Consider the following 72,089-nt stretch of genomic DNA (forward strand, 5'->3'; position numbering starts at 1 on the left):
CATCATGGCCAGTCTATGTGTAAAAATGGAATTCTGACCCACAACCTAGTGCAACCATGCCAAGAAGCCAACCTACTATCCACAGTAATCGATAAAGGAGGGCCGACTACTAACTACAGCAACCAATCCAGGAAGGCAAACAATAACCCCTGTAACAATCAGCCAAAAAGGCCAGGACTTCATTAATAACTGTTAGCTTCCTTAATATTTGCTCCCACTTCTAATTTAGGATCAACCAGAGAAAGCCAAATAGGTAGCCCAACCAATCACATAGGACACCCTGCTTCTAGTTAGCCCACCTCCAGTTTCCCTATGCCAACAGCATCCCAATCAGGGCATACCTGAAGCCTTCCTTTTTTTCTATTGTATTGTCAGGGCACTCAAGATGGATGTTCTCTTGATCTCTGTACATCCCCAGCCCAACCAGGACCTGCTTCACCTACACCCTATTCACATGACTGACCTTCCTATGTACTTGCCCCAGGCCCCAGCTAATAATAGCTTATCAAAGGGGTGGTGAGGGGCGTGTCCCTCTGCTGGTTTCCCTGGTAACCAATGAGCCCACCTGACTTCAATTTCCCTATAACTGGTAATCTCCCCTTCCCCCCACCCCCGCCCCAGCTAACACTGCCACTTTGTCCTGCCCGTCCACCGCACGTGGTGGCGTGTCACTCCAGGACCTTGCTCCAGACGTGTACGCTCCCCCATCCATTAAACCACTGATGCCTCTGTTGTTGACTCTGGGCTCTATCTTCGGTCTTAAAGCTGTGCAAGCACAGGTCTTGCAGGCCTATGGGGTGCAGCCCAACATCCACTATGAAGCTTTCCCACTCCTCTGCCTGCCTTTGAGTCTCTGCCAAACACAAATGATGATAGCTAACTCCCTTGCTGTAGCAAGCCCTGAATAAATAGTCTTTGCTTGCTCTCATTTGAATGGTCTTCATTTATTTTCACACTAATTGCCCACTTGAATTCTGGGCAGTTTAACTTCTACATAGATAAATAAATATGAATAAACTAATATTTGGAGGAACAATGTATTTTAAGAAGAAAATAAGATATACCATAAGCTAAAATTTAGATAATTTATTACTATTATTATTCATTTGCATCTTCCTCAATTATACTATTGGGTTTTTTAATCATTTTTAATTTTTACAGTTTTTTTTGTCTTCATGGATATTTTAGTGACAAGTTGTGAGAAGGTGCTTAGTGGTGTCTTATACCAGGAGTAGCCATGCTACTTTTTACAGGTGTATTTTATTATGACACAAGTTCTGACACACTAATTTCAACATTAATAATGTGCTTCCCACGCTGACAGCTTTGACCCTCTTGCCATACACACATACAAACACACACACACAGTTCCAATGATTAATGAATCCCATTATCCAGATCATTTTGTTTGTTTATTTTTAAAGTTTACCCTCAGATGTATCCACATTTTAGGTGACAGTATTATCTTTCTTGAATTAACCATAAGCTGATTCACTGAGCCACCTGGCTGTCTAATGAATCTTCTAATTAATGGGATGCCTTCTAATTTAAAAAAATATACTTATTTCCCACACTATGCTGCTAATAGCTTTGTGGCTTTTATAAATAAATAAGGATCTAGCACTCACACATATCATTAAAAGAAGAAAGACATCAGGCTATTTAAAAGCCTGAATAGGTCTTCTTTTTAGCTCTTTCTATCAACTGAAAAAAGTTAAATTTCACAACTAGTGTTTGCTGTGTGAGTAGTCTGCTTTTCTTTTATTGGCTTTTCACCTCTGCACACAGACTTGTGTCCTTGAGACACAAACTAATTTAGAGTGGTTCTTTGCTATTCCTGGTAATTCAGCCTTGTTTTTCTATTGCACACTCCAAAACTCAGTGTGAAACATTTATTCTACTTAATCATGACAATGTAGATGCCAGAAGGAATTTAGTAAAGCAGCAGTGCGGTGAGGATCTGACCTTAGTGAGGAAGAATCCTGGCTCCTTTGTTTTCCCTTGTAACTGCCTTTGAATGCAGCCCCTTCGATACTTTAATGTTTCCTTCACATATGTTTACTGCCTCAAGTTATCAATTTGCATCTGCTCCAATTGAAAATTATTTTTCTTATTAGCCAAATCTCACCAATTTACTACATATGCTGGTGAAGTTAATGGGAAGATTTCTACATCTCCAATTTATTTAAACTGAATCGATGGTGTTAACATGTTCCATGAGTCATTTGACTTTAAGGATTTCATGAAGACAGAGCTTCTTGCTGGAGTTGACACACTGACATAGGGAATTTTCTTTTTTCAGACACATAGCTAGTTTGGAGTCAGTTAGTTTAGTATCATGCTAAGTCCTCTATCATTTGATTCCTTTCTTAATAGTCTTTCTTCTACCAAACAAGGATACAAAACAAGAGTATGTACTTTACTAAGCAATAACAGTGGAGTCACTTGAGGGTTATTAATAATAATGATTACTGATGATGTAAACCTGAATAATAATTATTGTCAGCACTTGCTATGTGCCAGGCACTGTGCTAAGGAGTTCATATTTCACAGCAACTTTGTGAGGCCCATACCATTATTATCTCCATTTAATAGAAGAAAAAGCTAACTCATCAAATGGTTAAGATATTTGCTCAAGGCCACATAACTTTCAGTCTAAATTTTTATTTTGAATGGAGTGTTCTTTCTTTGATTATTAAAAAAAATAGCAATTGACAAGATAAAGTCTCATGTAAGTTGTATTTCTTAAACTTCATCTCTTAAATACAAGTATTAAAAAATTAAGTGGGAAAAGGTAAGGGAGGGAGAGATTGCCTTGCATTCATGTCCCAGCTAGTTTTAAAGAAATACTTTTAATTTCAAATCTGATATTTTTCTGTAGAAAGGATCGAAAATAAATCCTAAGACATCTCACAATTCAGCTCAAGCCAATATAAGGAATCAAAGTTGGCTGCCTCCAGAATCTGTTTTGTCAAGACCCCACGTTGCCTCCCCAATACTCTGGCTCCATGACATATTATCTTTGCTTCCTGAAGCAAGTTATTAGATTCCATGAGCCTCAGTTTTTCATCTGTTAAATGGAGATATTTAAATTGTGAGTATTGCATAAGATCATGGCTGGAAAGTACTTAGCCAAGGGCCCAGCACCTTCTCAGCCTTTTGTAAATAGGAAATACAGCTGCTATCAGATGACATCATAATATTGGATTTGCCCACATTGGCATCCCATTCCTTTGCTTGCTTTGGATTCTTCTCTATCATGATTCTATTGTGGAGATGAAGATGGAATCTGAGTTGATATCTAGCATAGTATAACAAAGAACACTGGCAAGAGGAAAATGAGACCTGACTCTCATCCAAGGTTTTCTGCTAATACAATATGACACTGAGAACATTACTAACCCTGCCTGAGTTCAAATTTACCCTTATGGAAAAATAAGGTGGATACAATGACTTCTGACACCAACCACCTGGCTTTGCGCCAAACTTCACAGGTTAAGTCCCCCATAAGACTGCCCTCCCTTCAAACAGCAGCCATAAATTTGGGTCACCGTTGCTTCTAACCAGCTGGCTACAGATTTAGGGGCTCCTACTATCTTCTCAGTTTCAATAATATGCTAGAATGATGCACAGAACTCAGGGAAACATTATACTTAATTTTGCAGTTGAATTATAGCAAAAAAGATACAAATCAGAATGAGTCAAAGGGAAAGATGCATAGGGTAAGCCTATGAAGGTTTTAAATGTAAGGCTTCCATTGTTCCCAGGGTTGCATTACCTTCCCAGCACATTGATCTGTCAAAATATTTGGAGTATTACTAACCAGGGATGCCAACCTGAGCTTTGGTGTCCAAAGGTTCTATTGGGGATTTGTTATATAAGTATGATTGATTTAATCATTAACCACAGAGTTGAACTCAGTCTTCAGGCCCCCTCTCATCTAGGTTGGGCTGATATCACATGGCTCAAAGCCCCAACCCTCTAGTCACATGGCTGGTCTTTCTGGCATGGCCAGCTCCCATCCTGAGTCATCTCCTTAGCATAAACTATCTAGGGGCCCACTGTGAGTCACCTTGTTAGTATAAACTATCAGATGTGGCCTAAAGCATTCACCATGAATAACAAAGACATTCTGGGAAATTCCAAAGATTTAGAGGTTACATTCCAGGAAGTGGAGACAAAGCCCAGCCACATTCTTTACTACCCAGAAGGTGATACAAAATATGCTGTCTAGGAGCACTTTGATTCTACTTCCTACTCTTTATTTAAAGGGTCTAGGACATTTTTTTAAAATGGAATAATCAGGAAAAGATAAAGGAAAGGAAGTGTGGCTGAAGGAAAAGCTCTCTCCTCTGTGATTGCTTTCCACAAAATAGGCACAGAGGAAAAAGATAACTGTGGCATCAGAAACATACCCTGGCTGGGGAAAAAAAAAAGTGGCTGGAAAAAGTGGCAATGAATTAATGTGTCCAATAGATTATTGGTCCATTATCTAAAGCTTCATCTACATTCCATTAACTCATGAATCAGTCATACTCATAGTCTTATATCCTGGGGACCTTCTAATTGTGTACTAAAGGCCTTAGAACTATAGTAGATTGTGACTTGCTTCTCTCGCTCCAACCTTTCATTTTTAAATCTTATAATCTGTCCTCTTTCCCATGCAAAACTTATTGAGCATTAATGGAATGTTCCATATATTAGATGTATGAGATAAAAAAGTAGTGTCAACACAACTTAAACACATTGCTTTTTTTCTAAGCCATTTCTGAAGGAATAAGCAACTCGTTGGAGGAAAGTAAATATTTTAAACATATGATAGTAACTTGCTGCTTACACCATACAGTCATATAGTAAATCATCACAGACTTGCTACTCTTTACTAACAAAAGATGTCTTCTTCTCTGCTTTTCCTCCCAAGCAGATAGGTAAAATATCACCCTGCTTTAAGTGTGTGTACATGTGTGTGAACATTACATTCTTTGTGATAAGAAGTGATTAATGTTGCAATGGAAATGAACCACAGCCTTCGTTGAGATTAATAATTAAAATGGAATGCTTTCGCATATGTATTATTGTGTATGTTTGCTTGTACAGATGTACAAGGGGTTAAAGAAGTGTTCTCTGTGCTTTTTCTTGTGATGGAATGATTTTTGGATATTATATACTCAGAAGCTTTTTAAATACCAGTTTGCAGTTTAATAGACACTATGTGAGGAAATATTCCTAAGATATAATATGAAACCTAATAAGAGTGCATCCTCAGATTCCCTTTTTCAATCATTTATTTAGCTAATACATAGCCTGACTAAACCAGACTATGTCCTAGCAACAGAGATATATGGAAAGACTTGCTCTTCTGGGACTTAACAGGGGTTGACAAAGTAAACATGTTCCATGATTTATTTAAAACAGGTTGATGATGTTAACATGTTTTATGAGGCATTTGATCTTAAGGATCTCACTTAGGTATACCTTCTTCTTTGAGTTGGCACAAATACACATGTTATACAGGTACGTGATACAGAATGTCTAAGAATTTGGGATAGACTGAGAAACATATTCTACCTCTGTGTTGTCAGAAAATCCTTCACAAAAGAGTGTCATTTGAAATGAATCTTGAAGCATGAGTAGTAGCTGCCTAAGGGATGAAACAAGAGATAAAGCAAGGGATGAAAGATGTTTCAGTGAAAGATGACTTGGGAGCGGTGTGAACATAAGACGTCAAGGACTGGACTATTTGGCAAATATAGGGAATGGAAATAAATTGAATATTACTACCAGGAACTAGGATAGACTGAGTTTAGATAACTGCTGCCTAAAGGTAGATAGAGCAATGGAAAGGAGGGCACCAGTGATATAGAGAAGTCTCTGCTGCTGGTTAGCTACAGGACTCAAGTGCATGATTGCTCAGTGCTCCGGTCTGCAGGCTGTCTCTGGAGCTTTCACGTGTGTGATCTCCTACAACCTCCACGCAATGAATTCACTGGGTTGACAGTGACCACATATGAAGCACCACACACAAGCTTCCCTTCCTTCTCCGTCTCTCTCTTCCTCCCAGTTCTGTAGCCTCATCCAATTACTTTCTTTGTCTCCAAGTTTATTCTTAACATTCTGTTTCTGGACATAATTTGTTCTCCTTTCTGGAATGCTCTGTTCACGTCCTGCCTCAGAATTGACTTTTCAAACCACTTTTTAAAGCCTTTCCAAGCTACCGAAGTTGAGGTTAATCCTTCTTTGTCCTTAGATAGTACCATCTGTACATCTATTTCGACAGATCATTGTCAACCTTATGTCAGTTAGCAGGTGTTTTTTTGTTTTTTTCCTGTAGCCTTCTTTTTTTTTTTTTTTTCCCACACACACACTGTATTTTATTTTTACAAGAGATAAGTAGACTGACACCAAGCATTGTACATGGATGACCACAACAAAAGCAACAATGATTGCAATTACCAAACATGAAACACACTCATACTATGTCATAATATTGACATTCAGTCCAGTAATCCTCCACTGTAACAGCTCCTTCACTTTGCAGTGGAAATTGATTTGTATATTCTTTGCCTCTGAGTCCTTGTGGGATTTTTTTTTTTAATTCAAACAGAAAGTCACAAAAATTATACTCATCCTCATCAGTTCACTCAGTCCCATGTAATTAATTTTTTTTTATCTTGATCTTTTGTTAGCACTTTTATGAGTTCATCAGTTTTTCATTAGAGTTCTGAAAATGCTTATTCATTCAGTTCAGCAGTACAGTCAGTTACCAGAAACCTGTACTTGTCAGAGTCTTTTCCATGAATTTCTTGAAGATGAAACCCTTTTATAGGAACATATTTACAAAAGCATCAGAGTACACCCAGAACTGTCTGTAAATGACAAAAGACTTAAAAATGACCAAGGTTAAAGATTTGATGAAAGTTCATAATAATGCAGTTGACAAGAAAATTAGTTATTTCTGAGATATACATTTTAAAGTAATAACTAGGATTATGACTTATAACATTATACCAGAACATATAAGATTTTTAGAAATTTCATGTAATGTCTGAAACATTTATATTAACATATTTCCATACAAATAACCCAATGAAAGTTTAGTATTAGTTGTTTTGTTTGTTTGTTATTTTATACTGCAGGTTCTTATCAGTCATCAATTTCATACACATCAGTGTATACAAGTCAATCCCAATCGCCCAATTCAGCACACCACCATCCCCAACCCACCGCAGTTTTCCCCCCTTGGTGTCCATATGTCTGTTCTCTACATCTGTGTCTCAACTTCTGCACTGCAAACCGGTTCATCTGTACCATTTTTCTAGGTTCCACATACATGCGTTAATATACGATATTTGTTTTTCTCTTTCTGACTTACTTCACTCTGTATGACAGTCTCTAGATCCATCCATGTCTCAACAAATGACTCAATTTTTTTCCTATAGATGATAAACCCTTCAGGGGCAGTCACCATAGTTGGATTCTCAATAGTCCCTGTGACCATGTTTGGCACATAATGTTTACATTTGGTCAATAGAATTTAGACTGAAGAATACTTTTTTTTTTTTTTTTATAATATTTCAGCTTACTTTTTTTTTTTTTTAAACTTTGGGTTTATTTTATTTATTTATTTATTTATTTATGGCTGTGTTGGGTCTTCGTTTCTGTGCGAGGGCTTTCTCTAGTTGTGGCCAGTGGGGGCCACTCTTCATCGCGGTGTGCGGGCCTCTCATTATCGCGGCCTCTCTTGTTGCGGAGCACAGGCTCCAGATGTGCAGGCTCAGTAATTGTGGCTCACGGGTCTAGTTGCTCCGCGGCATGTGGGATCTTCCCAGACCAGGGCTCGAACCCGTGTCCCCTGCATTGGCAGGCAGATTCTCAACCACTGCGCCACCAGGGAAGCCCTAGACTGAAGAATACTTTTAATAAATTTGTCAAAGCACAGATCAGGTCTCTATAATAATTTGATTTTTATGTATATGTAAGACAGTCTTTTATAATATATATTAAACTTTTTTCTAGACTTTTACCCAAAATAGAAAACATGCTATCAGTTAATTGAGGACAAAATATTCAGATACAAGCTTATCTTTTTTGCACTTCAAACTATAAATTCATTTTCCATTTTCAAAGCCATAAACTATGTTCTTTGATAGCCAGTCCAACCAGAAGGTTTTACTATACAATTTTATACTCCTTTTGTTGATGTACCAAGATAAGTTATTGCTTTATGAGCTATAGACTATTAACAGGCATTCATATTGAGCAACATCTTTTGCATAAAACATTCCTGAGGAAATACAATTACTTCAACGTTATTATTAAAGCAGCAAGGAAATATATCACTCAAGTAAAGGAAAATCCTATACTAACTACATTCTTTTTGCTCCTAGTGTCAAATGCCTTTTAACCAATTAATAGCTCTTCTCTAGCAAACTGATTTCTTCTTTTGTTTTATTCCTTCATAGGATTTAACACAGGATTTAACTCTAAAAGCATCTACATCCCTAACTTGCTAGTTCTTATTTTGTGTTATAAAGTTCATAAATAAACCTGATCCATCTCCAGTTTTCTTTATTTAATGTGATGAAAATTTATCCTTACCATTTGGCTTAGCAGTTATATAGGTGATACACTTTTTAGAGACAGATACAGACTATTTGCTGTTTAAGTCAAAATTAGAAGTGTCAATGAGATAGTAATTTTTAGATCTACCAAATTAAATTCTTTCCATAATGATCAGTTGCCCCACTGTAGCATTAATATGACTAGCTTTGATTTTAGGAATTTGTATATTTTATCTTTTAATAGCATCTTTGGAATTATTTTCCTAAGAATAAGAATACGACAAAGAGAAAAAAAAAAAAAGAATTAAGCAGAATCAATAGAGCTTGATACTTCTGTTTAGGAGTCACGTGGGCCAAATTAACTTCCCTCTCTTTGGTTTAGTTTCCCCATGTCTAAAAGGAGCTCAGACCTGATGTTTAGGGCCCTTCTCTATTGAGTTCTCTATGATTGCTAGGAGATGGCTCTTCTTCAGTGCATTTAGTCATAAACTACTCCAGATAAACCCAGTTTTCAAACATCCACCTGATTCTCTACACATCCTCGATAAATTATTTGATAATTTTATACAACTGGGAACCTAAATTTTTTAAAAATAACTGGCTATTCTTGTTTTACCTATCTTGGGCAGAATTCTTCGTTTAGATTGTTTGTTCTATTTGGTCCAGCCTAAAGATCAATCTTCTACTCAGAGAAGTAAACAAATAGATATTTAGTTAATGAGTAGAATGGTCTCTTCTCATTTTGTTCGGAATATTCTCAAACAGAAGAACTAAGATTCTTTGTTTATTTTTTAACCTCTAACAGTTCAAGCACTCTCTTCATTCTAAAATAGTAGAAAACTTCAACAATATCCTGCTGACCCATTTGTGCCTAAGAAAAATCTGTATTTTAAGTGTTTAACAATGCTTCCAGGCTTCTTCAGACTATAGCTATTAATGAAGTTCTATACTCATCAATAAACTAAAATTCCAGTTCTTTTCACATACACACCTCCCCTTCCTGTCCTGACTCTTATTTCTCCTTCAAGGACTCCTAAATGAGTGTCTCACAATGAAAGTCAGCAATAATCATCATGAGATGGTCCCAATGTTTTTATTCTCTTGCTTCATATAACCCATTTTCATATCAATATCTGCTCTCTAAGAAACGGCCATGAAAATAAGTCTTCTAGGAGAATACTCTAGTATGTTTGGCCTCATATAAAAGAGAGAACATCCTCTTTCAAGTGAGTCATATTTTGTCATCTGAACTAGGAATTAATACCCAGAGACTTATAAAATATTTTATAAAGGTATGTTCTTCAACTTCAAAACTAATCTTTTTCTTTATTGGGCATTAAATCCATTTTGAGTGGGGAGATAGAACCTATGTCAATTCTCCCATTTCCTCATCTCTCCTTTGTTTCGCTTTATGAAAAGGACAGATGAAGGTAGGAAAGGAGGAAGCCTGCTCTCTTCAGAGATTTTAGTCCTCAAACGCAAATACCCTGCTATATGTCAACTCAGTTTGGGCTCAACTAGGAACCTCTGCTACTGGAAGTTTGTATTGTTTTCAATAACTGTTTATCAAAAAAGAATTCTTTGAGTCCCCATGAACATGACACTGGTGGGCTCTAAGTCCATTAAGCATCCATATTCCACATCTTCTAGGAACTTACTACGTCTCATATTCAAGATGTCCAGAATTATATTTTATAGCTTGTAGATCTAAATTGCAACTTTTGTTAGATAAAAACAGCACACTAACTACGCATTTAGTCAATGATCTTCTTCTGCAGACCTTATCCCTCTTCAAAATAGCCTTTAACCAAAGTTTAAAAAATGAGGCCATTGAGGACAAGAAATTGCTTTCACATAGTCTTGCCAACGAGTTCATGAGCTCTTCTTACTCAGAACCTTACCAAATTACTGGAAACTATACTGCAATGTAAAATATACCATAGATGGTGCCAACAGGTTTGGGTTCACGTTCTACAGATAAACTTACTATGGATTACAGCAATGAAAGGCTGCTCCATATCACCAATTATTATTCGGTTGGCCAAAAAGGGCATACAGGGGACCTTCAAGATGGCAGAGGAGTAAGACGTGGAGATCACCTTCCTCCCCACAGGTACATCAAAAGTACATCTACATGTGGAACAACTCCTACAGAACACAGACTGAACACTGGCAGAAGACCTCAGACTTCCCAAAAGGCAAGAAACTGCCGATGCACCTGGGTAGGGCAAACGAAAAAAGAAAAAACAGAGACAAAAGAATAGGGACAGGACCTGCACCTCTGGGAGGGAGCCGTGAAGGAGGAAAAGTTTCCACACACTAGGAAGCCCATTCACTGGCAGGGACGGGCGGTTGGCAGGGGGGAACCTTCAGAGCCATGGAGGAGAGCACATCAACAGGGGTGCAGAGGGCAAAGTGGAGAGATTCCTGCACAGAGGATTGGTGCTGACCAGCACTCACCAGCCCGAGAGGCTTGTCTGCTCACCCGCCAGGATGGGTGAGGTCTGGGAGCTGAGGCTCCAGCTTCGGAGGTCAGACCCCAGGGAGAGGACTGGGGTTGGCTGCGTGAACACACCCTGAAAGGGGCTAGTGTGCCACAGCTAGCTGGGAGGGAGTCTGGGAAAAAGTTTGGAACTGCTTAAGAGGCAAGAGACCATTGTTTCAGGGTGCGCAAGGAGAGGGGATTCAGAGCACCGCCTAAACTAGATCCAGAGACAGGTGTGAACTGCGGCCATCAGCGTGAACATCAGAGATGGGCATGAGATGCTAAGGCTGCTGCTGCACTCACCAAGAAGCCTGTGTGCAAGCACGTCACTATCCACACCTCCCCTCCCCCTGGGAGCCTGTGCAGCCCACCACTGCCAGGGATCTGTGATCCAGGGACAACTTCCCCAGGAGAACACACAACGTGCCTCAGGCTGGTGCAATGCTGGCCTCTGCTGCTGCAGGCTAGCCCCACATTCCATACCCCTCCCTCCCCCCGGCCTGAGTGAGCCAGAGCCCCCTAATCAGCTGCTACTTTAACCCCGCCCTGTCTGCGAGAAGAACAGATGCCCTCAGGCGACCTACACGCAAAGGCGGGGCCAAATCCAAAGCTGAACCCCGGGAGCTGTGTGAACAAAGAAGAGAAAGGGAACTTTCTACCAGCAGCCTCAGGAGCAGCAGATTAAATCTCCACAATCAACTTGATGTACCCTCCATCTGTGGAATACTTTAATAAACAATGAATCATCCCAAAACTGAGGCAGTGGGCTTTGGGAGCAACTGTAGACTTGAGGTTTACTTTCTGCATCTAATTCGTTTCTGGTTTTATGTTCATCTTAGTTTAGTATTTAGCACTTATTATCATTGGTATATTTGTTTACTGATTTGGTTGTTCTCTCCATTTTTTAAAATATATATATATATATTTTCTATTTTTGTCAGTGTGTATGTGTATGCCTCTTTGTGTGATTTTGTCTGTATAGTTTTGCTTTTACCATTTGTCTTAGGGTCCGTCTGTCCTTTTTTGTTTGTTTGTTTGTTTTTAGTATAGTTTTTAGCGCCTGTTATCATTGGTGGATTTGTTATTTGGTTTGGTTGTTCTCTTTCTTTTTTTATTACTGTTTTATTTTTATATTTTTAATATTTTTTTATATTTTATTTTAATAACATTATTTATTTTACTTTATTTTTTATTCTTTCTTTATTTTTTTTCTCTCTTTTTTCTGAGCTGCTGTGTAGCTGACAGGGTCTTGGTGCTCCAGCCAGGTGTCAGGCCTGAGCCTCTGAGGTGGGAGAACTGAGTTCAGACAATGGTCCACCAGAGACTGCCTGGCCCCACGTAATATCAAAGAGTGAAAGCTCTCCCAGAGACCTCCATCCCAATGCTAAGACCCAGCTTCACTAAACAACCAGCAAGCTACAGTGCTGGAAACACTATGCCAAACAACTAGCATGACAGGAACACAACCCCACGCATTAGCAGAGAGGCTGCCTGAAATAATAATAAGGTCACAGACACCCCAAAACACACCACTGGACATGGTCCTGCCCAAACAAATACCATATGTTAACACATATATATGGAGTCTTAAAAAAAAATGGTTATGAAGAACCTAGGGGCAGGACAGGAATAAAGATGCAGACGTAGAGAGTAGACTTGAGAACACAGGGAGGGGGAAGGGTAAGCTGGGACGAAGTGAGAGAGTAGCACTGACATATATACACTACCAAAAGTAAAATAGATTTGTAGTGGGAAGCAGCTGCATAGCACAGGGAGATCATCTCAGTGCTTTGTGTCCACCTAGAGGGGTGGGATAGGGAGGGTGGGAGGGAGACGCAAGAGGGAGGAGATATGGGGATATATGTATATGTATAACTGATTCACTTTGATATAAAGCAGAAACTAACACACCATTGTAAAGCAATTATACTCCAATAAAGATGTTTAAAAAATTAAAAATAAAAATGAAAAAAGAAGTGGGCATAAAATCAAGGAGTTACATTAGCTAAGAAATACAGAGTTTATAAAGGAATGATTAAAAATCATCTATGTTGAGTCTTTTCCACAATAACTTTTTAGTTAGCTCTAAGAGAATCCAGATCTTTTCCTTGATTACTAAGACAAGGTAAAAGTGCCATCTTAAGCATATTTAATGCCCGATGCTAACATTTTGATTGTGTATGTGTGTGTATGTCTGTGTGTACTTAGCATATGAAATAAACATTGAAGACTATTTCCCAGATAGTTTCACATTTTTTGATTTTTTAAAATTTGCCTCTGTATTTCATCATATTATTTTTCCATGTCCTTTTTGAATCTTTCTTTTTTTTTTTTTATACTTCTGTAAACAGTTTTTTTTTTTAGATCTAGTGGTATGTCTTAATTTTGTTCCATTTATTTAATTCATTCTTTTGGTGAATTCGGGGCATAATAAGTTCGATTCTTATTGGTAGATATAAGATGCTGGAAGGGTATCCAGGGAGAAATGATAAATATCTCCAGTTGGAAATATAAGTGTAAGGTAGACGTTAGGGTGGTAAATATAGATCTGGAATCAGGAACATATGGGTAACAGCTGAAATCATGACAGAAAATAATATCACCTCATTAGCAGAACAGAACAAGAAAAGGAGTAGATGATGGTGGAACCCATCATCAGTTTAAGGAGCAGATAATGGAAAAGGAGTTGGTCAGAGACTGAGAAGGATGATCAGAGAGTGATGTAAGACCTGGGGAGTAGTGTCCTGGATGATACGTAGAGGAGAGTTTTAGGGGTTGATCAGTAGGGTCTAATGATATGTATCAATAGAATGAAGCCCAAAACAGATCATCAAATTGGAAATTGAGGTCAACTGCAACTGACACAAGTTCATCCAGATTTCTATGACAAAATTACCATAGGCTGGGTGGCTTAAACAACAAATATTTATTTCTCTTAGTTCTGGACTGAAAGCTGGAAGTTCAAGAGCAGGTTTCCAGTGCAGTCAGGTTCTTGGTGAACACCTTCTTCCTGGTTAACAGATGCTGTATCCTTACATGGTGGGCAGAGAGGGAGAAGGAGAGAGAGAATGAGAGAGAGAAAGAAAGAACTAGCTCTCTGGTCTCTTTTCTTTTTTTTTTTTAATTTTAAATTTTATTTTATTTTTTTATACAGCAGGTTCTTATTAGTCATCCATTTTATACACATCAGTGTATACATGTCAAACCCAATCGCCCAATTCATCACACCACCACCCCCATCCCCCACTGCTTTCCCCCCTTGGTGTCCATATGTTTGTTCTCTACATCTGTGTCTCTATTTCTGCCCTGCAAACCGGTTCATCTGTACCATTTTTCTAGGTTCCACATATATGCATTAATATATGATATTTGTTTTTCTCTTTCTGACTTTCTTCACTCTGTATGACAGTCTCTAGATCCATCCACATCTCTACAAATGACCCAATTTCATTCCTTTCTATGGCTGAGTAATATTCCATCATATATATGTACCACATCTTCTTTATCCATTCGTCTGTGCCAGAATAATAATGTGCCTGGCAACCTAATGCCAGAATAAAGTTGTTTTCAGAGGTGTGAGGCCCACAAAAAGGAGGAGCCCTTCCCCTCTCATCTCCAGTGAGAGAATAATGGGGTATTGAGAGTTATGTGCTCACAGAAAGGAGGAGCCCTTCCTTTCTCACACCCGCTGCCAGAGTCAGGGGTTTTCAGAGGTGTCATTCCCAAAACAAGGAGGAGCGCTTCACTTCTCACCCCCATTGCCCGAACTAAAGGGGTTTTCTGAGGTGTGATGTCCACAGCAATGAGTAGCCCTTCCTCTCTCACCCCAGTGCCAGAATACAAGGGTTCTCCTAGTTTGACGCCCACCGCTAGGAGAAGCCCTTCCACTTTCACCCCCAGTTCCAGAATAAACGAATTTTCAGTGATACTCGCAGCACAGAGGAGCCCTTTCCCTCTAACACCCAGTGCCAGAATACAGGGGAATTAATAGCTGTAATGCCCACAGGCAGGAGGGGCGCTTGCCCTCTCACCCCCAGGACCGTAATAAAGGGATTTTCCTAGTTTGATGCCCACAACTAGGGGAAGCCCTTCCATTCTCACACCCAGTGCCAGAATAAAGGTGTTTTCGGAGATGTGATGCCACAGCAAGGTGGAGCCCTTCCCCTGTTAACACCAGAACCGGAATAAAGGGGTTTACAGAGATATGATGCCCACAGCAAGGAGGAGCCTTTGCCCTCTAACCCAGTGCTAGATAATATGCCTTTTCATAGGTGTCATGCAGACAGCAAGGAGGAGCCCTTCCCCTCTCACCCCCAGTGCCAGAATAAAGGCATTTTCAGAGGTGTGAGGCCCAGATCAATGGGGAGCCCTTCCTCTCTCACCGTTAGTGACATAATAAAGGGTTTTCCGGAGGTGTGAGGCCCAGAGCTCGATGATCATGTCACCTTTCCCCACCAGTGCCAGAATAAAGGGTTTTTCAATGGTGTGATGCCCCCGGCAAGGAGGAGACTTTCCCCTCCACCCCCAGTGCCACATACAGGGGTTTTCATAGGTGTCATGCCCACAGAAAGGATGACTCCTTCCCCTCTCACACCCAGTGCCAGAATAAAGGGGTTTCCTAGTCCATTTTAAGCAGATATCTTCATCTGTCCCCCCACTTCAGCGAGGAGATGAATGGCCAAATTAAAAATTAGTGCACCAAATCTCATTCATATTTCAGTGATGCTTCCCTTTCAGTATAGTGAGTTTTTTTCAACGAAATGTATAAATTGAAAAATTAAATGATATCAGATATATCATTTTCTGAAGACTTAAAAGAAACTCTTAATAACGAAATTCTGACTTCCTCTACAAACAAGTTTGGGCACTAGAATAAATATTTTCTTTGTTCATATAGATAAATCGTAAGTACTTGGCTACCTATGGCAGGAATGAAGGGAAGAAGGAAGGGAGAAAAGCATTGCTATACTGTTCTGTAGTTGGCTCCTGCGGAGGGGCCTTCTAGCAGATTATGGGGGTTTATAAGGGTATCTATGGCACACCTCTTTGGAACTTTGTACCCAACCCAAAGTATAAACAAAGTGAAACAAACACCTGAAATCTTAATGCTCTTTTGGTGAAATCCTAAACCACCAGGAAAAATCTAGTGCCAGATTACTGTCCTAGTCTCAGATTCTCAATTCTGTGAGTGTGCCTTTTGAAAGCTGAAATCTTATTACATAAAATACGGTAGGGCAATGTGATTACATGAATGTAAAAAATACTGAAGGTTTGCTAGACCCACTTTCTATGATGTAATCTCAATGACTCCTTACATTTCTTTACTGCTTTATGAGACGTCAAGGCTTTCATTATTTATTATCTTATTTAAGCCTCACAATAGTTTTGTGAGTTACAAAAGATAGATATTGTCAAGTTTGTTCTATTGAAAAGGAAAAGAGATAAGTAAAGGAACTACATGATTTGGCTAAAGTTACAGAGGTAGAGAGTATTGAAGCAATAATTCAAACCAAGTTCTATAAATCCTGTGAAACATTCTTTTCTCAAACACACAGTGAAGAATAGCTCAACAAGCCTCAAAATATATATGGCAACAAGAGTGGAAATAATCAAATACAAGTCTTAAGACTTGCAGTTGCCCTCTCAAATCTCTCTGTGGCCACAATAATCCTCCAGTCATTTTAATTTTTTTTTCTCTTGTCCTACTTGCAAACCCTAAAAAATGTACAGCGGCATTTTTCTCTGCCAGCATAGAACTAAGTCATTCCCAAGATTTAACTGTGACATATTCAACCTAAGTCTTGTACCTGAGCTCCAGGAACCATGACTTTGTCTTTCAGTAAGACAGCAGGGACGTTCTTTCATCTCACTCTACTTGTCCAAAACCTAGAAGCTAGAGATAAAGAATAAAAGAATTGACAAAATGTAATCTCTTCTATTTTCCTTCACCCCCAGCTACAGTTTTCTGATTCATTTCAACTTTTTGCAGTACATAAAGGTATAGAAACTTCAGCAAGACACCCAGTAGTAATAGTAGTAGTGGAGATTCAGGCACTTTTAAGCTTTATGATTTGTGCTGGTCTGGCATTTCCCAAAGGCATTTCTTTGGGAATCAAAATACTTACCACAAAGCCTGTATGCGCCACAGGGAAATCGGATGACTGAGTAGAGCAAAGCTGTTCCAAAGGCTTATGTATCACTTTGGGAAAATCAAAGTTTCTCGTGAAATGCTAAATATGAATCAGCACTTTTTGACAAATCAATTCTTACCCTACATTATAATTCCTAACCCCTTTGGAATTGCAGCTTGTTTTAACATTTCTGGATAAATAAAATGTTGTTCTATCACATGGAAACAGCAAATTGCTATTTCAAAAACCAGTCTTTGCCAATCATGTTGAAACTTCATGGAGACTGTTTTCTTTTTCACGGTTACCATGTGACAAACTTAATCACAAAGCCACAGTTCTCAATAGCATAAAGTGCAGACTTGGTATATATTCAACCAGGAATACCTTTTGAAGTATAATTCACTGATGACAGCCTTGGGCCATTTTACCTTTCAATGAAGCCTATCAGAAAAAAAAATTAAGTGAAAGCAAGAAAGTAAATTTAACTAAATTAAATTTACCAGAGCTATTCCAATTCTTAAGTTATATTATTCTATAAAATGAAAGATGTCATGGGGTTATGTATGGTATTGAAGAAAAAAAATCTTTGCTTTAAGACAAATTACTTAAGTTCAAATTCTTCATCAAATATTTGTGTGATCTATAGTTGGTCAAAACACATCTATGTTTTCTTTTTCCTCATCTGAAAAATTATATTTTAAACTAATTTGATTGTAACCTAAAATCCTGAAAAGGTTCTTGTAAGACTCAAATAAGGTAATAGATTTGAAAGGCTCTTCAACATTGCAAAGGGCTGTTTCAGTGTATGGAATATCTACTTGTTAGTTTAAAGCACAAGGCCATGAAGAATTAGAATTTGAGCACCTGGAGAGAGAAGAGGGAGAAGTAATGGTGTTTCAGGATGATGGTATAAGCCAAAGTGCCTGTAGTTAGTAAAAATATGGTTTTGTTTGGGAAATGGTGAATGGTCCCATGCAGTAAGAATGTAAAGTCAAGTATAGTGAAGAGGCAAACAAAATGACAAGTGGTAAGCAAAATGATAAGTTGGTGTCAGATCATGAAGGGCCTCAGATATTATGCTACTCTTAGCCGGCCCCGAACTTTTATACTGTTAAGCCCCAAAGTCATTATCCAGTGCTCCAGATGATTCTCCTTGGCAACAGGGCCAGGAAATCAGACTGCTTCTCAGGACAGTTCTTAACATATAGCTCATTCTGTTCCATTCTAAGCTTACTATATACGTGTTCCCTACCCATTCCTGTAACAAAGAAAAGCCAACAGGTAAAAGTCTCAGTATAATCTCAAGCAAGCACAAAGATTATCCTTTTTTTTTTTTAACGAGGAAGTTTGCAGAAACATTACCTACTAAATTAAAATTTGTATTTGATCACACTGGAAATAGTGTAAAGTATAAATCAATTAACACTATTAAAACTTAGCTGTCTAAATAACTGCTAAATTATTAAAAGTTAGTATGAACATTGATTTTTTTTGCATCCCAAACTAGAATAGCTTTCCAGAAGGGTAAAATGTCATGTCTAAAAGTTAGATCATTGTTAGTATTTGAGAAATACTAATATATTTGAAAAAGAAAGGGGAAATATTTCTTGAAAATACTTTAAAGTTGTAATATGTTATTCTAGATTAGCATATATGGCAAGTACATATAATTCACACAGCAGGGTTAATACCAATAAGCAAAAACCCTGTGAAGCATTTTAAATTATAAAGATAAACTATTAGCTTTTCAGACAGAAACAATTGTTTGGTAGAATAGGGCAATAGAAAAAATCTTGACATATTTCTTTAACATCAAATTATAATACCAAAATGGTTGTCCTTTTATTACAGAGTAATTGGTATCATTGAAAGAAAAAATACTGCCTATTCTTGGCTATACAAAAATAGGATTAGATAAAAAATAATTTCCTCAGTTATGATAACAGATTTTTTTTTATATTATAGGAACAAATATCTGAGACTCATGTCTCAAATGGTGAACTATCATACACAGTGATGATTTAGGGAAGGAGGCATTTAGAGAAGTGGAATTTTCTTACAATTTTAAAAATCAAATTCAAATTTGGTGGAACTTAAATTCCAGTTATTAAAGTCAATAAAAAGAGGGATGAGGGGCAAAAGACCACTCTCTTCTCAAGCAAAAATCATTTGAGAGGAGCAGTGTTCATTTTCCTGATGAATGCCAGATCTCTTCTGAGTTTTTTTTTATTAATACCTCTGACAATCACTCCCTCTATTTATCTTCTAGCGTTCGAATCTTTTTTCCTCTGCACAGAGATTGCTATAAAATCAAATTTATTTTTATCTTAACTAGGTTTTTTCATAAATATATTCTTTGGAATAACATGTTATGACTCTAAGCTTTCTATTTTGTTTTAATTCATATAATTATATAACTGGAAACAGCTTTAGAAATCACTAATTCAATTTCCTTAATCTATGGAAACACTAGAGAAAGAATGTTAATTGTCCATGGTCAGTAATGTTTGGTAAATATTCACTCAAAACCTCAATCTCTTGGCATCTAACTCAATGACTTTTCAATCTTCCTCTTAAGTCAGAGGTCCCTACCACCACTGCCATTGTTCTGTATTTCCCCAAGTATGTATGTCACATTATAATCCATATTCTCTCAAAGGCACAGAACCTAAGGTTAATAATTAATGTCAAGTTAAATACTTTTGTGTTAAAAAGGTGTTCTATCAAATAGTTGTTAAAATGTAGCTTACTCAAAAGCTTTACCTTATTTGGTCTCAGGTTGTGATTATTCTGGATTCTCAATTTCCCTCACCCCATTAACTCCCCTCTTTAAATACCATTTTCCTTGCATTCTCATTGTAATAATTAAATGTATTGTGTCAGTATGAAGAAGGAAACTTTCCCACTAAATTAATGAGTCTCCATAATATGTTTTTTAAACATAGTTAATGTATTCCTAGGAATGACTTTGGTTATGTTTTGCTGACAGACATCAGGGTCTATCATACATAGCTAATTCCAGAGATATATTAATTATCCCACTTAAGATATATTAATTATCCCACTTAAGATATATTAATTATCCCATGCCTAGATACATTAATATTTCTTTCCTCAGAAAATTGCTGTTTTTATGGAAGGTATTTATTAACATGCCTTTCCTCAAAACATGAATTCCTGCCCTGATCTCATGCATTGGTAACTGAGTAATACAACATATCATATTTAAATATAAATCAAGTAATAGAGGTAAGAGAGCTAACCACATCTTAATGTGGTTAGAGACCACTGGAATCAAAAAATCAAGTTGAAAGATAGAGCAATAATTAACAAAAAAATCAATCATTTTCCTGGAGATTCATTGCCATATACCCACTCCCATTTGTATCCTCCTTGTCCCCAAAACACTTTGCTTTTTTTTTTTTTAATTAATTAATTTATTTATTTATTTATGGCTGTGTTGGGTCTTCATTTCTGTGCGAGGGCTTTCTCTAGTTGCGGCGAGCGGGGCCCACTCTTCATCGTGGTGCGCGGGCCTCTCACTATCGCGGCCTCTCTTGTTGTGGAGCACAGGCTCCAGACGCGCAGGCTCAGTAGTTGTGGCTCACAGGCCTAGTTGCTCCGCGGTATGTGGGATCCTCCCAGACCAGGGCTCGAACCCGTGTCCCCTGCATTGGCAGGCAGATTCTCAACCACTGCGCCACCAGGGAAGCCCCCACTTTGCTTTTATACACAAAACATTTTCTTCAAATGAAAATATACTGCAGGGCTTCTCTGGTGGCGCAGTGGTTGAGAGTCTGCCTGCCAATGCGGGGGACACGGGTTCGAGCCCTGGTCTGGGAGGATCCCACATGCCGCGGGGCGACTGGGCCCGTGAGCCACAACTACTGAGCCTGCGCGTCTGGAGCCTGTGCTCCGCAACAAGAGAGGCCGCGACAGTGAGAGGCCCGCGCACTGAGATGAAGAGTGGCCCCAGCTTAACGCAACTAGAGAAAGCCCTCGCACAGAAACGAAGACCCAACACAGCCATAAATAAATAAATAAATTCATATTTAAAAAAAAAAAAAAAAAAAGAAAATATACTGCAAACCCCAGTATGTAAAAGAGGTAAAAGCAGAGGTTGGTTGAAATGCTTGCTGACCAGAACACTCCCCGCAATGTCCATGCTGGAGCTTGATGCTGCGCACAGGAACACAGAGGGCTCCAAAGAACACAGTTTAAAGGCACAAGAAACTTGAGACTGAAAACCATCTTAGAGGTAATATTGTCTAGCCTTAAAACAAGAATCTATTCTTCTTGAATTAGAAGAAAAGAAGGCAGCCAAGGACATATAAGCTCAGCATCACCGGTGAGGTAGCACCCCATTCCAGTACCCTCTCCGACATTAAAGACATTCCTGACCACATGCACCAGACTAATTCGGTTTTAGTAATGACACTGAATGAAATTTTGGATACATGCCAAAGCATATTTAGTAGTCATATTCAAGTATTAGTAATTTGGGGTTTCACCTCATTATTTCTCTATTAAGTATTTACTGAGAAGTAGAGTGAAACTTTAATTAGGGAAACACCTGATACTCACAAGCTGAGATTTAATGGGCTTTAGATTCCAACCATACTGCTGCTTAAAAAGTACTTGTTGGGCTTCCCTGGTGGCGCAGTGGTTGAGAATCTGCCTGCCAATGCAGGGGACACGGGTTCGAGCCCTGGTCTGGGAGGATCCCGCATGCCGCGGAGCAGCTGGGCCCGTGAGCCACAATTGCTGAGCCTGCGCTTCTGGAGCCTGTGCTCCGCAACAGGAGAGGCCGCAATGGTGAGAGGCCTGCGCACCGCGATGAAGAGTGGTCCCCACTTGCCACAACTAGAGAAAGCCCTCGCACAGAAACGAAGACTCAACACAGTCATAAATAAATAAATAAATAAATAAATATAAGAACGTGAATTTCTTAAAAAAAAAAAAAAAGTACTTGTTGCTCATTGGATGGTAAATGCTAAACACCAGGAAGAAATGATCACTGGAACTTCTAAAAACAAAATCTTTTTTGTAGTCCTTGGTCACACATATGACCATTCATTGTATAATGTTTTAAAAGTTTTTATGAATTGATAATTTTTACTGAGGTTTATGGTCACTTTGATCAAGGAGTAAGTCCTTGTAACCCCTCAGGTAACCATTAATTTGAACGTCTTGATGAACTGACTTGTTATTTGGATATTCTGTAGCCACAGCCACATAGAAACGCAAAATGTCCTTCTTTGCTTCTTCACAGTTCAATGGCTTTTCTCCCCATCTGGTGTCACTTCACCCTCCACTTCAGGATTAGTTCTGTGCAATTAGTTTGGTTTTTTTTTTTTTCTATCTTGTTTTTAATACAGTGGTATATCCACTCTGATGGTAAACCTGTCCAGCCAAATCTCCACAACACACTTTGCAAAATCAGTGGTGATTAGCAAATTATTTAGCTTTGGCACGGAGCTGTGCTCGCTTGCCCGTGACAGCCTGGAAGCCAGTTTTGATGCTGGCAACAGAGTATCGAGAATGACAAGTTTCACACTGTAAGAAATAGAGTCGGGTGTCCTTTTGCAAGATTGTGTCCGGTGATCGGCACGTGTGACAGGTGACATATTCCTTGATATATCTTGATGAAGCCAGCAGATCTTAAATTCTCTTCTTAGTACATCTTTTTCACATCTCAGGGGATCGGACCACCTGGACTCATCTTGAGCAGTTGTTCAACATGCTTTGACTATGTTTGTCCCTATTATTGAGCCCTATGTTTCTAGAGCTTAGTTAAAAAGAAAGACATTTGAATAAATCAATTTCTGTTCAAAAACTATTCCCTCAGAAATATCTTTGTGTCAAAAGAACAGCTGTCATTCCTTATTCCTTAACCCTGCTTTATTTTTTTATAGCTCATATTATTACCTGACATTATCTTCTATATCTATTCTTTATATTTATTTATTGTTTGTCTACCCATTTGAATGGAAGTTTTATGAAGATAAAGAATCTGTTTTGTTATTACTGTATTTCTAACCCCTAAAACAATGCACGACATATAATAGGTGTTTAATAAATACTTGTTGAATTACTATGTTGAATGAAAGGCTGGACATTTGTGTAAGTTCTCTACCAAAACATCATTTTCATTATTTCCTTATAAAAATTTGATGCAGAGGATTTTCCTCTGCCGGTTATCTATGCCTTTCATATAAGAAGCAGTTCCAGTACTTGGCATGCCCTTACAGCTGGACATGGGGACCAAACACCTAAGGTGGTGTTTGGAAAAAGAGGCAATTTATCTTAGGGACCCAGACACAGGAAAATGAATTAACAGTCTAGTTATTTAAGTAGGTGGTGTTGAACTAAGAAAGGGCTCTTTTACTAGAGTTGGGACATATGAACCAGCAGTCAAGTTGACTTGAGTGTGAGCCTCTTTAGTACTGATCCAAAACTCTTTACAATGCTTTCCACTAAAGTCTGAATTGTTAAACAAGTTTGCACAGAACCAAGTTCAAGATAGGAATCACCTGGATCTAGGGCACCCTCTTTGTTAGGCTAGGAATACCCTTCTAGATAGCGTCTGTACTCCCTCCCATGCATTGAGGGTTAGGTCAGATATATCTGAAGCTGAGGAACCTGCACTATTGCTCATAAGAAGGCCAAGACAAATAGAAGAAATTTCCCAGGCAAAGACACAATTGAAGGCTGAAATTGCCTCAGCCACTAGCAGTCTCAACACCCTCATTGGCTGGTTCCCCAGGGTTTTAAATCTAAATTGCAGTGTCTCTGAGGCTCTCTGATTTGTTTGTTGCTCTATCCCAAAGAATACAGGCCAACAACTAGTTTATGAATGGCACTCAACAAACATTTGTTGAATGGATGAATATGAAAAGACACCAACCTGTGGGTTTAATATTTTTTAACCACCTGACCATTCCTGTTTTATGTTTTGCCTCTAGCAATTTACAGCAGTAAATCTGTAAGCTTTGCAACAGTTGGGGACCTTATCTGTGGAATTCACCAATGGATCTCTGTACATGGTAAGTGTTCAATAAGTTTTATTAGTTGAATGACACTCCCCTAGGGCTTTCTATTCTTCCTCCCTCAGGAAATAAAGCCCTTGTTTCAATTTCAACCTCTAAGGTATAACTCTATAATATTGCTTATCCTCTTTTTACCAAATTTCTCAAAATACTCTCTTAATTGAATAAAACACCTCAGCTAAGCATTCTCCTAACAGCCAAACCTGAACATGTTGACAAATGGAGTTCCAAACCCTCCTCTAATCCATTATTCATTCTGAATTTCTGTATTACATAAAAGTCCCCATCATTCCCAGGCTCACAAACATGAGTCATCTTTGGTTGCTTGGTCTCCTTCATACCTTATATCAAATTGAACATAAAGTTCTGCTAAATCTTCTTCTGCAAATATGTCATGCAACAAGTATTTATTATGCGCTTATGACCTGCAAGACACTGTAAGAGGCACTGATACAAAAATGACCTCTAATATCAAAAGGCTTACAATCTCATACGAAGACTATTATAAACAAATGCCTAATATGCTACAGAATAAAAAGATTCTCTAACAAACATGCACGTGCAGTATGTTCACACAGAATAAACCATTCTCTTGTAGAAGCTCAAAGGAGGCTATGTCAATTGTCAATTATACAAAAATATGTTATGGAGAAAGACTTTAGAAATGTAGATGGGGATGAAGATGTAATGAGATGTTGCTTAAATAACATGTGACCGCAATGTATGTGGGCAGTGTAGACTGATGTCACTGAACAGTGGGCAGGCAAGAAAGTGGTGCACTTTAAGCAATACTATACAAGATCAATCCATAAAATCCATCAATGTTTGCAACACACATTGGAAAGAAAAGAAATTAAAATCAGGGATTAAAGTCCACTGGAAAAGGTTTACTTAGTATGTACATAAACCTCTTCTTATGTAGTTATCATAAGAATAAACAGAAAATAGAATTGAGATGTTGTAGAAATTCACCCTGTCTTACTTAGAAACTATCTGGATTTGGAAAGGAAACCAATGATTTGTTGACATACAAAATGCTTTCATGGTATTATCTGATTTTGGTCTTCAAAAAACGTTTTAAAATAAAAAAGATATAGTTTCACGTTATTAGAAAGTAACCTGAGCCTAAGCGACGTAAATAATTTGCTCAGGGTCATCATAGATACTCTAGAGGCAGAGTAGAAACTCTGACCAATGCATAGCGTCAGTATAGTTCTCTTTCTTCAAAAGCATACAAAGATGGTAATTGGATTTTGTCCGAATTGAGGTTTTCCATTTCCACAATCCAAGAATGAAGGAAAGGATCTTGGCTCTAAGTGGCTCACTCTAAATAGAGGTGTTGCCTGCAATTATCCATTTATTTAATCCATGTCAGAACATATGAACTATGCCAGTTATTAGGATATTTTTCAGCTGCAATCCCACTCTCCCGTATTCTGAGATGCTGCACCTGAAGCTGCAGACTTCTGCTTTGGCGGCTTTTCCCCGACAGACTCTGTCAATAGAGGGCGCTAGAGGGAGGCTGCAAGATTGGAAGAGGAAGGCAGGACTTGCCCCATGGTTTGTTGTTTTCTTGGGGGATTTCTGTCAGCTTGTGGTTCCTGCGAGTAGCACCTCCGCAAAGCTTTGCCCCCATGATGGCAAAAGTTGTTCCTAGAGCAGCAATATCCCCTTCGCAGAGGTCTGAGGCACCTTCCCTGAGCTCAGACACACCAGCAGTGGGGGAGCAGAGCCCTCTCTTCAGAAGTCTCATTTTCCGATCTACAGGACCCTTCCTCCTTTGCTCCTTTGTTCCCTCAGCTGTAGGGGTGGCATGGCAGCAGCTTCGGGCAGTTGCCACCTCTCTTACACCTTTGAATTCTTCCTTTTAATAGTCAACAATTTTATACCTAATTAAAATTATTTATGTTAAATATTCTCTATCAAATTACTAGGGTGGTTTCTGTCTCCCATCTGGACTCTAATCCATCAGGTTTCCTAAGATTCCCCTATTAATAAAATATCTAAAGAGGACTTCACTTGCCTCTTGCTAACATCTCAAAATATTAAACATGTGCCAAAAAGTGTACATCCATCCCTAACTGTTCTAATTCTTGCTTTACAAAAATATGCCCCTCAACCTCCAAGAAAATACTAATATATTCCCTCTGGTTTCTATATATATAAATATATATATATATATAGTTTTAGAATTCCCTCTCTATGCTTCCTTACTTAAATCATTATCAATCTTTCTTTTTCTTTCTCTCTTTCTCCCTTTTTTCTTCCTTCCTTTCTTCCTTCTTTCCTTCTTCCTTTCTTTCTCTTTCTTTCTTTCTTTCGTTCTTCCTTTTCCTTTTTTCTTTCTCTCTTTATCTATCTTGATTTACCATTTAATCAAAGCATTTCCAGGCTAGCTACATAATTTCCACTCACTCTGATGATTCACATTTATAAAATTCATATAAATAATATATTATATATTGATAAAAATATATAATACACATCATAAATTGTATATTATATAAACCATAATCTGTTTATATAACATAACAATACAATATACAGAATGGTATTCTACTTTCAAAACAAGAATAAAAATGTCATCATAGTGTTACCTAAAAGAGAGACAAATTGAAAACAACCTAAATATTTAACATTAGGCAAGTGTTGAAGTGAAATTGTTTATCCATTAAGTGGAATATTGTGCATATAATTAAAATATTACTTACAAAGATTTCTAGTGACATGGAAAAATGATTGTGACAATATATGTGAACATATTAAGATATAATGTGTAACTATAACATGACCTCAACTACGTAAAAATGCATAGAATAAAAACAGGGAAAAAAAGCCAAAATGTCAATAGTGATTGCTTCTAAATAGTTGGATCATGCGTAATTTCTTTTTGACTTCTAGGTACTATTATAATCAGAAAAAGAGAAAGGAACAAAAACTTATTAAATAAAAAAGGAAATTGAGTGTAATATATTTGATTCTCTTATAATTTTCTTCATAGGCCATTACCATTTTCCACTTTCTTCTATAAGCTCACATGGTCCTTAGAAAAGGAAATTTTTGTCTGCAATACTCAAAATGTATTCAAAGTGTCTTATGTGGTCCTCTGAATGCAGTAGTTGTGGCAAACAAATGTTAATCAGATGGAGTCATTTTTCTAACCATAATTTGCCGACTTTACATACAATTTCCAACATGATATCCTCATCAATGTAGGGTAATGAAAAACACAAAAAATTGGATCCAGAAGGCTTGGACTTTCGTCCTGGGCCTGACATCTTCTAACAGTATATCTTTGAAGATTAATAAGAGAGATTAAATTTGCTGTTAAAATGCTATATAAACTGGAATAGTCACAAAAAGTAAAGTACTTTTTCTTCAAATTATTTTCCTTCTAGGACTACTTGACTCAAAACTCTTAAAACCATATCACTCCCCAAGCCTCTAAATTTTGCTCCAAATGCTCCCTTTTTGTAAATAACCATCATAATATTATGTTTTGAGTACAAATAAATTACAAATAAGTGGAATTTCCCTGCAAGGATCAATGCTTTTTGGGCACTCTCTCTCTCTCTCTCTCTTCTCTTCCATCCTGTGGAATTTGGGTATATCATCTAAACCTTCAAGCTGACATACATAAACACAAACAAAACATTTATTTAAGATGAAGAGCTGTGTCCTACAAGTAGTCTTCCCAATCAAGCAGGTTCCTGGAAGGTCTATATAGCTATAATATATCTTAATTGATCACAGTCAGCATAAGTCATTTTAATGGCCTCATTATTCTAACCTTCCCTTGTTTGGGATTCTGAATTTTAAGAAGAACATAGTTCACAGAGCAGCTTTCACAAGCATAATCAATATGAGGGGAATACTTGGCTGCTTTTGTTGCCAATCTTATTTTCATACAGGCATTACATTATTTGGAGAAAATGTTTTCAATATTGATAATGACATGATAATTGGACTTAATAATTATTTTTATATTACCTACTTTGCATTCAAATAGTTATCATGATTTTAATATTATGGAGGTTTCTTATGAGTAGATTTTCTGAGCGCTCCATAGAGAACTATGCCTGTTAAGGCTGAGATGGTAAGAAAGTGAAGAATGCATATCCGTTGTCCCATTTTAGGCAGAGGCCCACAAAACTTAAAGCTGTGACAGCTCTTTGTGGTTATTTACTTCACACTGCTTCCCAATTCTGAATGCCTTCAACTGCATCTCAGACTGGGCCATGTTTTGAATATTTATTGACTACTCCCTGGGATAGAGTGCACATGTACATCAAAGAAGTCTATTCTCTTGGATGGATGGATCTATTTCCTTCATTCAAATATTGAGCATCCTCTAATACAAAGCTCTGAAGGGGGACAGATTAGATGAGTCAAGGCATTTACTGCCCACAAAGTGCCAAAGGATGACTTGGTATTCATCTCAATTACAGCACTAATCATACTCTACTACACATGTGATACTGTACCTTTCCACTGGATGGAATTTAAATTTCAGGAGAGCAGAGTCCTTGTTTTATTCATTTTCATACCCAGCACTGAATGAATGTTATTTGATAAATCAATGGGAGGCATAATAACAAAACAATTTGTTTAGATATCCCCTTCTCCATAAAAATCTTTTCTCATGTCTGCTCAAAGATAATGGATTTTCGTTTTGCATATGGCCTTTCCATAAGATAAATTCTCACACTTTTTGATTGACAAATACTGAAAAAGGAAAACTCAAAGCTGATTTGAGGATTTTTTTTCCTTTCAAATGAGAAGGGAAAAATTAATTGACTAGTTTTATTATATCTCTGTTGAGAAAAAAATTATTCAAGTAGCCATACAGTATTTATATTTTTGAGAAAGATGGATGATATCAACCAAGGTTGAGGAGTTTCTGGTTTGTTTTATAAGTTTGGTATGGAGTCCATAATTTCTTATTCTAGCCCTGTTGTTGAGAGGAAACTAGGAGGACAGGATAACTAGAATATTCCCTTCTTGTTGCAGCATTATGAGCTGATGAGTTATTTTATTTATACTATTCATTTATGTATGTATAAAAAACACTGTTTTATAAATACATTCCATACACTCATTCTATTTTTCTTTCCTATGTGCCACAGTAGGCAGTCAGTTACAAAAAAAGATCAACTTTATTCAGGGAACCACAAGTGTTTCATTTTCACAAAGGTGGAAATGTGGTTTAATAGATCCTTGCCTGCCACATTTAAAAATGAGTGTGACTTGCGGAGAAATGGGAAATGGAAATAGGAAAGGTGATAAATAAACTTTACAATAACCTTACAAATAAGGAAAACAGATCATTCAAACTTTTTCAAATGAGGCACTTTAAATGCCAAAAGAACAAGTACAGAGAATCCCATCTTTTATACATGAAAACAAAGAAACAAAAAAAAACAAGATATGTTAAGAAATAAAATTCAGACTTCATAGGCACACATTTCTCTAGAGCATAAGTCAATAGATGTGACAGAACATCTGAGCTTTTTTATCTGATTCTCTATCATAGGTGATTGTGACCCACTGTTAAAAATAAATTCACATAAATCCATTAAAAAAACTAATTGATGAAATGCATGCTAATATTTGTATTACAAATGTTCTAGAACAAGTTTATTTCCTATTGAGATCCAGCTTTAATTGAGACAAGCACCTAACTATGATCTTCCATAGTTAGTCCAAGTCAAAAATGTGAAGTTTACTAATATATTTTTTTCATCCTATCCACTTATCAATAGTTATATAGTTACAGAAAGTTAAAGAATCAAAGTGCTGGTAGGTTAACCTGTAATTGATCCTGCCTCTTCCACCTACTAGATAAGCAACTTAAGGCAAATATTTCTCCATCTCAACTACCTTATCTGTATCTCCCCAGTAGAGTGGGAAAGAGTAAATTTATGCATTAAATCACTTTAGCTCACAATAAATTAATATTAATATTTTGTTTTTATTTTGATATTTTTTGTGGATTATGTTAGAAGGAAAGCAGTGATAAGTCTCTAGTAATTGATTGGCCTCCCAGCCTTCTTGCTGCCACTCTCTACACTTTAACCAATTTGTTCTTCAGACCATTATTAGATTAATTTTCCATCAAATCGTTTTTATTTAAATTAATCCTATGCCCCAAACCTTTAGAGGTAACCCATTACCTACCAACTAGAATTAACTGACAATAAAGGTGCTCTCTGAAACACTTTTGATGATTCCATCTAATAAGGTCTTATTTGATGCTAGCCAGTGACAGTACTTAGTAAAGAGAGATGACATCTCTGTAGAAGATATATGTGTTCTATGAGAGTGGGGACTACATCTCTCTTTTTTACAGTTCAAATCTTAGCACTAGATCTGACAAAAATAGTCATTCACATGTTTCTTGAATGAATGAATGAATGACTGTTCTGCTAATGATATTAACACCAAACTCTCTTCACTGAAGTTAATTAAGAATTGCAGTTACAAGTTTAGGTGGTGGACATTTGTTGTTTTTGACTGCCAACATCTTTCCCTCTTTCTTTCGATGAAAGCACCTTGATTTTCATTTAGGGAACTACCTCTCCCACACTGCATGTGATCTTGGAGGCAAGGTCAACATGTGAATCCCTCCACAATGAGGAGAGGATCACCTGACAGAGATGGATCACTTAGCTATTCTAAGAGACTACTCTGTTTTATTTTTCTTTTTGAGTATTGGTTGTTCAGTTTTTTCTTTGACCCTTTAAAGGCTGCCCACCATACTACTAACAAACTATCTTTTAGTCTAAGCTAGCTACAGTAGGTTTCTGTTTCTTACAGTCAAACAATCCAGCTGATATACCACTTATAAGTAACATACATCTGATTTAGTTAAGAAAGTAGTTATATGGGTACAACACAAATTAACTATTAGAATATTAGTACCAGTCTGGTGAGATGACAATTTTTGTATCAGCAATATTAACAGGAAATGATAAGTTCATATTTACTGTTAAAAATCCTCTAGCTCAACTCAATTTGAATAAAATCTTCCTTCAAGTCTAGAAATACATGAAGGATGAAAGCACTGAACACTGAACCATACTGCTCCCTGTCAGACATAACAGATGCCTGTCACTGAACCTATTGCATCTACTTCTATTCCTAGCCAAGAGGTCCTGAGTTCTTGGCTGTTGATTCACAAACCATGAATCTGTCTGGAAATTAATGAATCATCTTCTGGCAATGGCACTTCCTCCCTCTGTAGTTACCTTGACGTCCTTCCATACAGATCCCCCAAACACTACTTGCAGGCCGAAGTGTGTCCCATAGAGGTCAAAATAATTTATATCCAAATAATGTTATAGAAAAGGTTACTTTTTTTTAAAGTAACCTTATCAGGAAAATTCCACCAAAAAACTTTCTCAAACTATTGGTGCAAATTTTTCACTCCAAAGGTAGAGATGAATTGTTTGATAAAAAAGTTTATAAGCTTCTCAAAGGTATTCAAAGTTAAATTCCATAGTGTCCCAATTCTCATTTTTCTCAATTTTTCTAGAATTTCTTGAATTCAAGACCTTGCAATATAAGATTTGGAAATTCTTCTAGTACTCGCAGACTTTCCATCTAAGATGAGACAGCTGGGAAGGAAGCTAGGAATCTAGAGACACCCTTGAATTCCATCCCCATTTCTAATCTTTCTCATCAAGAGGCTATGTACTTTCTGTCAGACTAGCCATTTTCTTCTTTTTGCCTCAACTGGCATTTACTAATAATGGGCAGTATAGGAAAACTTTACAACTCTCCTTATCAGTGTTAGAAGAATCCTACATTTAACACAGAAAGGCTCATGAATACCACTATTATGCAACCAAAGTTTGTTCTGCAATTGGCACATTACTTAATTTTTTTTCTATGAAAATTCAACTGATGATATTCTGGTTATTTAATGGCAGAATACAGAACAAGACCGGCATTTCAACCATCCAAACAACACAAGTAAAAGCAAAGTGGAAGTATAATAGATGAATATTGTCCTGATTAAAAAAATAAAAGAAAATAGACAATTAAAAAAAAATAATTCCTGCAAGCCGGAAGACATATTATATTTATATTATCAACCATTCTCTCAGACCTGTAAGAAAACCAAGATCCTCCAAAATCAAGAATGTGAAATATCTGTAGGCATCTGTTTATGAATGGGCTAAGGATGAGATCCAGTCTGGATGATAAAGGCTGGAGGATGCAGGGTATTGTAAGCCTTCAAGAATCATTACAACATGTTTAAATTTTGGTACTCTATAAACCTAGTAATACCATGTGTAATCATTCAGTAGTAGGAAATAAAAGTATATTTCACAATAGCATCCAATTAGAATTTATATAATTTTCATTTTGCTAATATCAAAGGAAGTACAAATAAATGGTTCTTGGATCCTAGGCCCCCATAGCTTCTTCAGATGGAAGAAGAAAATGAACAAGGAAAGAACTGAATCTATAAGGAATCGCTATCAACAAGTTACATATATCATTACAGAGTCTTGTGGGAAGTTCATGAGCCATTTTTTAAAATTTGTTTATTTATTTATTTATTTTTGGCTGTGTTGGGTCTTCGTTGCTACGCACGGGCTTACTCTAGTTGTGGCGAACAGGGCTACTCTTTGTTGCAGTGCACGGGCTTCTCATTGTGGTGGCTTCTCTTTTTGCAGAGCATGGGCTCCAGGCACACAGGCTTCAGTAGTTGCAGCATGCAGGCTCAGTAGTTGTGGCACACGGGCTTAGTTGCGCCATGGCATGTGGGATCTTCCTGGACCAGGGATCGAACCCGTGTCCCCTGCATTGGCAGGAGGATTGTTAACCACTGCGCCACCAGGGAAGTCCCTCATGAGCCATTTTTAACAAAGATGGGGAGAGACTGCTATCACCAAGTACTTTCCTATTTTGGTTAATTACTAAACCTCACTTCCCTGGGAATTAACAGTCACTCACACTAACTCAAGAGTATTCTATAAGTGGTTGCTATTCTGACCCCCAGTTTCATGATACATTCTAGTAATAAGATGTGAAGAAGGACTTTATGGTTCCAGGGTACACATGGATTAAAACTTTTGCTTAACAGACATGCTAACCTCTTAAAGGTGTGGGTGGCAGGGCTCCTCCTCCCTCTCGGGTCTTTGAAGGGGGTGGGAGACCCAAACTAAAGATCAATGCTCTTCCTATATTAAACCTCCACAAGGGCATCCATGCACAAATCTGAGTGATTCTGGAATCAATTTTAATCTCTTGAATACCAGTACCTCTGTTATATATAGGACACTCTTTGATATTAGTGTCCTTGAGGGTTAGTAATTGAATATGCATCATATTTTTTTTAATAGCTTTTTAAGAATTCTTCTTAGAATTTCTTCCTCTTGTCTGTTATTTCCCTTTTTGGGGAGTATCTAAGCTTTTGGTTCTGAGGGTGACCTGATATAACCTTGCTGTGTATTTGAGCTAGCACAAAGATTTTCCTAAGGAATTCCCTACGAAGAGTCTCCATAGTAATCTGATATTCCTAAAGATAAGATCAGATGAGACCCTGAGCAGATTCCTGAATTCAACTGGAGATTTAATTAAGTAATGTTAAGGCAATTTCCCATTCAGAAATTCAGTGTCTTTCTGAACCTACTCCTAATCATCTCTTATAAGGTCAATTAACTTCACGTTTTTGTATATTTGCCAGCTAGCAACACTATGTATGACTTTGACCACAACAGACCTGGCTGAGTAATAAAGAGTTGAGTATTTCCAGGACTGGAAAAAATAATTGACAGCACATAGCCTATTAAAACGGAAAGAGCAGGGTCATTTGTCTGTGAGGGCAAACACATTAAAACATAAAGGTTAATCTGTGGGCTCACAGAGCCCCACTAATCCTTGCCAACCATAAGCTGCTTTGCAAATTTTATCATGAACTTGCAAAGCTTGTTTGCAACTCTCTAAAAATCATAGAATCACTGAAACGTTTGGTTGGAGGACCCCATAAGGTCATTGACTAACAGCGTTCATCACCCTATCTCTAGTCAGCTTTCCTTAAAGTATTTCTGACAGAGGAGAAGATTCTCTTAGTCTCAAATTTCTCAAGAGAAAGACAGTTCATAACCTCTTTTGTAGTTCCTTCTGTTCAAAAACATCTCAAAGCATAGAAAATACTTTCTTATTGTTAACTTATACCTTTGTTAAAAAATGAGCTTCTTAAAAATTAAATAAGGCAACAGTCTGCTGGGGTTAGAAGAAAAAATAAATTCCATAAAGAAAACTAATCCAAAGAAATATTTTAAACTATATCCACAATTTTTTCCTGAACTCTTATTTTAAACATTTGCTGATGCTTTGGTGTGATGGAATTTTATCCATATAGCATATAAAGCTCTTTATTATTTGTTCCCTATCTTTCCAGGCTTACCTCCAACCACCCTACTTTTCTTTCAATTATAAAATTTTAAACCAGCCAATACCAGTTGTATTGATGGTACCGAAAGTTAACATCTTTTATTTCTCAATCTGGAAAACGAATCTTTTTCCTTAAGACACATTTTCTCCCTTGTGAAGCTTCTCTGACCTCAATTCAATTCTCTTTGCCTGACTCATCCCCAAACACAGTCCTTTCTATATACCGCTGGAATAGAAGATATACAAATATATGATTAATTCATACATATTTCTTTTATATGAGGTCTAGTCTCTTTCAAATTAGGAATCAGATCTTACATTCCTTAGTATCATTAGTGGTTGGCAAATCATTTGCCCTCAAATGTGCAGAAACTTTGTGGCCCAATAACTAGTGACCATACTGGTCCACATTGGATTGACAATTATACAGACCACTGGAACTCAGGATTAACCAGTCACTGCCATAAGGTTTTCATTGTCTTCATAGAATGTATTCCCCCTGAAGGTACATGAGGAAGTTTCTCAATTTTGTGACATTTTCAACAGCAAGAGAAAATCTAGGCAGTAAAATTTGTAGTCCAATATCAACTATTCAGGACATTGTCAAATATCATTAGAACCACGGGGAACAGCATTTAAAATCTGGGCTATGAAAGGAAATCTGGAATATATTGTCATATGCTTATGACCTGTAATTTACTTCCTTGTTAGTAGCAAACAGATGGATTGAATAAACTGAACCCTTCCACTGGTCTGGGAAGGAGAAAACCATTTCCTTTATTTTGTATTTCCTTCACCAGCACGTAAAGCCTGAGAGTTAAGTTTAGGGGCTTTGAATAATACAAACTTGGAATCTGAAGTTTCTTATAGGTTTTAAACTGCAATTTTCTTATCTATTAAATAAGAATAATAAGATTACTGATATAGGGTTCTTGCAAGAAGTGAGTAACAATAACATAGCTCAGGGCCTAGCACACAATAAGCTCTCAACAGATGTTTATCATCTCATCATTTTCCACTCAGGAACCCAAGGCCAAAGGTTAGAGCCCATGTGTTATACAAACTCTAGGTGTAAATTAGATAGTTATCTGCTACCCACAGGCAGATCTAGCTTAGAGCTAGTCATGTTGTTCTAGCTGTATCATTAGTCTACATCTTTCCCTCCTTCAACTTCACTTCCCCTGGCCCTATGACTTCTCTGTTCTACAAATTCCACCTCAAGAGCAGCTAAGTCCTCCTCCTATCCCACCAGGAACAGGAACAGCAATCTGCCCCAGCCCACTGGATCCTGTGTCTCTCTAGATTCCTGGCTTGAGATCAGCATGGATAATTTGACAAGTCACTTGGCTGCCCAGCCTTGCTTCTCATCCTGGAGCATTTAACACTCTACAGATGTGAATAAACATTTTCTCACAAATTTAATTTTACTTGGTATCAAAGCCTTAAATTTTTTCTTTTGCAAACTCGACTAAAACATGGCATAATTCTTCTGTTAATAAGGAAGGGGAAAAAATACCTAGTACAATTGTCAAACATACAGTTATCCATGACTCCTGATGGAGATTCTTCCCATAATCTGGAAGCCTTTTAAACCTGAAGCTGAGTATTTCAATATTTAGTGTGCATAAAAAAATCATCTGACTGTATTTGTTTAAATGTATTAAACAAAAATTTATTTATTGACAATGTGTGTCAGGCACAGAGCAGGTTTAGTTCTTTTTTAAATTTTTTATTGAAGTATAGTTGATATACAATGTTGTGTTGGTTTCTAGTGTACAGGAAAGTGATTCAGTTATATATATACATATATGTTCTTTTTCATATTCTTTTCCATTATGGTTTATCACAGGATATTGAATATAGTTAGCTGTGCTATACAGTAGGACCTTGTTGTTTAATTGTTTTATATATAGCAGTTTGTATTTGCTAATCTCGAATTTCCAGTTCATCCCTCTCCCGTTCCCACCATTCCCCTTTGGTAACCATAAGTTTGTTTTCTATGTCTGTGAGTTTGTTGCTGTTTTGTAAATAAGTTCATTTATATCATATTTTAGATTCTACATATAAGTGATATCATATGCTATTTGTCTTTTTCTGTCTGACTTACTTCACTTAGTGTGATAATCTCTAGGTCCATCCATGTTGCTACAAATGACAATATTTCATTCTTTTTTATGGCTGAGTAGCATTCCATTGTGTATATACACCACATCTTCTTTATCCAGTCATCTGTTGTTTGGACATTTAGGTTGCTTCCATGTCTTAGCTATTGTAAATAGTGCTGCAGTGAACATTAGGGTGCATGTATATTTTCTAATTATGGTTTTCTCCAGATATAACCCCAGGAGTGGGATTGCTGGATCATAAGGTAACTTTACTTTTAGTTTTTCAAGGAACCTACATACTGTTTTCCATAGTGGCTATACCACTTTACATTCCCACCAACAGTGTAGGAGGCTTCCCTTTTCTCCACACCCTCTCCAGAATTTATTATTTGACTTTTTAATGATGGCCATTCTGATCAGTGTGAGGTAATACCTCATTGTAGTTTTGATTTGCATTTCTCTAATAATTAGCTATGTTGAACATATTTTCATGTGCCTGTTGGCCATCTCCATGTCTTCTTTGGAGGAATGTCTGCTTAGGTCTTCTGCCCATTGTTTGTTTTTGTTGTTGTTGTTGTTATTGAGTTGTATGAGTTGTTGGTATATTTTGGAAATTAAGCCCTCATCAGTTGCATCATTTGCAAATATTTTCTCCCAGTTGTCTTTTTATTTTGTTTATGATTTCCTTTGCTGTGCAAAAGCTTGTACATTTGATTAGGTCCCATTTGTTTATTTTTGCTTTTATTTCCATTGCCTTGGGAGACTAACCTAAGAAAACATTGCTATGATTTTTGTCAGAGAATGTTTTGCCTATGTTCCTTTCTAGGAGTTTTATGGAGTGTCATGTCTTATATTTAAGTCTTCAAGCCATTTTGAATTTATTTTTGTGTCTGGTGTGAGAGAGTGTTCTAACTTCATTGATTTACACGCAGCTGTCCAGCAAGTGTCCGACCACCACTTGCTGAAGAGACTGTCTTTCCTCCATCGTATATTCTTGCCTCCTTTGTCAAAGATTAATTGACCATAGGTGTGTGGGTTTATTTCTGGGCTTTCTATTCTGTTCCATTGATCCATATGTCTGTTTTGGTGCCAATACCACACTGTTTTGATTACTGTGTCTTTGCAGTATTGTTTGGAGTCTGAGATGGTTATGCCTCCAGCTTTGTTCTTTTTCCTCAGTATTGCTTTGGCAATTCTGGGTCTTTTGTTTCCACGTAAATTTTAGGATCATTTGTTCTAATTCTGTGAAAATGTCATGGGTAATTTGATAGTGGTCACATTAATTCTGTAGATTGCTTTGGGTAGTATGGTCATTTTAACAATATTAATTTTTCCAATCCAAGAGCATGGGATAGCTTTCCATTTCTTTGAGCCATCTTCAATTTCCTTCATCAATGTTTTATAGTTCTAAACATATACATCTTTCATCTCCTTGATCAAGTTTATTCCTAAGTATTTTTTTATGTGATTTTTAAAGGGGTTGTTTTTTTGTTTGTTTGTTTCTCTTTCTGATATTTCATTATTAGTGTAAAGAAATGCAACAGATTTCCGTTTATTAATCTTGTATCCTGGTACTTTGCTTAATTCATTTATTAGTTCTGGTAGTTTTTGTGTGGAGTCTTAAGATTATGTTTATTTTTACAGAAGTAAAAAGAAATAAATAAAGTAAAATATAGGGTTTGTAACTAAATTAGTGGTTCCCTGGTTTTCACCAGAACAAAATGCTTTGCTGTTTTTTGTTTGGCAATTTGACTTCTGTGACCCGTGACACTAGTAAAAGTAACTGTCCTACTTTCCTAATCTATAAATTCTCATGAAGTCATCAGCAAATTTTCTGATCTGTGCATGGTACTTGGTATTGTCCCAGTAGGTAATTTAATTCTAATCAAGATGAAAAAATATGTCATTTAATATTCCTGTTCATTTTTATTCTGACTATATATTCTCTCTCTCTCTCTCTCTCTGTCTCTCTCTCTCTCTCTGTGTGTGTGTGTGTGTGTGTGTGTGTGTGTGTGTGTGTGTGTGTAGGTGTGTGATATGTTATTTTGTTTTGTTTTTTGATAAATGGTTTTCAAATACTGAAGGTATCTCTGGTTCCAGAAAGTGGTTTCCAAGCTGGAAACCACTGAATTGAATAATCCCACTCATAAGAAGTCAAATTGGAGAAGAAAATAGATCTAGAAAGGAGATATGACTTGTCTCCAGTTACTGAGTCACAGGCTTAGCTGGTGCTGGAAACCAGGTCTCCTCATTCCTGCTCTCAAAGACCCCATTAAGCTCTAAATTTCAGTTTAGCTTTTCTAGTGCTTCCTGTATTCAAACCTTTCACTCACATTGAAATCTCTAGAGGAGGACAATTTTTAATAGCATTTTACTTATAATTATTTTTAAATTGCCTTATAAAGAACTATATGAAGGTATATTTAGTTACACACATTTTTATAATTAGTTCTAGGAAATCAGTTTGATTATTGCCCGTTTTTCTTTCTACATTGCTACATTTCATCAAAGAGGTTTGATCTTATATTATATAGCATGTTGATCTTTAAGTGTTCTATAGCCTAAAAACATATATACTGTGTCAGAAACCATTTTGCTCATCCCAGGAATTTTAAGTAGGCAGAATGTATATGCTCCTGTTGAAATGGATTTGTTTTTTGCCCTTATTCAATTACAAAATAATAGTAAAGCCTCCAGAGAAATTTAAGCAGTGTCAAATGCTAAAATGAAAGTTACATCAGTTCTAGAAAGTGTGAAGGAATCCTTTACAAGCTTGAGTAATGAAGATGTATGATTTGAAATACCTTTCATATTTAGAACAGAAGGGACTCTCTTCAGTAGAGAGTTTGATGTGAATAGTGACCATCTACATCACAAAAAGTCTCTGCTACTCTAAACAGATGCATTTTCAGATGTCAACTTTTATATAAATGACTCAAGAGCAAAGATATTTTGGAGTAATGAAATCACTATCACAATATGATCTCATGCACATTTGCATCAGAATCACATAGGATGCTTGTTAAAATTTCAGTTTTGGAGATCCTACTCAGACCTAATGAATCAGAATGCCAGAGATGAAGGGCTTGAGATGGAGGAAAATAACAGGACTGCATTTTAGATAAATTCTCTAGCTGATTCTTTTGCTTCACTCCCTCCATCTAGTAAAAGCAGCCAGCTCTCCTCACTAGCTCTGTCAGAATCTCTGGCATCTGCCCCACCATAAGGAAAACAACAACAATAATAATAACCGCAACAATAAAATAATTCTAGAACCTGAACTGACATAAGCCCTCAGTTCTTCATTAGAAAGAGAATCTACATTGTGAATTCAGTGACTTAGAAGATCCCTAACAGGAGTGTGAGTCTAGGAAGTACTTATATAGTTGGAATCACTGGGATAATTACAAGAAAGATTTGGCAATGTTAGTTGCTAGTGTTCAGAAAAGATTTTTATCTTCAAGAATGGAGCGTAATTATCAAGTTAAAAATGTAAAAACTCCTCTCAGAAGCAATCTGTTAATTGACTTGGCACTAATGTTGCCTTTGCAGTTTGGCTGATTATTTCTGAGGGTAGTCGGTGTGTGTGTGTTTTTTTTATTTTTTGGAGGGGGCAGGTGTGCAGTGGTTAATAAAACATCTTCCAGTTCTTTAGCTTCAAGGTAGGGACCAGCTGTCCAAATTAATATGAGTTTCATAGGTCCAGGACCTGACATAAATTAGAGTGAGAGGAAGGAGAAAATTTAATGGAAATTGAAAGTAAACCCCATAGCACCTGTACTGGGCTTTTTGGTACGGTGACTATTCCCAATAGCATTTTTAGGATGACTTTCTAAAGAGTGAACATGGCACCTCGGGTTCTTTTGCAGGACAGAGAAGAGGCAAGTTGAGACAGTGCATCATATTTTTATTGGATTGACAGGAGAGCAAACAATCAGTTAAAAAAATCACTAAACTATATAAAAAGCAATTACGATTCAGAATCTAATTCTGAATGCAAATAAAATATTCTGATAATTAACTGAAATTATTCTAAGTTTATTTGGTTTGATTTGGTTTCTAAATTGATTTGATTTAGCTTGGGGGAAAAAAGCATTTAAACTTGATCTTTAAAATAAAACATTGGGTCATCATAACTGTGTCTGTATATTTGAGAGAGACGACATGTGTGAATGTGTCTCTAAAGTAGGAACCTCCATGGTTATTGAGACCTTTGCTGATCAAAGTGTGGTGCTTAGACTTGAAGCTTCAGCATCCCCTAGGAGCTTGTTAGAAATCCAGAATCTCAAGCCCTACCCCAGTCTTGTAGAATCAGAGTCTTCATGTTAATAAAATCCCCAGATGATTCAAATGGACATTACCGTTTTAAAAGTGCTGATTTAGACCATAATATAAACTGCCTTTTTTTAAATTGGCTTGAAAAACTATTTTTAAATTAAGATTTTATTTTTCTAGGACCCTAGACAAATGAACAAGATATAATGCCACAACATGACATGATTTTAGAGCTGGAGGGGGTCTTTGAAACCATCTTATCCAACACTTCTTTCTCATTGATTAGGAAACTAAGGACTCAAAGGATGAAATGATAAGGGAAAGTTAATGCAGTTGTTTAACTGGAGAGCTAAAATGTAAGCTCAGATAGCTTTGCTTCCAATTCAAACGTGGAAGGAAAGCAAGACATATAAAAACCATAGGGTAATTCGAATTATTTTTTTACAGATATTTCACACCAGAAAGAGAAGTCCGATGCCTGACCCTCACTTTTACATGGCAAAAATATACGTATACACTTATCGTTTGCTTGTTTTGTTTGTTTTCTCGGTTTATCAAACGATTGGGGCAAGTTGTCATCTGTACCTAGAAGCAGACTTTAAATTTCTCTTTAAACCTCTCTTTTTCTAGCTCTGCTCATCTTGATCATCTTGTCTTCTGTTAGTCATTTTAAAGCCAGCTTGTTCACCTGGTGACAGAAGAGCTCACTAAATACACACACTACTGTGGAGACAGTAGGTTGCCAGGGATCAAGGCAGGAAGGCCCTTTTCAGGGTAGGAGAGCACAGAGGGTGTGGACATGAATTTTTTTTTTTTTTTTTTTGCTTTTTAAGTTAATTTTTATTTGATTACGGAGTATAGTTGATTTACAATGTTGTATTAGTTTTAGGTATACAACAAGGTGATTCAGTTACACATACACAATGGAATATTACTCAGCCATAAAAAGAATGAAATAATGCCATTTGCAGCAACATGGATGGACCTAGGGATTATTATACTAAGTGAAGTAAGTCAGAGAAAGACATATATCATATGATATCACTTATATGTGGAATCTAAAAAAAATGATACAACTAAACTTATGTACAAAACAGAAACAGACTCACAGGCTTAGAAGACAAACTTATGGTTACCAAAGGAGAAAGATGAGGGGGAGGGATAAATTAGGAGTTAGGGATTAACATATACACACTACTGTATGTAAAATAGATAACCAACAAGTACCTACTGCACAGCACAGAGAACTCTACTCAATATTCTGTAATAACCTATATGGAAAAAGAATCTGAAAAAGAATGGAGATATATATATATATAAATTTTCTTTTTCAATAGTGAGCAACTTGAAGTTTGACCCTGCTGAGTCAGAGGTAAACTGGGTAACTGCAGATCCCTGACTGCAGTTAAAGCTGTGCTCAATCAAGAGGGGATGACTGTCCAACCCTAACAAATCAGAGTTAGTCTGCTGGTGGGCAGTTTAGAGTCATGTAGTACACGCTGTTTTAAATGCTAATTGTCACAAATGTTGATCAAGCTGTACGTGTAGCAGAAATTTTGAGATGAAGAAAGAGAGGGGCAGCTACTGAGGAATTTAAGGGAACTATTTTTAAAAATTATTTAAAATATTTATAACATAAACAAGATACAATTCTTAAATTGTATAATGCTAGAATTTTAAATTATCTTTAGCATCTAAATTACACTTTAAGAGTTAGATATTGACAAAGATGGTTAAGTAGCATCTTACTATCTCAATCAGCTATGCCCCATCTCTTCTGGAGTTTTACCACTGGTCAATATAACTACAATATCTTACCTCCTAAGGTATTGTAGGTACCTAAGAGATTAAGGTACTGGGGGATATAGAGCTGGGAGGGAGGCAGAGGAGAGGGTGGAGGGAAAAGGAGAGGGGGAGGGAGAGGGAGGGAGACTTTTTCTGAGTTGAAAATTTTCAGACTATACCCCAGGCTCAGGGATCAGACTTCTTTTCCCTTTACCTACCCTCCCTTCCTTGGTGATCTCATCCAGTCCCAAGGCTTTCACTACCATCTTCAGGGTGAAAATGCTCCAGTTTACATCCCAGCCTGCACCTCACTCCTGAACTCCATGTTTCAATGCTGTATTCTACATCTTCACCTGGTTAATTAGTGTCTCAAACTTAAAATGGGCTTCTGTTAGTCTCCTTACCTCCCTTATCTGCATCTACAAAAGTGTTCCCCATTCTCAGTCAAGCCATCCTCTGCCTGTCATTTGTCTTAGGCCAAAAGCACTTGAGGTTGTCCTTGATGTCCCACTTTCTCTCAAGCCCCATATCCTCTTTCTCACCAAATGAGGTAGTCATTATCTGCCTATTTATGATTTCAGGCCAGCTGCCATTGTCTCCTAACCCTAGGATGTGAAAAAGGATGACAAAGAGAAAGGATAAGATAAGATAGAGTGAGAGATGGGGGGTGGGGGGGGGAGAGAGAGAGAGAGTGAGAGGAGGAGGAGGAAAGGAGAAGTAAAAAAGGAATAAAAGCCAGAACATTTAACCTAATGTTTCAATTTAAAGAAATATGCAGATATGCAGCTAAATTATATATTTCTTTTCCTGATGTCCTTCTAAGATTGAATTTGTTTAACTGATGTGTCACACTCTGTGCATTTTTTAAATGATTTCTGAATGTTATATTATTCTTTCCTGGCACTCTAGCAAATGCCCGGAATAGAAGGCATGTACTACTGCTGCAAAATTATGTAATGGACTCAGTACTATATAACAGTAGATGCATCTACTGCAAATAACCAGTAGAAAATTCCTGGGCAACCTGACTGTGCAACATGCATACAACACACCACAAACTATTTTCAGATGGGAATACAGGGGGGCCAAGCATGCCAGTCTCCTAGTATGTTCTTGGGTTCCTCTGTATGAACTAAGTCTTAGAAACTGGTGTGAATTCCCTTTCTCTCCTACCTCAGTTAAAATAGCATCTCTTTTCTCCTCCTCACTCTCTGGCCCTGGGAGGCCACCAGCCTAACAGTGGCAGCTGCCTAATGCATAGTAATGTCAGTGACATAGAATCTGTCTCAGATATACATAGGAGAAGAAAATATAAAACCTTCTCGTGGACATTGTTTTGTTACTTTCCTTCTTTATTTGTTATTTTGTTGTTGTTTATTCATAGACTCATTTTTTTTTTGGTTTTACACTGGTTCTGGTTTATTAGCGAGTTTTCAATGCTTTTATGTCAGTGTGTGGTTACCAACTATCATATGAAGACCTACATATCTTAATGTGTGTGTGTGTTTTAATGAAATAATGACAAAAAAAAATTAGTTCTTTTGAGTGTGTATGTTTGTGATGTCCATTTATTTATTTTAATTTGTATTTGATATTGGAGCATAGTTGATTCAGTATATATATATATATATATATATATATATATATATATATATATATATATATATATATATATATATCTCTGTGCTTTTTCAGATTCTTTTCCCATATAGGTTATTACAGAATATTGAGTAGTTCCCTGAGCTATACAGTAGGTCCTTGATTTTTTTTAATTTTTAATTTAATTTTTATTTTATATTGGAGTATCTTTGATTTACAATGTTGTGCTAGTTTCAGGTGTACAGCAAAATAATTCAGTTATACATAAACATGTATCCATTCTTATTCTCCAGAATGTAGATGACTCATTTTTTTTCTCTAGAATTTAGATGACAATGTTGTTTTCAGAATTAAGCCACATAACATAAATGAAAACACATAAGCACAGAGGACTTTTGGTTCTAGGAATGTAGAAGAAAAAGCCAGAAATGTTCCACAAATAATCTAGATATGAGCAATAAAAGATAGCCAACATTCTTTTATATGCATAGCTGAGTTTGTAAGAAAAAAAAAAAAATCCCACACAATGAGAAATGCAGCGACATCTAATACTAAAGCAGTGGACTAATGAGCTGAAGCTGCACTGCCCAAGGAGGGCTGTGGTCTAATAGCACTTGTGCTCTGACAGCCACACGTGGGGAGCAGAGGAGGCCTTGGGCCCCACATGAAATGAAGAATTGGAAATGAGATCCCTGCGTAGTGTCTCAATTCATATCTGTCTGGCCATTTTGGAGAATAGGAATCTAGGAAAAGTTGCCTATCTCTAACTGGGCTTGGAGTAAGGAAAACACCTCTTAAGATACTGTAACTTGAGGCCTGTGCCTCATGCTTATTGCATAAACACACATACATACGCACACACACACACACACACTCACACAAAAGATAAACTCAGGCTGATGATTGCATCAACAACAGAAAGAAAGGGAAAGACAAGGAGGCGAGAAATTTAATGGGATCTGCATTTTTAAAAGATGTCTTAAAACTGGTATTAGTTAAAGAGGCAGATAAGGAGCATCTCGGACAGAGAGGAATCGTATGCAAAGGTTCTGTCACAGGAGGAAGCCAGACATTTTAGGGGAATCAAATGAGGTCCAGCGGAGAGAGAGATGAGGAAGCAAGAGAGAGACTAGATTTGGAGAAACTAGAGGTGGACAGAGTGTGGGACCATGTACACAAACAGCTACAAATAAGCAGAGTTGCACAGATTGAGCAAAACTTGAGAATTGACACATTTGTCCATTGCTAATTACTGAAAATTAATGGGTCACTGCATTTTGTAAAGTGAAAGACCATCTCACTATTATTTTAGACACATCTATGGCAAGGGACTACGTTCATATCAGTGTCTACTTGAACTCAAACACTAGACCTTTGAGCTGAGACTAATACTATCTATAGTGACTGGAGAATTTTCTAGACAAATCATGCCTTGAACAGACTGGGTACTGTGGTAGGTGGAATGCTTCCCCTAAGTATGTCCATTTCTTAATCCTCCAAACCTGTGAATGTTAATTTACAGGGCAAACAAGACTTTGCAGATGTGATTGAGTTAAGTATCTTGCAATGGAGAGATTATCCTAGATAATCCAAGTGGGTCCAATGTGATCACAAAGGTCTTTATTAAAGGGAGGTATGAGGGTCAATGTTAGAGAAGGAAATGTGACCAAGGAAGTAGAGATTGGAGCGATGCTGTCACAAACCAAAGAATGTGAACAGACTCTAGGAGCTGAAAAAGGCAAAGAACTGATTCTCCCCTAGAGGCTCCAAAAAGAACACAGCCCTGCTGATGCATTTGAGACTGCTGATCTCACGAACTGTAAAATAATCAATTTGTGTTGTTTTAAGGCACTAAATGTGTGGAAATTTGTTCCAACAGCCATTGGAAACGAATGAGGGTACCTACACAATCTGAATGAAGGGATAAGGGTAAAGTAATTGCAAAGGTTTTTTAATGAATAATATTGATAAAGACATGCAACTCCACAATTTACACAATTCTACAATATAGAGCTGTGCTGTCTTATAGAGTAGTCATTAGTGGAATGTGGCTATTGAACACTTGAAATGTGAGTAGTCCTGACTGAGATGGGCTAAAAGTGTAAAATATACAGTGGTTTTTAAAAACGTACTATGAAAATATGAGGTAAAATATCTCATTAATAATTTTATATTGATTGTATGTTGAGATAATATTTTGAATAGATTGAGTGAAATAAAATATGTTGATAAAATGGACTTCACTAGTTTCTTTTTACTTTTTTAACGTGGCGTCTAGGACATTTAAATTACCTACATGACTATCATTATTTTTCTATTGGTTAGTGCTGATGTAGCCATTTCCACAATAGCTCCACAAGTTAGACATCTGCACCTGTCTAGAAATTCTATAAACTCAGGGCTAAACTCAAAATTAGATATTGCATATATTAAACAAATGAGCTCATGTATAATATATGAATATATGCTAAAACAGGGTGAACATGAGTATTTTTCACATATCTTCAAACCACTAAAGTAAACTGTGTTTTCTCTGACATTCTTGTCAGTGTCAATTTTTAAGTCTAATGTTCTTTGAAATTTTGTTATGATGCGTGGCTTTTCAATCTCATCTTTTATTTTGCTTCTCTGGATATGACATTATTTTCCCCTTTCCCAAGCTAAACAAACCTCCCTTGGATTAGAATAATGTATCTGAATGGATGAAGAATGGTTTTGTTCATCTTGGCAAACACTTTGCATTGATTTTAATAATGCCCTCTGTTGCATATATGGCAAGAAAATAAATTGGACATTAATGCAAATCAATGAAATAAATCTGTTCACTGAATAGTAGAAATATTAATAGAGATGAATTTTAACAAGTCCCTTAGAATTCTAAGCTTTGAAACCTCCACCAATCGGAATATTTTTAAAGATATATCTCATAATTACTTAAAAGTTTATTATAATCAGCCTAAGTTATTCTTGCTGCTTAGTAAGTTCTGTTTCTTACTTAGTTAGGAAAGGTATAAATACTCCTCCTCTCCCCCAAAAAAAGCCACCATATTTTTGTGACAATGTTGTATAACTATATAATTTTTTAGTGTGAACCATAAAAAAGAAATGAAATGATATTAAAGGTGAAACAAGAAATTATGATTGCAAACAAATCATAGTTATAACCTTGAATAAATGAAAGTTGGGTTTGAAAGTCATTTCCCTGGCAGCCCATTTGTCAACTAAATTTATCTCATTTGTGAAAGTCTGGCACCACAATTATCATTATTCATGTAATGTACGAGGATTCATTCTAAGTGCCATGTCTGTCTCCTCTGCATTTATTCCAAATGCATTTAAAGGGCAATTGTTCTTAAAGGATAACTTAGAAATCAGCTTTCAAGTTCTATTTTCATTTGGAAAATCAAATTAGAATCCAAATATCTTTTGTTTACAAAATAAGTCCAGCAAAAATGATTGTACCACATTTAAATTGTCTAAGTCTTAATTGAAATTATTATAAAACTTGGTCCTGTTGAATGACAAAAAAATTTATTTTGTTCTTTATTAAAGGCCTCAGGTATTCTGGCTTGCCTCTGTCATAACCACCAGTAATCTACTATAATCACATAATGCAAAAATCATCCCTCCTTCTACACACACACACACACACACACACAGGCTTTTAAAGTGTATTGGTGTGTGTGTGCACATGTGTGTACCTATACAAAATATCTGCTCATCACTCCCTTAGAGGAGTGGTTAAATTTAGTCTCACAAGTAATGGGAAGAACTGAAATTTTGTGCTAATTATAACACAACGTAAAGTACACAACTTCATCAATGACGTTATCTGACCAAATGTGTTTAACCAAAACAGAATTAAGACACTAGACTTAACTTTCAGTTTACTGAAAATACAAGAGATATAAAAACAAGTTAATGACATAAAAAACAATTAGACAAATATGAAACATGAGGTACTCTGTAAGAAAATTGGTCTGGTGACTTAGAAGAGTCAATGTCATGGCAGAAATATAAAGGAACTCTTCGTAATTAAAAAGCATAATAACCAAGTGTAGTGTTTGAACCTTGACTATATTCTAATTTGGAGAAAGAAAATGTAGTAAGTGTTACATTTGGGATAAATGGGAAAATTTGCATATGGCCTTGATAAAAAATAATTACCAATTATTTGGGGAAGTATCCAGTTTTTTAGGTATGATATTGATATTGTGATTTTTTAGTAGAATGCCATTCTAATAAGGAAATCCACTTTGAAGTACTTAGGGATGAATTGTCTTAATGGGTGTAACAATTTTTCTTTCTATTGGAAATATTTTATAATAAAAAGTTGAGGAAATGAATTTAAAATAATTGCTGACAATTCCTAAGTGTATATTCTCAGTCCAGATTGCTTGCTGAGCTTTAGATGCATATTGTCAACTTTTCAAAATCTCAATTTAGATATCAAAGTGCATCTCCAACTTTCCATAACCAAACATGAGTTTGTGACCTTTCCCTCCAAAACATATCTATCTGTGGTCTTCCTCATCTCAGATGATAGAAATTCTACCTTTCCAGTTGCTTATGCTAAAATCTTAGAAAATATTCTTTATACCACTTCTTCTCTCAAACTCCATATAAACATGTCAGGAAATCCTGTTGACTCTAAAATCAAAATATATTCATAATCCAACTACTTCTCATCACCTCCACTGCTACAACTTTTGTCCAAGCCACTGTCTTAATCTCTTGCTCATATTCCTTCACTATCTCCCTAACTGCCTTGTTTCCATCCTTGCCAATTGCAGTCTGTTCTTAACCAGCATCTAGAGTGACCCATGTCAGTGTTCAGTGCGTCTGGGCCAGGAGCGAAGTTCTGCCATCTTTAACATAACATCTTCACAGCGATTTTGGTTTTTGCTATATCATAGCCAATGATGAGGGAGAAAAAGTCCAGCAAAGGCATCTTTAAGGAGAAAACCTGAAAGTTGCATATATCAATTCCTCTCATAGGCCATTGGCCAAATTTGGCCACATGATCACAATTAGCAGTAAAAGAGACTAGGAAATGTAGTCTGTTGTTGAATGACAATGAGTCTAGCTAAAAATCAGAGTATCTGTTACTAAAGAAATAATGGGAAAATCTATACTAGGGGTTTTCAGAATTTCCCCCAGTTAACTATTCTGGTTACCTAAGTATCTATGAATTTACTGCATCCAGACCAAAATCCTGGATTTTGTAATGTGCATTCCTCTTCATCATATCTGTATTTGGCTCTTCAAAATCAATCTGTTAACTAACTGACAAGCTAGCTGCTTTTCTCTCTTCTAATATATGTTGATAGCATAAGAACAGCTATAACCATCATAAAATGAGAATTTGGAAAAAAGGAAAGAATGGGAAACAGAGTAGTCAGTGTTTCATAGCACTTATCAAAGCTCAGTGGACAGAAATCACACAGACTCCCTCCCCGGACTGTGGTGTAGGTTACTTGGTTCACCTATCTCGCTCCCCCTGGTTTCTGCCTTCTGGGCATACCTCCTTTATCCACTGGTCACTGTGGTCCTTGCTTTGGAATATCCTTGTCCTTTGTCTTGTGTGACAACTCCGAAGTAGGATGAGTTGGAGAGTGTCCCCTCTTTGGGGACTAGGCAGCTTTCACAACCCACTTTCTGCCGGTGAAAGTTTGGGGGCTCCAGGGCTGTTCTAGGGATCGAACACAAACTCTGTTATAAGAGAGGCTTGTGGTTTCATTGGCAGTACAATTCCTCAGGAGTTTAGTTCATGTGAAAGGTAGCACACCCAAATATCTCAACAGGCCATTATTGCAATATTCCTCCTTTATTTACTGGCTTATACGTTAGGCCTACCTCTTTTAGGCCAAAAATTTTAAATGGCCTCATGAAGGCAACAGAAGTAACAGGAACAATAGATGTCTTTGATCTGATCTTTCCATCTGGATAACTCTAGGCATTGTCTTAGCTCTTGCTGTTTGAAGCACAGATATAGTTGTATTTTTTAACTTTGAAAGACCCCAAGTTTCTGAACTTTCCAGCACTCTAACTTTTTAGCCACAAAGAGATTCTCCTTTTGTGTGCTCCTATGAGGTCCATCTCCACATGAAACCAGGCCAGTTCTTGTTTGCGTCCATTATCTTCTTGTAGTTACCTCCAAAAGGTGTAAGTACCAAGGGCCTGGCCAAGATGGCAGAGTAGGAAGACGCGGAGCTCACCGCCTCCCCTGAGCACACCAAAACCACAACTATTTACAGAGCAAATATTGATGAGAAAGGCCAGAAGATTAGCAGCAAATGTCTCCTACAACAACAACAACAAAAAGAAAAAGAAAAAGGAACCACAGAGACAAAGGTGGGAAGTGGGGAGACAAGACCCATAACCCTGGGTGTGTGACCCACAAATAGGAGGATAATTACAATTGCAGAGGTTCTCTCCAAGGAGCAAAGAGTCAGAGCCCGGAATCAGGCTCCCCAGGCCAGGGGCCTTGCACTGGAATAACAAGCTCCCAGAACATTTGGCTTTGAAGGCCAGCGGGGCTTACTTTTGGGAGAGTCAGAGGGCTGTGGGAAATAGAGACTCCACTCTTAAAAAGGTGCACACAAAATCTCACACATTCCAGGACTCGGGGCAGTGGCAGTAATTTGAAAGAAGCTGGAGTCAGGCACACCTGCTGATCTTGGAGATCCTCCCAGAGAAGCAGGAGGCAACTGGAGCTCACCTGGGGACATAGACACTGGCAGTAGCCATTTGGGGTAGCTCATTCTACCACTAGGACACTGGTGCTGGCAAGGGCCATTTTGGAGGCCTTGCTCTAGCTTTTTAGGGCCAGGACCCAGCACTGCTCACCAGCCTGCGGGTACCAGTACTGAAATGCCTCAGGCCAAGCAGCTAGCTGGTTGAGGACACAGCCACACCCTCCAGCAGGCTGGCTGCCTGAAGGCCCACTGAACCCACAACCGCCCTGGACCCAGCCCTGTGCACCAGAGTGCTCAGGACCCAGCCCTCACACCAGTGCACCGGCACTAGCCCTGGAACACCCTGGGTCCCATCCCTACCCACCAGCAGGAGGACACCTAGCCCCAGGACCACAGCAGCCCGTCAGCCTGCTGTGTCAGGACCTATATGATACAGCAGTTTCCCTCCTGGATATTTATCCGAAGAAAATGAAAACACTAACTAGAAAAGATATACACATCCGAAAGTTCATTGCAGCATTATTTATAATAGCCAAGATATGGAAGCAAACCAAGCGCCTATCATTAGGGGAATGGAAAAAGAAGATGTGGTATATATGTAGATATATAGATATATTACTCAGCCATAAAAAAGAATTAAAGTTTGCCATTTGTGACAACGTGGATGGATCTAGAGGGGCTTATGCTAAGTGAAATAAGTCAGACAGAGAGAGATAAAGACTGTATGATTTCATTTATATGTGGAATCTAAAAAACAAAACAAATGAATAAACATACAAAACATAAACAGAGTTATAGATACAGAGAACAAACAAGTGGTTGCCAGAGGGGAGTGGGATGGGGGAAGAAAGAAATACATGAGGGAGATTAAGAGGTACAAACTTCCAGCTGCAAAATAAATGAGTCACGGGTATGAAATGTACAGTGTGGGGAAGATAATCAATACCTATGTAATGTCTTCATCTGGTGACAGATCAGAACTAGACTTACAGTGATGATCATTTTGAAATGTATAGAAGTATTGAATTGCTGTGTTCTAGGTCAATTATACTTCAAAAACACGCAAAGGAACAAACATACAAACTCATAGAAAAAGAGAACAGATTTGTGCTTGCTGGAGTTGGCAGTCGGGGAAGGGGGAATTGGATGAAGGTGGTCAAAAGGTACAAACTTCCAGTTATCAGATAAATAAGTACTAGGGATGTAATGCACAACATGATGAATATAATAACGAACACTGCTCTATGTTCTATATGGAAGCTGTTAAGAGAGGAAATCTTAAGTATTCTCATCACAAGGAAAATATTTTTTTCTATTTCTTTAATTTTATATGAGATGATGGATGTTCACTAAATTCATTGTGATAATCACTTCATGGTGTATGTGAGTTGAATCATCATACTGCACACTTATAAAGCGCTGTATGCTAATTATATCTCAGTAAAATTGGAAGAAAAAAAAGAAATACAAATTAACACCAACATATCATGTTATGCCAATTAAAGCAGCAAAATTTTATTTTGTTTTAGTACTCATTGCTGGTCTAGACTAAAATGAAAATTGTGCATTTCACATATAGTCATAGTTTTCATGATAGCAACCCGCTTCCAAGGCTTTTTTTTTTTTTTTTTTAGGATTTCTGAACAATTAGAGCTCTAGAAAGATACCCCAAAATGCATTGGCTTTTTATAAGAAAAGTGTTTTTGTCTCTAACACACTGGTTTAGAAGGTTTAGAAGTGAGCAGTCCAAGACTGGTAGGGAAGTTTCCAAATATGCTCTAAGTCATTACCATTCATCAGCTACCACAGAGGAGAAAACAGAGTTCAAGATAAGCATCTTAAAGGAGATATCCAGGAAGTTGTATACATTAATTCCACTTGTGTAGCACAGGTACAGACTTAGTCACGTGGGCACACCTAATTGAGACAACAACAACAACAAAATCAGTAGTAGGGTACTCACATACTCACCTAAAACTCTAGCATTCCATTATTAAAAGATAGAAGAAGTAACAGTTATTGATTTTTATCATCATCACCTCTGTGCCAGTTACTCTACTGGACACTAAAGGTACAATAGACAAAAACTGAGCAAGATATAATCCCTAGTATTACAGAGTGACTAGATTTCAGGGGAGCCACCTCTAGATTCTATTCAAAATTGTATGAAACGTTAGCTGTCATGTAAAATCACTGCTAACCTTGAAAAAGAGAGAAGGATAAAAAACACATTCCTGGGAATAAAGGGAGAAGTCAGTCTCTGCAAAAAAATAGAAAGAAACAAAAGATTGCTAGGAAAGAGGTTAGAAAAGAAGAGGCATTTGCTTGAGGATAAAATGACAAGTGAAAAAACATATTTCAATACTTAAGAAAAAGAAGTAAATTTGAGAAGGGATCATTACTATGGCTATACTAGGTGTAAGAGACATGGGGTTAGCATACTTTCAAGGAAGGGTGGTTGGAAATGGGAGTGCTGGTGGAGATTTTGTTATTTAAATCTAACTACCTCTGTATTTTTCAGTCCAGATCTCCCTTTCAGGGTCCAGGCACACAATGCTACAGCTGGTGTGAATAGTGTTCATTGTTGGTGGCTCACAGCTGTTTTTTTGTCCATACTGTCCTTACTATGCTGAAATTAAATCTATAAGCCCTCCCTAAGGGCAGCCCACTTTGAATAATTAGTGGGCTGAGTATAAAAGTCAGAGTACAAAAGCCAGATTCTGCCTATTTTGGGGACGACATTTAAGAACCATGGCAATTCCAGAGACCACCACTACATCCCAGGAGTGGGCTGGGACCTCCATTTTAATTACTTCACAGCCTATATTCTCCTCTTGACCAAATAATACTGCTTCTCTCACTCCCGTATGGTTGTTTTTTCTGGTCTGACTACCTCATTTTGGAAACAAGAATTTCTCTAGCACATTATGTAGCCCTGACAATGGGTGAACTTTACAAGTGGCAATGCAGTAATACTTTCCCTTAGCGATCTCACACTGTTCTATGGCTTAATAGATTTTCCAGGTCATAGCTCACCAAGAAATTAGTGTCTGGCAATAACTGCATTAGTTCTCATCAGTTTGCAAGAATTTGGAGAGTTCTAAACATTGGACCAACAACATAGCATGGCAATCATCAAAATTTCACAATTGACAGATGAAGAGTTTGAGCTCATTTTTTGTGATACATCACTTATTTGCTTAGATGATTCTGTCTCTCTCTCTCTGCTCTCTTCTGAGAGCAGGGTCATGTCTAAATCATTGTCATGTTCTCAGTTTCTATTCAGTACTTTGAATAAAATCTTTGCTTAGTAAGTATTTGTTTATGGAACTTAGAAAAGCTGGGGAGAGAAAGGGCTAAAATAAACAAATATTGGGATCCAGTCTAGTTTCCACCTTTAAAGTTACTTTCAATATCAAGTTAGCTGTTAGCATTTTAAATTCTAAGGCCTACTTGCCCTTACAATTTATATTTTCCTCTTTCTTTACGTTGTTATTGCTTAAAGGCCCTCATGATTTTACACTAAAAATATGAAAATAGCTTCCTAATCATTTTCTTAATTCATTCTGTACAACGTAATTAGAAAGATCATTCTAAAATAAATAACGAGCAAAGACATAAATAAGAAGGTATCACGCTATTTCTGCTTTATAAGCTTTCTATGAAGACAAAATTCCTTGCCCAAATGTCAAGCCATTTAATACGGGGAGCTTTGCCTACTTCCCCACACAATCTGCTGCCGTATCCTCTCATGCACCTGTCCTGGAGTCTTGCCAGCTACCTTCCTCCCAAATGTGTCCTTCCTATTGCAATATGGCTCCCTTTTGCTAGGAATCTCCCTCTTTTCATTTTTCACTTACTTAATTTAAACTACCACCTAATCACCCTGAAATTAAACTATTACCTCTTTGACGGAGCATTCTCTGATTTTTTTCCTTTACCACACAGAGTTTGAAAATGTCTTCCATAATACTCTAGCTGCCTGAAAAATTAGATAATGTGTTTCATAGTCCAAGAAGGAGCAATACTATCAAATTTGGAGAACATTAAAGAATAGAGAAAACCTTCCAGTTTGCCGTGAAGGCACGCTCATTTATTGCAAGACGTGAGAAATGAATATTGAGTTAACCCGTAGAGGGAACTCAGAAATTTTAGAACAAAATGTAAACGCATACATTACAGGAAAAAGCACTTGGTGTAGTACCGATATTATGGGCTTCAAAATACTTTTCGGACCTCACTCTATGTCAGTTCTCATTATTCACAGTAGTTATGCTCTATAAAGTTGGAGCAAACACTGAATTAGCAAATACTGAATCATTGCTTTGAGGGGAAATATAGAGTTAAGTTCCTGCAAGGCCAGGTCACATTTTTGTCAACCAATCAATACATAACCTTATTGTGTATGTGTTTTTTTTAAGACACCTTGCTTAATATAAATCGTTGCTTCGGTAATGTTGAGCTCATTATAACCATAGCTCGTGCCTGAAAGAAGCTTAACTTCAATGAAGCTCATCTAACACACTTACGTTCCCCTCAAGGCACATCGCAGCCTTCTTGCACTTTAGAACACCAGGCAGCACTTCAGCTCTACACTTGGGGGGCTCTTTTAAACCGTGACATCATCAACAAAAAGCACAAAAGGGGAAAGATGTGGCACTACATACACCAAGGTAAGGACACTTGTTTACTGCATGATAGATGAAACAAGAAGGTAGAGCATAGCTTTGTTTTAAGCTCAGGTGGGAATGTGTTGGGTGACTCAAATTTTTTGCTGCTGAGAATGACGATGTAAGAGCCATGAGGATGGACTTGGGGTTGCAAATAAATTTTAGTGAGTAGGCAAATCTGCAAATACAGAAGAGGTTAATAATGAGGATTGACTGTATTCAAATCTAGTTTTGGAATATTCAAGAGAGAAAAAATGACTTGTCCTGTCTTCCCTTAGCAAGCAGTGTTTTTCCAAACTATAAAATACATTATTTCACCTATTTGTTTGTTTGTTTTTCTGAAGAGGTCAAGTGTGTTATGTGGTGATTATCCAAGTCAGGGCAGGGAGGATCAAGAAAGGAATGACAGTTTGTGAAGATCAGCCACCACATAGAAGACGTTGAGTGCTTGCTGCCCTGATACTTGTAATTAAAATGGCTGCTGCTGCTGTTTAAATCTGCTCGTATAAAAAGACTTCCTATTCTTTTAATGCACTAACAATTCTTCTTTTATTTGCTCTAATCTGCTTTGAGAAATACCCTTTGCTTCTATAGGTAAGTTTTTTCTTTTAATTAAAGTGAACCTAAAGAAATGCTCTTTATTTCCCCTATAAAAAGGTAACATGTAGGGGTTTTTTTTAAATTATGGTTTTTATTTGCAAAAAACTTTCTCTCTTTTTATGAGTGCCACACAGTGACAATAGTGGTGGTTACTCACTGAAAGACTGTTGCTTCTTTTGTCCTTCAGTTCAGGATTTGTGACAAAAACAGAAGGCCATCTCCTCCCTCAGACTGAACATTTGTCTCCGGTGCAACAGAAAAGAACCTTTGTCCACATCCTCACTGGATTTTCCTGTTTGGTATTTAGCCTAGCAGAACCAAAGCCCACGTGCTATTAACCAGATGCTCTGCAGAGAATTAGAAACCCTGAAATAATGGACAGCCAGGCCCCCTTAGAAGGAAGCATTCATGCAGACTGATTTGCTGTCTGCTTTAGACCCAAGTAGCATGAGGTAGTTTACAAACTGTCATTTCCTCCCTGAGTGGGAGGAATGCTTCACATGTTATCAATGAAGGCACAGAATAATTTAAAGTGTTCTTCTACTCTCCAACTTTTTGGTTTCCGTTTCCTGCATCCTCTGAAGGGTAATGCCTAACTAAAAATCTTGCATAAAATTGATGCTTCATAAATCGTGGTAGTAGCTAAAATAGTAGCAAAGGAAAGAAGGGCAAACAAGAGGGAGAGAGGAAGAGAAGGAGGGACAGAGAAGAGGAAATATATGAGCAGGAGAGTCAGTAGTGTCAAATACTGTTGAAAAAATAAGGGCAACAAGGACTGGAAAAGAGGACGTTTGATTTGACATCTAGGTTATTCATAAGGAAGGAGCAATAGTAGAGTTGAGATCCAGTAACCAGATTACAAAGTTTAAAAAATAAATGAGGGTGTTTCAGTTAAGATGGTGGATTGAACACATGTATCTTATTCACTCTCTCCTGGAACCCCACTAAAACCAAATTCCCATTGAAATACCAATTTTTTATTTTTATTTTTATTGAGTTATAGTTTATGTACAATATTATATATGTTACAGCTGTACAATATAATGATTCACAACTTTTAAGGGTTATATTCCATTTATAGTTATTATAAAATATTGGCTATATTCCCCGTGTTGTACAATATATCTTTGTAGCTCAGTTTTTACATAATAGTTTATACCTCTTACTCCTTTATCCCTATATTTCCCCTCCCCCTGTCCCTCTCCCCACTGATAACCACTAGTTTGTTCTCTATATCTGTGAGTCTGCTTCCCTTCTGTTATATTCACTAGTTTGTTGTATTTTTTAGATTCCACATATAAGTAATATCATGCAGTATTTGTCTTTCTCTGTCTGACTTATTTCACCTAGCATAATGCCCTCCAGGTCCATTGATGTTGTTGCAAATGGCAAAATTTCATTAATTTGTATGGCTGAATAGTATTCCATTATATATGTATATCACATCTTCTTTATCCATTCATCTGTTGATAGACTTAGGTTGCTTCCATACCTTGGCAATTGTAAATGCTGCTGTGAATGTTGGGGTGCCTGTATCTTTTCAAATTCTGTTTTTTTTATAAATATATACCCAGGAGTGGGATTGCTGGGTCATATGGTAGTTCTATTTTTAGTTTTGGGGGAAATCTCCATACTATTTTTTCCATAGTGGCTGCACCGCATATCAAGTAATGTTTAAGGAATAAATCTACACAGATGGGGAGAGTAAGAGCAGAGACATCAGTAACAAACTGTAGATGTTACAAAGCATATGGAATGAAGACAACTGACTTGGCAGCAATGAGAAAGCCAAATCCTAAGGCTGCAGTGGGAATATCCAGGAATCATCTGGTGGAATCAATAGCACTAGATAACCTTGGTGCTGAAGAGTGGTGGTGAAATGAAGTGGGATGTGTGTGTTTGGGGGTGATGGTGGTAATCCTCTCTCAAGTCACATGAGTTCCATCTAGGAATCCAACTGTTTCTAAAATAGCTTACATCTGCCCCTTCTATTTTAGCACCCCTCTGAGCAGAAGATGGCAGTTATCTCCACTGAAGAGGACAAGGCTGAGGGTCTATCAGTCAGGGTTCAAACAGGGAGGCAGAGTGACTATTAGTATTATGTGATTGGGTGTGTGTTATAGTAATTAGACTTCACAGAGCTGTGGGAGGAACAGGAAAATCAGAGAACTCACCATGCTGTCAATAAATAAGCCAAGCGTGTCCAAGAATGGAGTGGGGCAGCAAAGCGGAAGCTCATGGAAATGTCTCTGGGAAGTTATTGCTTCTAGGTAGCTATAGCCCCTGTGAATCTTCGAAGGTCCTAGAAGTGGGTCTGGAGCCCACTGTGGTTAGCATAATGAACCCTCAGGAAGATGGGAAGGGTCCTCTGATGGAGTCTGACTCCCAAAGAAGAAAAGCCTAAATATTTGGACATCAGGTATTCCCTAACAAATGATTTAGCTTAATCATGTTGCAGTGAAACCACCAGTCAATTAAGACCCTTCCACATGCATAGAGTTGCTAGTCAGGATTTTAGTTCACAACATTCTAGAATAGGAAGAGACAACCAGGATGGCTGATATCTAAGAAAATCTCTAACACAGAAGAAGTCCAAAGCAATAGATTGAACAAAACAACATGGAAAAAGCTGAGACAATGCAGAGAAGAGAAAATTTTTAAATTGTCATTGATATTTTCAAAGAATTCAGACATTATATTGCATTCATCAAACTCTAGGATACTATGAAAAAAACTATTTTGAAAACAAATGATATCCTACAAAAATTAAATATGAGAAGAAAAATATAAAACTCAATAGAATCTTTGTAAGATAAGGTTGAAGATAACTCAAAAAGGCAGTTCAAACGATGGAAACAGTAGAGCAAAATGACATTGAAATCATTCCAGAAAAATTTCCAAGACTGAATATTGATCTAACCAAATTTATAAGTCTCTACTGGGAGAATGATGAGATGGAAATTTACATATATCCTTAGAGATGTGGAGTGGGGAGAAAGCTAAGTTCTCATCTATCATAGTGGGAGCTGAAAAATAGTGCTCGAATCTGAAAAAAAATTATCAAGTAGTGATACAACCAGGGTACTTAGAGGTATTAAGATATCCAGAGAGTGAAAGTGCACTTAAAAAAAGTTAACTGAAAGCGATTGTCTCTGGAAATGGGGAAATGTGGAATAAGGGTGTAGGGGTTATTATTTGTCTTAACGAGTCTGGTAGAATTGTTCTTTGAACACATGATTCACTTTAAACATTTAAGCTTAAAAAAGTAGGTAAGTAGTGAGGAAGCAGATGTCAGTTACACTTAATTTGATGTGACTAAGGGGAAACATACAAAATGCAATATGCTGGTGTGCGAGGTGTGGCAGGGAAGGGCACGTGGAGTACGGTGTGTAAAATACAGAGAAAATGTGTGCGTATCCGTAGACTGTAGACAACAACCAATACAGATGAAGAGAATGGCTCTACTATAAGGAGCTGTTAGTGATTGATGTACTCAAGAAAATCAAAGCATCCACAAAAAGAGCTTATTTCTATGAAGGGTAAATAAAAATAAATAAATAAATAAATAAATAAAAAAGCAAAAGTAGAGCAGGGAAGTCAAAGAGAAATCAGACAAAAAGGAATGGATCCTCTTGCTCTAGGGAGACCTTGAAGCAGCCATGCCAAAGGATAAAGGAGCGTGTTATGGGTGATGGAGGCATACAGGCTGTCTGAGTACTCTAATCACCGGGCCCACATCACCACGCATTGCACTTCAGTATTTTGAAGTAAACATATCATTTTCAAAAGAGGAGTTTCTCATGCAATGTCAAAAACTAATACAAGAATGTGTATGATTCATCTTCCATCCATCTCTCTAGTTTTTTTAATGCCCTGCAGCTCTAAATCTAGGTCTCGATCAACAGTATCCACTCTTCGAGTAATAAATAGAATAAAATTATTCTGAAAAGGTCAGATAAGAATTAACTGGCTACATGGGAATCCTTTGTTTTCTAGTTAGGTAATTACATTCATTTCTTTCTTTTTTTTTTTTTTTTAAATTACTGCATTTTTTTTTTAATTTGGTTTTATTTATTTATTTATTTATTTATGGCTGTGCTGGGTCTTCGTTTCTGTGCGAGGGCTTTCTCCAGTTGCGGTGAGCGGGGGCCACTCTTCATCGAGGTGCGCGGGCCTCTCATTATCACGGCCTCTCTTGTTGCGGAGCACAGGCTCCAGACGCGCAGGCTCAGTAATTGTGGCTCACGGGCCTAGTTGCTCTGCGGCATGTGGGATCTTCCCAGACCAGGGCTCGAAACCGTGTCCCCTGCACTGGCAGGCAGACTCTCAACCACTGCGCCACCAGGGAAGCCCCACATTCATTTCTATTAATCTTCAATGTTTATCAGACTGGGGGAATCAACTTGATCAACAGAGAGGAAAACTCTCAAATATATACTAAAAGCATTTTATATATATTCTATACATTAAGAGAATCCTATAGAATATAGAAATGGACATTGATGATGCCATTATTTGAAATGTTAGTTTCTTAAAAATCTGCCTGTGACAAGTCACTTGGAAGAAAGAGAGAGAGAAAGAAGGAAAGAAAGAAAGAAGAAAAAGAAAGCCATTTATTTGGAAAAACAAACCTTGTCTCACTCTTCGGAGTAAATGTTTATGGAATATGCCTGTGAATTCTACTAGCTGTGTACCTAAATGCAAAGGGAATGTGAATAATCTTACAAATGTGGTAGTATTCACACAAACCCCAGAAACCACATTAGCCAAACAGCTAGAGCTCAATGGGCTTTCTAACAGGACACTTTGTCTCAAGGAAGGTGAAACTGACCTTGCCAATTGCTGAGTCTGTAAATAAGTAATTACTGAATTACAAAGCAAAGAACTCCATGGTCCACCTAGGCCAAAAACAATAGTAGCATAGAGGAAAATCTGTTCCTTGCCCACATACCCATTCCCTCTTGAAAATATCCCATCAGCTCCCAACACCTTAAACTGAGACAAGAGGAAAAGTACCATCATTTGCCAAATACCTACTATGTGCCTGGCACTTTACAGATACAATTTTAGAGCCCTTTATCTCATCAGTACTACATAGAATGGGGATTTCTGCCAAGAAGAAATTACTCACAGCTATTACAATGAACACATAAGGCTGTAATGAGGATTAAATGCATGCTGGGCTCAGAACTACACAGGGAAAGGGGCAGGAACACTGAAAAGGTCACATATACAAGTACCAGGGACATGGTGCCTGGCTAAGGATGAGGCTTAATCATGACAGAGAATGCCCTCCACCCCCTGGCAGGCTTGTACATATCAAGTAGCACATAACTTCCTAGAGATGGATCCCCTGTGAGGTGCAGCGAACTGGGAATGGGAACACCAAACACACACAAACACACACACACACACACACACCCCTAGCATATTGTTTGTGAATGACTGAAAACAAAAAACAGAGAAATTGGGAAGGTAGACAGAAAAACAGAGACAAATCACACAAAGAGGAACCAAGATTAGAATGACAGCAGACATCTTTTTTCAGAAATCATGTAGAAAACAATAGAGTGCTGTCTTTAAAGTGATGAAGGAAAAAATAAAAGTTAAACTAGGATTTTACATTGAGCAAAATTATTTTATAAGAATAAAGAAGAAATTCTTCAGGAAAAAACCACTCTGGGAATGTATGGCTAAAAGACATAATCTATAAGATATGAAAAAGGAATTTATTGAGGCAGAAAAAATAGGATACGGACAGAAACTTGGATCTACATAGAGATAAAGAAAACTAAAAATTAGTAAATGAAGGTAACATACAATTTTTTTTAAATTATTTTAAAATATAAATGAATGTTGAAAGCAAAAATTGCAACAATCTATTTTGTGTCTGTAGCATATGTAAAGATAAAAGGCATAAACACAATAGCACAAAGAATGGGAGAGAGATAATGAAAATGTTTTACTTACAAAACATGAAGCAGGATAATATTATTTGAAGATAGACGCTGATTAATTAAATATATATAGTAACCCTTGGGACAATAAGCCAATATACAATAAGCCAATAGAAAAGATAAAATGGAACAAAAAGTGTGCTCAACTAATCCAAGAGAATGTACAAAAAGAGGAAAAGAGAAATAAAGAATAGATGAAACACATTGACTAACAAGAGAGTTGATTTTAATTCAATCATATTAATAATAACATTAAGTAGAAATCATCTAAACACTCCAGTTAAAATTCAGTGATTATCAAATTGAATAAAAACACAACATCAACCTAGGTACTGTATACAAGAAAAATCAATTTAATACAGAGACATATGTTCAAAGTGAAGGTATGGAGAAAGATCTCCCATGCTAATATTAAGCAAAAAAAAAGTTAGGGTGGCTATATTAGTAAGAGACAAATTAGACTTTTGAATAAAGCACATTGTCAGAGTTAAACAGGGACATAATTTAAAACTAAAGGGTCAATTCCCTAAGGAGATATAATAATACCAAAAGTGAAGGTATCCAACAACAGAGATTCAAAATGCATGAAGTAGAAACTGACAGAACTCAAAAGAAAGCCATATGCAAAAAAAAAAAAAAATTATTTTTAATTTTTATTGGAGTATAGTTGATTTACAATGTTGTGTTAGTTTCAGGTGTACAGCAAAGTGAATTCGTTTTATATATACAAACACACACACACACACACACACACACATATATCCACTCTTTCTTTCTTTTTTTTTTTTAGATTCTTTTCCCATATAGGCCATTACAGAGTATTGAGCAGAGTTCCCTGTGCTATCTATTTTATATATAGAAGTGTGTATATGTCAGTCCCAATCTCCCAATTTATCCCTCCCCCCCTTATCCCCTGGTAACCATAAGTTTCTTTTCTACATCCATGACTCTACTTCTGATTTGTAAATAAGTTCCTCTGTACACTTTTTTTTAGATTCCACATATAAATGATATTGTATGATATTTGTCTTTCTCTGACTTACTTCACTCAGTATAACAATCTCTAGTTCCATCCATGTTGCTGCAAATGGCATTATTTTGTTTTTGTTAATGGATGAGTAATATTCCACTGTTTATAAGTACCACATCTTCTTTATCCATTCCTCTGTTGATGGACATTTAGGTTGCTTCCATGTGCTGGCTATTGTAAATAATGTTGCAATGAACACTGGGGTGCATGTATCTTTTTGAATTATGGTTTTCTCCAGGTATATGCCCAGGAGTGGGATTGCTGGGTCATATGGTAGTTCTATTTTTAGTTTTTTAAGGAAGCCCCATACTGTTCTCCATAGTGGCTGCACCAATTTACATCCCCACCAACAGCGTAGGAGAGTTCCCTTTTCTCCACACCCTCTCCAGCATTTATTGTTTGTAGATTTTTTGATGATGGCCATTCTGAACAGTGTGAGGTGATACCTCATTGTAGTTTTGATTTACATTTCTCTAATAATTAGTGATGTTGAGCATCTTTTCATGTGCTTTTTGGCCATCTGTATGTCTTCTTTGGAGAAATGTCTATTTATATCTTCAACCCATATTTTGATCGGGTTATTTGGGGGTTTTTTGATATTAAACTGCATGAGCTGTTTGTATATTTTGGAGATTAATCCTTTGTCAGTTGTTTAGTTTGCAAATATTTTCTCCCATTCTGCAGGTTGTCTTTTTGTTTTGTTTATGGTTTCCTTTGCTGTGCCAAAGCTTCTAAGTTTAATTAGATCCCATTTGTTTATTTTTGTTTTTATTTTCATTACTCTAGGAAGTGGATAAAAAAAGCTCTTGCTGCGATTTACATCAAAGAGTGTTCTGCCTATGTTTTCCTCTAAGAGTGCTGTAGTGTCTGGCCTTACATTTAGGTCTTTAATCCATTTTGAATTTATTTTTCTGTATGGTGTTAGGAAGTGTTCTATATATGCAAAATTTTTTTAAAAATCAATGTTGATGTATACTTCACACCTTTTATAAAAATTAACTTAAAATGGATCATAAATATAAATGTAAAATGTAAGGCGATAAACCATCTAACTTCTAGAATAAAACATAGGAGAAAAATCTGCATGAATTTGGTTTGGCACATTTTTTTCTTTTTAGATACAATGCCAAAACGTAATCCGTAAATAACAACAGAAAAACAATGATAATATAGAAATAATAATAAATGGGACTTTCAAAATTAAAAACAATTGTACAGTAAAGACTGTTAAGAGAATGAAAAGATAGATAGACACAGACGAAAAAAGTTTTTACAAAGCACATATCTAATAAAGAATCTTTATCCAGAATACATTAAGAACTCTAAGAAGACAAACACTCAAAAAAAGCTGAGCAAAAGTTCTGAATAAAAAGAACTCTACACAAACACTGTGATGTAGCTGATAAATTTATTTCCAACAGGAGTACTGATTATCAATTCTGAAACTGCTTTTTATTTGTGCTAAAGTTGAACAGATAAATATATGACATAATGAGAGCCAATTTTCTTACCCTAAGATAAAGAAGGTAAAATAAAGGGGAAATAAGAGGACAGAAATAAAAGGAGAATGCTGAAACAAAACCTATGGTGCTGGTTGGAGTTGGAGATACCTGTATGAACTTATGTTTTGTTTTTTGGTTCTTTAATTATATATGCATGTTGTTACAGATATGAAATATATATAAATATACCTATGTATATACATGTTTTAAGATCAAATATATATATGTGTGTGTGTGTGTGTGTGTGTGTGTGTGTGTGTGTGTGTGTGTGTATATATATATATATATATATATATATATATATATATATATATAAATTTTTTTTTTCTAGCTCTGTCCTCCAAAGGGGCCTAGAAGCAGCGACATCCATTAGCAATAACACCTAGCACACATCTTTGTTTCTTAATACCATTCTCCAATAAAAGGAACCAGAGTTCCTTGGAGAAGTGCTTCATTCCAGGGCTGTGGTATAAGCTGGAAGTATCATATGATGCCAGGATAAATAAATACATGAATAAATGAAAGAATAAATGGATGAATGAATGAATGAATGATGGAGCCATTTGAAAAGTATGGTGGACCCAACCTAAAATAGTTGACAATCATCAACTCTGGAGCAATTTGAGCATCCCTATAAATAACTACTGGCGGGAGACCTTCAAGATGGCAGAGGAGTAAGACGTGGAGATCACCTTCCTCCCCACAGATACATCAGAAATACATCTACATGTGGAACAACTCCTGCAGAACACCTACTGAACGCTGGCAGAAGACTTCAGATTTCTCAAAAGACAAGAAAATCCCCACGTACCTGGGTAGGACAAAAGAAAAAAGAAAACTTTGTTTATCTTCTCAAAGAACCAGCTTTTAGTTTTATTGATCTTTGCTATTGTTTCCTTCGTTTCTTTTTCATTTATTTCTGATCTAATCTTTATGATTTCTTTCCTTCTGCTAACTATGGGGTTTTTTTGTTCTTCTCTCTCTAATTGCTTTAGGTGTAAGGTTAAGTTGTTAATTGAGATGTTTCTTGTTTCTTAAAGTAGGATTGTATTGCTATAAACTTCTCTCTTAGAACTGCTTTTGCTGCATCCCATAGGTTTCGGGTCATCGTGTTTTCATTGTCATTTGTTTCTAGATATTTTTTGATTTCCTCTTTGATTTCTTCAGTGATCTCTTGGTTATTAAGTAGTATATTGTTTAGCCTCCATGTGTTTGTATTTTTTACAGATTTTTTCCTGTAATTGATATCTAGTCTCATAGCATTGTGGTTGGAAAAGATACTTGATATGATTTCAATTTTCTTAAATTTATCAAGGTTTTATTTGTGACCCAAGATATGATCTACCGTGGAGAATGTTCCATGAACATTTGAGACACTAAGATCAGGAACAAGACAAGGTTACCCACTCTCACCACTATTATTCAACATAGTTTTGGAAGTTTTAGCCATAGCAATCAGAGAAGAAAAAGAAATAAAAGGAATCCAAATTGGAAAAGAAGAAGTAAAGCTGTCACTGTTTGCAGATGACATGATGCCATACATAAAGAATCCTAAAGATGCTACCAGAAAACTATTAGAGCTAATCAATGAATTGGGTAAAGTAGCAGGATACAAAATTAATGCACAGAAATCTCTTGCATTCCTATACACTAATGATGAAAATTCTGAAAGAGAAATTAAGGACACACTCCCATTTACCACTGCAACAAAAAGAATAAACTACCTAGGCATAAACCTACCTAAGGAGACAAAAGACGTGTATGCAGAAAACTATGACACTGATGAAAGAAATTAAAGACGATACAAACAGATGGAGACATATAGCATGTTCTTGGATTGGAAGAATCAACATTGTGAAAATGCCTATACTACCCAAAGCAATCTACAGATTCAATGCAATTCCTATCAAAATACCAATGACATTTTTCACATAACTAGAACAAAAAATTTCACAATTTGAATGGAAACACAAAAGACCTCGAATAGCCAAAGCAATCCTGAGAAAGAAAAATGGAGCTGGAGGAATCAGGCTCCTGGACTTCAGACTATACTACAAAGCTACAGTAATCAAGACAGTATGGTACTTGCACAAAAACAGAAATATAGATCAATGGAAAAGTATAGAAAGCCCAGAGATAAACCCACGCACATATGGTCACATTATTTTTGATAAAGGAGGCAAGAATATACAATGGAGAAAAGACAGCCTCTTCAATAAGTGGTTCTGGGAAAACTGGACAGCTACATGTAAAAGAATGAAATTAGAACACTCCCTAACACCATACACAAAATAATCTCAAAATGGATTAAAGACCTAAATGTAGGGCCAGACACTATAAAGCACTTAGAGGAAATCCTTGGCAGAACACTCTAAAATAAAAAATAAAATAATAAACAAATGGGACCTAATGAAACTTAAAAGCTTTTGCACAGCAAAGGAAACCATAAACAAGATGAAAAGACAGCCCTCAGAATGGGAGAAAATATTTGCAAATGAAACTACTGACAAAGGATTAATCCCCAAAATATACAAGGAGCTCACGCAGCTCAATATCAAAAGAACAAACAACCCAAACCAAAAATGGGCAGAAGACCTAAATAGACATTTCTCCAAAGAAGATATACAGATTGCCAATAAACACATGAAAGGATGCTCAACATCACTAATCATTAGAGAAATGCAAATCAAAACTACAATGAGGTATCACCTCACACCTGTCAGAATGGCCATCATCAAAAAGTCTACAAACAATAAATGCTGGAGAGGTTGTGGAGAAAAGGGAACCCTCTTGAACTGTTGGTGGGAATGTAAATTGATACAGCCACAATGGGGAACAGTATGGAGGTTCCTTAAAATCTAAAAATAGAACTACCATACGACCCAGCAATCCCACTACTAGGCATATAACCTGAGAAAATCATAATTCTAAAAGAGTCAAGTACCACAATGTTCATTGCAGCTCTATTTACAATAGCCAGGACATGGAAGCAACCTAAGTGTCCATCGACAGCTGAATGGATAAAGAAGACATGGCACATATATACAATGGAATATTACTCAGCCATAAAAAGAAACAAAATTGAGTTATTTTGTAGTAAGGTGGATGGACCTAGAGTCTGTCATACAGATTGAAGTAAGTCAGAAAGAGAAAAACAAATACCGTATGCTAACACATATATATGGAATCTAAAAAAAAAAAATTGGTTATGAAGAACCTAGGGGCAGGACAGGAATAAAGACACAGAGGTAGAGAATGGACTTTAAGACACGGGGAGGGGGAAGGGTAAGCTGGGACTAAGTGAGAGAGTGACATCGACATATATACACTACCAAATGTAAAATAGATAGCTAGTGGGAAGCAGCTGCATAGCACAGGGAGATCAGCTCGGTGCTTTGTGACCACCCAGAGGGGTGTGATAGGGAGGGTGGGAGGGAGATGCAAGAGGGAGGAGGTATGGGGATATATGTATATGTATAACTGATTCACTTTGTTATACAGCAGAAACTAACACACCATTGTAAAGCAATTATACTCCAATAAAGATGTTAAAAAATAAATATTGGATTATAACATGAAGAATAAAATAAATATTCATGATTCCATGCTGATACAAACAAATAATTAAATAAATACAAGAGGGAGATGGAGTATTGAATCCCTTCTTTACAAAAGCATTCCCATTAATAAATATAGAAAGAAGAGAGAAATAGAAAATCACCATTAGAATGTCACAGTAACAATTGCTACAGGCAAGACCCATGGAATACTAAAATTAGTTTAAAGTTTAAGGAGAAACATGATCTAGTTGTATAGTCTCAGTGTATCTTACCCTAAATATTTATGAACTATAGAGAAGGTATAGCAATTTACAGTGCACAAAACTGGCAGACACCACCTTAACCAAGTTATCAATGTTCATATAACCAGTAATAAAATATATTGATACACTGTGAAGGGTACATTACCTCTGTGGTATTTTTGTCCATGCCATCTAATCTTGAGATAATATCAGATAACCCCAAATTGAGGAACATTCTCCATAAAACCTGACCAGAGCTCTTCAAACTAAAGTCATGAAAGCTAAGGAAAGACTGAGGAAGCGTCACAGATTGGAGAAGACTAATGAAAGACATTACTAAATGCCACGTGGGATCCTGGATTAGGTTTTGGAACAGAAAAAGACATATAAGTGGAAAAAACTGGTGAAGTCCAAACAAAGTCTGTCATTTAAGTGGTATTTATACAATGTTGATTTCTTAGTTTTGATAATGGTACCATGATTATGTAAGACGTTACATTAGGCAAAGCTGGGTAAAAGGTAATAGGGACTCCTTGTGCTATTTTTGTAACTCTTCTATAAGACTAAAATTATTTCAAAATAAGAAGACGTTTTTTCAAATTGTAACGCTTTCTTAGAATATTATTAATCGCAGATTTAAAAAACTATACACATGGAAAAAGGAAAACACTCAGAAATGCTATTATGGATTAGGCAAATTAGTAGGAGGAAAAAGATTTCTTCAGTGTATACAAAATGTAAACATTTGCCCTGGGATTTCCCACAGATGGCACAGTCCACAAAGACTTATTTAGAATAAAAATATGTCTATCAGATCTCCAGTATAGCCTCTGTAATGTCTGCAAACCTGCTACATTGAAGTTAAAGTTACTATCACACCCCAAATTTTCTATGCAAAAGCTAAATGGTCCCAATCAAGGCAACTTGAACATCAACTGCTACATGTGAAAGCAGAGGCACCAATGCAAATCAGTCTTCCAACAATGAGCTGCCACTCACTGTGTTAGCTGTATTTACATTTACCTTGAGAGAGATTACAAAAATATACACAGTATAAAAAACCCCTACTTGAGTCTGTGGTGGAAAATGACACTCCAAAGCACATCAAATCAGTCCCTTGAACTTAAGGAGAGAAGACTAAGAAGAGGCCCTCTTCTGTTCAGAAAATGGGAACTCATATCTGGAGAATCATGATTTTCTAGGTTTACAAAAGTCCACTTTTAACTAGTTTCTTTAAAAAAAAACCCCTGGGTATTTTTGATGGTGAATTCCTGAGTTAAGGAAACAGCACAGTGTAACAGAAAGAAGGTCTCACCAGGAGCTGAACACTCTGGCCACTTTATGTATATCATTAACTTTCTGTGTAGACTAAATTTCTCCGTCTCTTTAGGCTTCAGTTTCCTCATTTGTGAACAGATCAGCTGATCTTAAGAGTCCCTTCCCTAGAGATCTAGGTGTCTATGAGCAACATGCTTATCCTACTGTAATATCAAGAACTGTAATTTGAAACTACACATCCTCTACAGCTTTTAGTCCTTCATAGTAACAATCAGGAATAAACTGTCAGGTATAGGATGAAAATACTCAAGAAGGATTCTCAATTAGGAATCAAATACCTCAAATTTGGGAGGAGCATTGAGTTTTATTTAAAAAAAAAAAAAGGCCTAGGGCTAACTATTGAGATTCAGATACTTTCAAGGTTTGCTGAAAAACAATGATTAAGTATAAGACATTGTTCTTAAGTCTACTTTGCCCTTGTACAAGGAAATTCTTCCTGGCCCCTCCCTGGTTAGAGTTCTTCATGAAAGAAATAAATAGAAAAATTGCAGGATGTATTACGTCAGCATATTACATGTACAAGGGGCCTGAATATTTAATACATGGCTTCACGTGACATCTTCTTAGTTTCAACTTTGAGTTAAATTAGCAGGTTGCTTTGTAAGAGACATATCAAACAAAAGTAAACAAAGCAACCATACTCCAATAAAAATTAATTAAAAAAAAAGTAAACCAAAATTCTCTGGAGACTGATGGCTTAGCCCTTTCTATAATTGAAAATAGTTTTGTGTTTTTGACAGAGCTCTGTGGGGTTTAAAAAAATTTTTTAATTAAATTAAGTAGAAAATCAATATAAAAAACTAAATGTATGGTGCATAACAGGCTATAATTACAGTTCTGGCTTCACTTGCACTTTTTCAGGGAAAGAAGCATATATTAATTTGAATGATATGAAACTGCTATCTTCATTGGTCAAAATTTCAGTTGGTTTCACCTACTACCTTGTAACTCATTTATTAAGGTGTTAGTTCTTAGCCTGTTGCTGAAGAATTTAAATCTTCCTTTAAGGAGGGGAAAAAAAGGGTTGCAGTTAGGAATTGTGGGTCTCAGGGTTTGTAATGGGAGAAGGCAGTTACACTAAAGTGCTTTTTTCCCAACCACTTAATTTAAACTATCAAAGTAGAACAACATGTACATGGTTAAAAAAAATCAAACTACAAGATGAAATGAACTACAAATGAAAAGTACATGTATACTCTCTCCTATCCCACTGGAAAAACATACATGATTTTCACTGAACTCCCTAGAGGTAATCACTTTAAATCCTTTCTAGCTTTATTTCATTTGGTCACTGCTATGGTCTGAATGTGCCCCTCAAAATCCATAAATTGAAATCCTAACCCCTAAGATGATTGTATTAGGAGGTGGGGCCCTTGGGAGGTGACTAGGTCACGAGGGTGAAACCCTCATAAATGGGATTAGTGCCCTTACAAAAGAGGCTACAGAGAGATCACTCCCCTCTTGGCCATGTGAGGGTACAATTAGAAGTCTGCAACCTGGAAGAGGGCTCTCACATCACCAAGTCAGCACCCTGATCTTGGACTTCCAGCCTTCAGAACTGTGAGAAATAAATTTCTGTTGTTTATTTTAAAAAAAAGAAAGAAAATGGGAACTCATAAACAACCATGGGTGGACAGGTACAAACCATGTGCTGATCTCCACAGACGTCATCAATCCAGGTGATGATTGGCCAGAATTTGTTCTCTGGTTTCATCAAGGAGGGTGGGAATGCTGCCACCTCTCTGGAATACGGTCGATCCCAGTGGGAGGACATGAAACAGGACAAGGAGTGTGGAGACCTCCTCAGTGGATTGACCCTGGGGTTGATGCGGCCTTCCTCGATGTCAGCGATTTCCTGCCGAATGCTGATCCTGGTGTCACAGAATCTATCCAACTTTGCCTTGTCTTCTGACTCAGTGGCCTCAATCATGAGAGTGCCTGCCACTGGCCAGGACATGGTAGGGGCATGAAATCCATAATCCTAAAGCCTCTTGGCCACATCCACGGCCTCCATATTTGCAGACTTTTTGAAGGGTCTTATATCCAAAATAAATTCATGAGCCACGTAACCTCTTGCACACTGGAAAAGGACTCT

Source organism: Balaenoptera physalus, assembly GCF_965194825.1.
Source record: "Balaenoptera physalus genome assembly, chromosome: 4".
NCBI classification, from domain to species: Eukaryota; Metazoa; Chordata; class Mammalia; order Artiodactyla; family Balaenopteridae; genus Balaenoptera; species Balaenoptera physalus.